The sequence below is a fragment of the Anser cygnoides genome, chromosome 1 (genome assembly GCF_040182565.1).
Source record: "Anser cygnoides isolate HZ-2024a breed goose chromosome 1, Taihu_goose_T2T_genome, whole genome shotgun sequence".
Lineage (NCBI taxonomy): Eukaryota > Metazoa > Chordata > Aves > Anseriformes > Anatidae > Anser > Anser cygnoides.
The window spans coordinates 11,666,912-11,739,000 of record NC_089873.1 but is presented as its reverse complement, the minus strand read 5'-3'; the positions used below and the strand labels follow the sequence as shown (position 1 = coordinate 11,739,000).

General features: G+C 38.0%; 1 protein-coding gene across 1 annotated transcript; it reads right to left on the bottom strand.

Annotated features, from left to right (window-relative positions):
• Positions 1-38,173: 38,173 nt before the first annotated feature.
• GNAT3 (G protein subunit alpha transducin 3) lies at positions 38,174-71,580 on the bottom strand. Its single transcript, XM_013180405.3, has 8 exons — positions 69,459-71,580; positions 61,980-62,022; positions 57,630-57,771; positions 52,042-52,199; positions 48,154-48,282; positions 43,633-43,762; positions 43,272-43,425; positions 38,174-41,851 (listed from the first exon to the last, which is right to left on the bottom strand). The coding sequence occupies exons 1-8, from the start codon at positions 69,574-69,576 to the stop codon at positions 41,661-41,663; spliced, it is 1,065 nt and encodes a 354-aa protein (XP_013035859.1). The 5' UTR covers positions 69,577-71,580; the 3' UTR covers positions 38,174-41,660.
• Positions 71,581-72,089: the final 509 nt, after the last annotated feature.

The window sequence follows — 72,089 nt, the reverse complement described above, 5'->3', positions numbered from 1 at the left end:
GCTCAGTTGCTGCGAGTGGACCTAAGCTGCTCCTTACCACCTGTGGCAAGGTCTGTAAAAGGGCCTGGAAGGTAATGTGATGTTTGAAAGGCTGTGCTTCCACCATGGTTTGAAAGTACTTTCAAATCTTATTTACAAATTTTCCAATTTTTGCCTATTGATTTTTAACACTAACACTGCTGAGGTGTGTGCTGATAAGCTATTCTGCAGCAGGCTGTAATAAGTTTTATTAATGAAATATAATTATGCATTCTGTATTAAAAATTTATTTCAGGATTTCCACTGGTAAATCTCTTTACATTTAATTAATCAGTGTAAATCATGACACATCTTTTGATGCAGGAGAGTAGATGATTACATTCATAATATATGCTGCAAGGATTAATAAAACATATTAAAAAAAAAAAAGCAAAACAACCCCAGCCCCCCCCCCAACCCTTGCTAAGTCATAAAGTGCTACCTGAGACCCTGCATGATTTATGGATTAGTTCGTTAACCTGCATTACTGAGAAGGCAGTAATTGATTAGATTTCACTAATGACTATTCTGGAGTGTTCTGCCATAAAGTTGATGTTTCTTGCATAGCCTTTGGTAAGTGCCTCTGTTTGGAGTTCAGGACCACACCATGTTTTTCTGTTTGTTTGTTTGCTTTAAATTGAGATTGCTGTTAATAAAACTCAGTGTAGTGTCCTTGCTATGATTTGTTACTTTGTCCTTCCTTCACTTTGTTCTCTTATCTCGTGTATTCAAGCTCCTCTCATATTTAAGAGAACAGCCTGCAATGTGAACAGTTCTATTTATCTTTGCAATAGAAAATAGAATTAGTAACCAGATATCAGCTAGATAAACTTGTCCAGCAGAAGAAAAAACATGAACTTTCTTAACCATCTGGAGAAGTAGTAGCTAGATCCTGCATAGACCCCAAGTGAGATCTTATCCTGAGATGTTTGTGCATTACCCTGATACTCTGCAAACTCCCTCAGAGCAAACATGCCATCCAGGAAGCTGGGGGGAGCAGCATGTTCTTGCCAAGCTGCAAATATTTGCTCTGAGACAGCCCTTGTCAGCTGCTAGCAAAGGCAGCAAAGAGGCCAGGCACGGCAAAGCTGCCATTTGGGCTTGGCAGACAGATTATGGGACTGTCACGCATTTTTCAGATGTGGCCACAAATATTTACCTTCTTGCTAGGGCAGTGGCTTGAGAGTAAATTACTCAGACTTCTTAAAAACCTCTTTTCGTAACTTGTGTGGTCAGATGATTTTCAAGAAAATTTGAAAGAAAGCGACTTGAAATGTACCAGAGCCAAGCAAGCAGAATAGATGTACGGACATGAGGATGTCCAGCCTGAGACAGGCAGCCGCTCCCTGACCTGCTCAGCAGCACAAAGCTAGCTGAAATGGTGGCAGAAATCTCCCCTCTGCCCATCCATCCTCCGGCACACATCAGAGGACGCCATGAGAGGTCTCAGACGTGGCATGTCGGGCAGTGTTGTTGTCAGCTCTTGGTAAGAAATTCACAGCTCCGATCTAAGCATTTTCTGCATGCAGGTCAGAAATCTCTTCTCCCTACACACGTCCCTTTTGTGCACAGTGTTCTGTTAACATCAGCAAACAGCAGGTTTCAGGGCAATGTGATGGTTCTGATGAAATTATTCTCCACTGAAGATAAGCAGCAGCACGTTTAGGTTAGTTCCAGCTTCCCAGCTTCCTATTTGATTGTAAAAAATGTGAATGGAAATGAAAGAAAACTCCACACAATACTGACCATGCAGCCATAACAATGCAGCCATAACAAGCCACAACATCATTTAGATCAAAAAGAGGATTTTTTTTTTTTTGACTAGACAATGCCAGGTGGTACTCTGAGACTTAAAGAAGCTCATGACCATATTTTGCACAATTGATGAAACTCTTCTCCCACTCCCTTAGTGGCACATCTCCCACCATGCACCAGTTTTCATAGAATCATAGAATATCGCAACTTCGAAGAGACCCATAAAAATCATTGAGTCCAACTCCTGGCTCCACACAGGTCTACCCAAAAATTCAGATCATTTTCAGTTCCTGGCTGTGCTGGTGTCCTGCATGGAGAGAAGTCCAGCCCTGCGGGCAGGGTCTGTGCCCTCCCACTGCACGAGAAGTACGAGGGTTTCAAACTGCCATTCCCACTACCCCAACATTGTTGAACTTCAAGCAATAGTGGCCTATTATTTTAAGTTCGGTCAATCACTTTTAAAATAGAAAGATCCTTGTTTAGTTATAGAGTAGATTTTATACTGATTTTGATAGGTACATTTTTGATGGGCTACAGTTGTAGTTACCCGTAGATACCAACTAACCAACAAGCTTTGTGGGAGTGAAGATGCCACTGAGATCACATTCCAATGAGAGTAATTACAAAATGCATATCAACCCTCCTCTGCTATCTTATCTCTGAGATTATCTTTGCAGCTTTTTAAATGGATGTGTGCTGGTGAACCATGGTACCATGTCACTTAGAGAAAGGAATTTGTTTTCTGACAGAAGTTATTTGGTAAAGCATGTTTTGAATGTTAACACACACAGTAGTCAGATTTAACTTTAATACAGAGGAACGTGAGATTTTACATGTACTGGTATAAGGTTATAATTCTAGAAGTGTGCATTTTGTTTTACATGGTAGCTAAACATAGAGAAAATATCAGTTAGCAAATCCTTTTTGGACATATAGCTTGCAAAGAATCAGTGATGGAGTTACATTTATGAATTATTTGTACTTCAGAGTAGACTTGGCTGAGATTTTTTTTTTTTTTTAGTGGGCAAAGAGAAGTTTCTGGCTTGTTTTTTCTTCTTTTTTAAAAGACTCTCAATGTGGAATTTTACAAAAAAAAAAAAGAAGAAAGAAAAAAACAGATTAATCAAGTCAAATCATTTACTTCTGCTGTGCAAAGAAATTACTGATTGCTTCAGCCCTCCTCTTATTCCTATGACATATGAAGTAAAGTGGAGGAGGCAATAACCTTATTAACAAACAAAGACAGAGGGACAGTCCCTTTAAGTAAAGGATGGTTTACTACCTTAATAAGAGCCGTGGTGTGATGTTTCTGCCCTTGAGCATTCTTTTCCTTCTTTGATGTCTCCTATCTATTTATAAAGTGCTCTGAGATTGCAAGGATGAAGCACCCTATATAAAGTACAAGGTCTTTGTCTGTTTCTATTAAAATAAGCCAAGACAATTTATGTTTTAAAAAGAGGGGGAAAGAAATTCAGGAAAGAAACTGTGTGCCACATGTTGTTGTAATATCTGAGAAAATCTTTTGCTAAAGCTGACACTCTTCCATTTCAGCCTAAATCACACACACAGCTTCAGAAAGCTTCAGCTAGTTTACTGCTCAGAGCAAATGAATCTGAAAAATTAGAAATAAAAACTTAACAATAACAATAAAACAAAAAGAAAGCTGAAATAGATGCTGTCTTGTGTTCTTGACTGTAATTGCACTCTAATGCAAGCAATTATACATAAATAATAAGTTGAGGTAGCAATGCCCTGTGGAGATGAAGGACTGACACCCATCTGTACCCTAAAAGAAATCTGCTGTGCTGAGGTGAAATATGATTTGCGGGAACCACTGTAAAAAAATGTTTGGTCTGAGCAGCTTTGTTTTACTAAGACACATGCCGAAACCAACAGACCTACAAATGTCTGAAGTAATGGTTCGATTAGTTGGTATTATGGATTCTTAATTTTAAGGAGCAAATCTGGACCAGAGAAGATAACTCCAGAATCAGTCCTATTCAATATGACTTTTCAATGACATTTCTGAGACTTTTATTTTGTTTTTATGGACTAGATCTACCAAGCCTATGGTGCCCAAATCATCTTTGGCTGAGGAAAGCTACAGAGTTTATGAATCATATAGAGCTGGCAGTTGTTCTGATTTGGATCAGGCTCTCAACCCCACCATGTGTTACTAACTTCAGGAGGCCAGATGCTCTCTGCTAGGTGTGCAAAACCCCAACTGGGGTCTCACATTGGAGAATGTCCCATGTTGGACTGGGCAAAATGGGACATCCACCTACCTAATTGTGCAATGCACCTTGTCCTCTCCAGTTCCTTGTACTCATTGACAACAGACAATTTGGGCAGCCCAGATGTAAAGGACTTCAAGTACCTGAGGTAAACATTCTTAATTCAGCAAAGCTGCCAAGTACATCCTTAATTGCTGTGTTAAATTACAAGCGAGTTCCTCTGTTCCTTTCATTTGTACACCTAGGTCAATGAGACTGTCACGCTGTCTGTCATGTAAAGTCAGAAAGAGAAGATTAAAAATGGGACCTATTTTACTCGTCTCATGTGGTTAAGAGCTTTTCCAAATGCTTTATACTTATCAGCTTGTGGGCTGCCTCAGAACAGCTGCATCTAAAAAATCCAGTTGACAAACTCTCTGCTGAAAAGCCACAAGAGGAGAAAAAGTCCCCAATAAATAATAAATATTTTGAAAAAAACTGTATTGTCACTTTTTTTTGTATTCAAAGTTTTGCGTCTTGATTAGCCATTTGCCATTAGCCATATAGCTGAACATTTTACATCAAATAACAGAAAATAGTTAAGCCTTGGACAAGGTGTTCATTTAGTCTCCCCTAACTCTGGGCTGTTTGTGAGCACAGCTATTGTTATTTCATGTGTGGCAGATATTTGATATGGTGTGTGTCCTCTTATTGTGATTCTGTAAAGCTTCTGAGGATTAAGAAACACTGTAGAAATGAGCTGCCTGAGATGTCAAATACAAAAGAGGAGAAAAGGGAAAATATAGAAAAAGTGGATACATTTGTACCTAAAACTCTCAGAGAATCAGATAGTGCAAGTTCAATTTCTGATACCGCTACCAGGTTTTTAATGTGACCTTGGGAAAATCATTTAACTTTTATCTCTCCATTTTCTCTTCTACAGTATTGACATTGTGCTTTGCTGAAAGGTAGAGAGACAGGGACAGCTTTTGGCCTTATTTCAACACAGAGGTCATCCCATGTAGGTAATGGAAATATGAATGTCTTTTTTTAAAGAAAAAAACAATGTATAATATATTTTCCTTCTGAACTAGCCATAACACGTGGTGCTTAAGACTTACCCCTTTTTCTTTTATGTCTCATATCTGAATAGTATGTACTTAAAGCTATCTGATTGTAATCCCCTAGATACAAATGATAGCAGAGATTTGACCTCTTGAAGCACAGAAAATAAGCATTCTACCTGTTTATTTAATTATTTATTTATTTTTTCCTCCATTAAGCTGCTAGATTTTTTCCTGAAAGAATTATCTTTGGCAAAAGGTTTGTTTGTTGTAAATCTTCAGAAACTACGGCACAAGTCAGCATTGCAGCTTTCCATTTATTGGATCTCAACGAAGTCTTACGCATTTTAACAGCAGCTATAAAACAAATTGAGAAGATTTAGGTATATCTCTTGTCACTAAACAGACTTTTGCTAGTCCTCTCTTTGGCTTACAGCACTTTTAAACATTTATATGACCTAGGATTTATATTCTATCTGCATGAGAGCAAAAAAATACCCTAGTTGGTATCAAAAAGCCTTAGTGGATGTGTTATTTTGGAAATCAACTATTTAGGTTTATGCTGAACTAAAATCACATGTTCTGCCATGAAGAACTGCTTCTGTTCCACTGTTTACATACCATGAATAAACGTTTAAACACTCTTTCCTGTGAACAAAGCTCAAAGGGAAAAGCTTGGCCACTCCTCATAGAAAGCAAGCTAGATGATGATTTCTGAGCGCTACAGGAGCGGTGGACTCTGGCTGGGCCAACACCTCACTGTCCTTAGGGAGAAGGGGATTTACATTCATTCTTGAATGTTGTACAGGTGTTGGGATCTTACTATGCACAGGACACAGGGGTGGCTGGGTGACCTCAGCACTGTCATGACAAATGGGAATTTTTGCCTGTAAAATGAGGCCATGAATTCTCCAGCAGACGGCTCTGGATTGCCCCATATGGTGGGAGTTGTGACCTCCTTCCCACAGATGCATCTCAAAAATGCTGAGAACCTGACCTACAAAAGGGAAAAAAAAAAGTATGCCTCTACACAGAAAGAAATTTGTGATAACATAAATAAATAAATAAATAAATAAGGACATTTCGAGCTCTTGTAGTATGGGTATCTTGGAATATCTGTGGTTAAAAAAATAGCATTGGATCATATCATTAAGATTATCTGAAATTGCCTACTCTTAAAAAAAAAAAAAAAAGAAAAAGAAAACTAATTTTCTTTACCTTGTTTCTATTGCTTCCTAACTTTTCTGCATTCAACTTGGCATCTTTAGTTGTGTCCTTAGTAGTCTTCATGACTCATACATAAAGCATTTGGACAGCATATGCTCTCTGATTGAACAGATTTTTAAAATGTGATTATTCACTTTTGCATGAGCAAACCCCCCTTTCCAAACATCAGCATGTACAAAAATCAGAACCATCTGAGTACCCACAGGAAAGGAACGGCAATGATAGGAAAGGGAGAAATTACACTTCATCTCACATTTCATAAGCTCATTCACTCTACCTGCACCTCCTTATTTGTGAACCTCATGCCTATCTAAATATCTACTACTTCAGAGAAAGCACAATCCCCCTGTTTTAACAACACTGATAAATGAAGGATATTTTTTTTTTGTGTTGATTACAACAGAAATAGACTCCACAATTTTTAAAAATAATGATTTGATAGTCTTCTTCTTTCACAGGGTTCTGGCCTTTCAATCTGTCCCTATAGGTTTTAACATTACGCACTCATGTGACTAAGGGATAAACCTGAATTGCAGGCCTTTCTCCTAGGAAAATGTAGCAGGTATAAGCTCTTTTTTTTTTTTTTTTTCTTTTTTCCCTGATACAATTTTTTCTTCCTTTCACATTTATAGGGCAAGCCCTGAGAAATACTTAAGGTAATATGCATCATGAATTGCACACTGATCCTGACCTATTTTTAAACACAGTCTATTTTTTTAATAGACAAATCCTTTGATTTTTTTTTTTTTCCATGTAAAGTTTGCATCCAGGCCAAGGATACAGCAGCAGTCTGTGATTCAGGCTTATGAGTTATGTTGCCAGGTTCTGCCTTGTTAAACTCACTCACACCGCATCATCTTCTTGACCTCATTTACCTCATATGAAGCCAGTGCCTGAGGCAAAAGAGGTTTAGTTTTCAAGTAGTTGTTTTGGCTTCATGTGTTTAAAGCTATTGAACAAATAAGTCTCTCTGTAAAAGGGCTTGTGTCCCTGCAGCTATTGGTTGGTACACAGCACCAGAAAGCATTATATTGTGCTGTAAGAGTAAGCAGGCAGTCTTTGACAAAAACATGAACAGAAAAGATATCTGTTAGGCCAGGTACAACCATTCGTTTCTTAACCTTTGGTTTCACTGTTTATAAAGAAAAAACAACAACAACAACAACAACAAAAAAAACCTTTTTCAAGCAGCAAACATGGAGGAATGGCAGACATGATGGTTTCCTGAAGGCTCTGAGTCTAAATGTAGACATGGGCTTTGAGCTCCCTGATGTGCAGAAGGTATTATGGGACTTGCAAATTCTTTGAAGAACTACACTGAAGGCATTTGGTCGGAGAGTGATTTGGCTGTGATTGTATAGTACAGTGTTTGCTTACATGGACAAGGTACCTACCAGCGTGGCTGGTTAAAGTGTGGTTGTGCAAATGGAGAGGTGGGTGTGGAGCACTCAAATATAGGTGTAACTGCATCAGAAATAGCATACTTCAAAATACCTCCTTGGGTCTCTGCAGCAACTTGAAGACTAAAGGCTCCTAGCTCCATTGGTAGGACTTCATTGGTCCATGCGGACGAGTATGTGTATAAAAGACAGATACAGAGAAGATGGTGTCCACAGATACAGCTTATTTACATGAAAACACACATGTTGCTGACTCCATATTATACCAGTACTATTCCTAAAGTCAAGGAAGACTGGATTAGGTCTAATCCTCCCTTCCAGAACTGCAAATGAGATGTTTGTATAATCATACAATTGTCTTTATTTCTGTCATCTTTTGCCATTGCCACACCACACCCCTCACCCCCTCCAGAACCTTCTTCCCACAAATTTTGATTTGACTTCTGAGATTCTGGGCCTTCCTCTGTGTACATGACACACAGGACATCTTTGCTATAAAAAATGAAAAGTTAAATCACATGTCCTGCAATGTGAGTTACAGGAACTAACTAGGGCTAAAAAGATACTGAAATAGTTTTGTTCAATTTAAGGGACAAATCCAGAACCATAAATCAGTGTGACTATCTCCAGCAGATCCAATTTATACATAGCGTTGCCATTTGTTCTAAAATCAGAACAAAATAATGTGCTGTTTTGGAAAAGGTCCTTGAGAGCATACGAAAAACCTTACATGCTTGAAGTATCGATACATCTGAATTATTACTATCCTCATTCATGTTTTCAGGTTATTGCTGTTGCTATTTCTGGTGCTTAGTGTCTAATGCCTAAACACATTTTTGTGGTTTAAATCTTACGGATATTGACTCTTTCCCTGCAACAAATAAGTGTGAGAAATACTGACTCAAGGCTTTTATTTTCTTACTCTGTACATAATTTTGTTTTAGCAGAGGGATTTTGAACTAACAGTTCAAGCTGAAGAAACACTCCCATAACAAAATACACTTTGGCCACCTCCGTTCCTGTGATATGGCTACAGGCATAACCTGAAGTTTCCTTCACTAAGCACAAAGGAAAGGGAACAGCAGGCCCTGTCACTGAGGGGCTAATGCATAGTTTCAGTGTCCTGGCAAAACTACAGTGATGGAATTCACTGAAGTGTAACTAACATGAATTTAGAGAATATCTAATCATTATTAGATATATGCAGCTTGGGGAAGGAGCCTGGTTCTGTGTTCAGAGGAGTGACTTTTGCCACAGCCAACACTCACAAAGCATTTGCCATCTCACACTCCATTTACACAAAAATCAGAGGGGTATCCTCTCCTCTGCCTTTAGCTGCTAGGTCAGTAGTTAGCATATGTTGAAGTTGATCAGAGGGCTGGAGCACCTCTCCTACAAAGAAAGGCAGAGTGAGCTGGGGATGTTTTGCCTGGAGAAGAGAAGGCTCTGGGGAGACCTCACTGCATGTTTTCAATACTGAAAAGGAGGCTTATAGAAAAGACGGAGAGGAACTTTTTGCTCAGGCAGATAATGATAGCTCAAGGGGGAATGGTTTTAAACTAAAAGAGGGAAGATTTAGATTAGAGGTTAGGAGGAATTTCTTTGCTCAGAGGGTGGCGAGGCACTGGACCAAGTTGCCCAGAGAAGCTGTGGATGCCCCATCCCTGGAGGTGTCCAAGGCCAGGCTGGATGGGGCTTTGGGCAACCTGGTCTGGTGGGAGGTGTCCCTGCCCATGGCAGGGGGTTGGAACTGGGTGTTCTTTAATCTCCCTTCAAACCCCAAACACTATCATTCTTTGATTCTATGTCTCACTTGCCTGCCCCCACATAATCCAAAATTCCTGTGAACTCATACTAAGGTTTGCTTTTTATGGCTGTTTGTATTCACAAACTCTCCTGGGAAAGATGAGGGTAGAAGTCACTGAACCTCAATGTCCACGTAACAGGAGCAAAGTTGTGTTGGCAGGTGCAGATGCTTGCCGCACATACCATGACCCCTTGGGAAAGTACATGCGAGCCACATCCATCCCAGCCAGTCCAAGACAGGTCCCTCCTCACCTTGGTGGCTCCTCTGAGCTCCTTGGGCCTCCTCATGCCAGGATAAGGCAGGGATCTCAGCAGCTGCTGGGGTGCCTAGATGCTGGTCTCTGAAATAAATCTGTCCTGCACACCAGATGAGCCGTGGGAACTCTTAAAATTACTTTTATACCTTCCTTCTAGCAGAAATGACTGGGATGATCAAAATGAAAAGGTGCAGAAATCCCGCTAGTCAACTTTGGACTTCTTTAGGTAAGTCCAATCCTTAAACCTCTCAAATGTTCTAGCATAAAATATTAGCTATAAACTCCAGCAGACTGAGGCAACCCTTCAGGCCACCCCAACCTACTGCAAACTAATTCACAGATCTGAGGATAAGAAAGAACCACATGACCTCAAATCTAACTCAGTCTTTCCATACCCAGTTTTCATAAAAAACAGTGTGTAATTCATGGGATATTGCCTGCATCTTTTCTTCTGTGGAAACGCATTCTGCAGACCCTTATGGGAGTAGTTTCCTCCTAAGACTAGCTTCCACGGCAGGGAATTTTCTGTTTTACAATCTCACCCTGTATCTGTGCTTTCCTAACTCCCATCCAGTGCGTGAGCAAGTTTTACAAGATAAAACACGAGCTCTCCATGAGACAGCATCCACTTTCACCCAAGAGAACAATGAAGAAATGGATGTATATTTATCACTGCATCGATGATCCACCTTCAAGTTTCTTCCATGTTAAGTTCAGTACAACACTGGATCTTTTATTGAAGCTCCACTTTATTTCATTTTGCATATCTTCTAACCATGATTTCTGTTAAAGGAAAGAAGAAAGTGATGAGACCATCTGCATAAGAACATTTAGGAAAACGTCTCTGGAGATGTCATTACTGCTTTGAGCTTAAAAACAACCAGAATGGGAACCAGAATGTTTCATTTACTTACAGATATTTTATCATAATTTCATTCTATGGGTCTCAGAGTTTCCAAAATTTCTATTTTCAGGGATCACTAACTGCAAACTTATTAGTGAGCTTATTAAATTGCATTTCAAGAGCATTCCCAGATGCTGAAAAACTTTTTATCCTACATATATATATATATAACTTGTGCTTTTCCATTTTTTACTGGATTTTTGACCCAAAGATAATTATTTTAACAAATTGGGGCCTTTAAGATGATAGGACATAGTTAATAATGTAAGTTATACTGAGATGAGATTAATGATAATAAGCAATAATGAGAAGCTATTATTTATTTATTCCAATAGAGCAAAAGTATAAAACAAATCTTATTTGGAAGTATTAATTAATGATTCTATTACTGCTGCTAATACTGAGCCTAAAAAGAGATGGAATATTATGTCAACACAGTGTACAGGAAGTGACTCAATTAGAAGTATAAAATATTTACATCTCTAGGGTGTGAGCTGGCACTGTAGGTTAGAAATAAAACATGACAGTTTAGAAAACACATGAAAGTTTAGAGGCTGATAATTTTAATGTTGGTAATTTCACAGAGATCTTTGTCATTTTCCGCAGTGTCCATTTTCATTATGCTTTCAGATGATTTCATCCAGAATGTAAACACAAATATGAAGGTGGGCGTGACTCACTGTGAGTGGGCTCCCATCTTCTACAGAAAGACACTTCCCAAGCAGGCCAACATATCAGCAAGATCTTACAGCTCTGATTTTGTTAGTTTTTTAAGTAAATGGCAGCTACTGACCACTTCAGTACTAAGAAAACACAGCTGTGCCACTCCGGGGAAGAAGGCAAAACACAACAATCTTGATGGCAGAACAAGATCTTCACTTGTGGAGCAAGTTACTACAGTTACTTTGACCTCTTCTGTATAGCACAGCGAGAACAAAAACTGATGTATCATGACTCAGAGAAAGACGGTTTCTTTCACTGCATTGCATGAAAGCAGCCAGAATGCAGGGAGCAGCTCCATCTCCAACACTGTCCCAACCTGTGGTTGCTTTAGCCTGTATCAGATGAAATGAGGGCAGGGCTCAGAAGAAAAAGACAGAGGAGAGGTTTATTTTACTCATAGTCCGTGACATAGCCATAAAATTGCTGGGGCTCTTCAAATCCCTGACAAAGTCAGTGGAAAGATTCCCTTCTGCGGGCATTGGTTTGTTCTTTGTGGATGAAGAACCTCTCAAGACAGAATCCACTGAGCCAGGTTATGCAAAGCTTGTAGTACTTCAGTAATTTCAAAGGCACATACTGCCATATTCGAATTTAACAAGTTCAGATTCTTAAAGATTAGGGTAATCTCAGTATTTTTCCAGGCTATGATTTAAAGGTTAAGTCTATCCTGTAAAAATTTATGTATAACACATGCTTCATGCACACACCTGGCCTCTTTTGAGCCACTTTAGGATCTGACTTGCAATGCATTTGCAACACGCATTTTTATAGAAATAGAAGTGGTAAATGTGTCTGTGCTGAAGCCTGTTATACAGTTATACATTTACGTGCACCAATGAAGGGTGAAATCTTTGTCACTGATATCAATAGTGAGACTTCCAGTTTTCTTTGGACTCAGGATTTCCTTAATTAGTGCCTGGGAGTGATGCTGAACCTATTGCAATGTACCTGAGCAAATATGGACAGACATACATACAAAAAAATCTGTTTTTTCACACGGCTTTTCAGTCTTACTTGCAAATTATGTTGCACTGCACAGTGGCTGAGAAAGTTAGCCAAATTTCAGTTGTTACTGTTTGCAGCTCATGATTTTGTTACTGGGGCAACCCAGAACCTTTGCTATGGAAATGTTGCTTTCAGAATTTGAGATATTGGCAGTGTTACGTAGATTTATTAAATAATTTTTAAGGATAAAACTGGCTTTAATGGGTATGCCTTGAGAAAGAACTGGAATACTTTGTTAATTGTAAGTGCCTAGACTAACTATGGCAGCAGATTAGCAGCAGACTCACAAAACTGAAGTAAAGATATCGTCCCAGCCTTTTGCGATAACTAAGATTAACTTTTAGAAGAGAGAAAATCTGCTTTAGCAATGTGCTGGATCATGATTTAAAATACAAATTTATGCCTTGAAGCTTATTGCTCCTAAAAGACAATGTGGACATTAAAGGAGCCTTCGAAGTGCCAGACGTATAAAGACCTGCCCAGACCTCTCGTGATTCTCTCTGTTTTATAAAGCTTCCTTCACCAGGTTGTTTGGTCTGATACCGATTTCTATTACACCATGATGGGTTAGGATGGGTCTCAGATCCTGCAGTGTATCTTCTGCCACAGTGGCTTTTCCTCTCCTGCTTGAGGACTGAAGCATTCAGTACAGAGGAAAGAATGGAGGGAGGGCTTCTACATTATTATTATTTTTTTCCCACACACTTTCTTCAAAACATTTACACAATAAAGGTGGCTCAAATACCAATCCTTTCCTCAGTCACTGGTTCAAACTGAGCCCAGGCAAGTCACAGATATTTGATGGAAAAGAAGAAAATAATGAGCCATCTCAAATTATTATGAAGAGGAATGTGATTAGTGTCCCCTTACTCTAGTTGTCCTCAGTATAGCTGCTTCCATCTGAGCTAGTCACCCCCTGGAGCTCCCATTAAAATGAAAGGAGAAAAATAGGCACCTTTATAATGAGTCACTGACCTATTTTATCTTTAGTAGGGTGTTCCAAAAGCGCCTTTTTCTCTCCATCAGCCAAACAGTCTAAGTGACTGGCTCTACGCTGGGGATGCCTGCATTTAATGAGATGAATCCCACTGCTTCTGACATCTTTTTTGACACATAATGAAAGAGCACCCTGATGGACGGAGACACCAGTACCTGTTTGTCTCCCACTCTGCCATGAAGCATCATGAGGGGGTAGTGGAAGGAAATGATCACTGCCAACGCTATTTATGGCATGGAGCTACATACATGCGTTACTTGGAAAACAGCAGTGGGATTTTCATCTGAGTAACGATGGGTAAGGAGAGGGGAGAGTCAGACCGTTTTGGATAAACAAAGGATTTTTATCCGCATCAGCATCAGCCTGACATCTTTCACCATCCCCTGCGCTCGCTTGAAAGCTACACATGCAGAGAAGTCAAAAAGCATGGAAAATTTGAAATGCTGCATGAAAACAAACTAAACAGTTATGAAAATCTGTCAGAAACAAAGTTTCCTGAGCTAAGATGCCTATTGCTACCTATTTTAACCTGCAGCTGATACTGTGCTCTGAAGTACCAACGTGCATTGTTCCTCCCCAGGTTTCCTCTCATACATGCTACTTACTCACCACCTTACCCAGCTTATGACTGTAAGAACCACAGGCGAAAAAAAAATAAAAAATGTTTCCTTTAGTTTTTGTTATGCGTCTCACATGCGGGATCCCAGCTGCATGTGAATCATAGCCTCCAGGCTGGGCACAACCCATCCATGGCTTTTTGTGGGAGGCTTTGCAATTTGTTTTGGAAGCCAGATAGGAGAGACCCCACCACCTCTTTGTAGGCAGGGATTTTCCGGGGGTTTAGGCCACTTGATAAAAAACACTTTTAGGTTTTATTTTGCCTACTGTAAAAAGTGCCAAGAGACTACAGAGTACTGTTCCGTTACCTAATTAATATTTAATAATTAGTGCTAAGTGGAGCAATCTGAGATTAGGAAAGAATCCCTCTCACAGCTTGCTTGCTGGGACAATCCCCTGACACTGGTGATCCTGATTCACAGCAGGGTCTGACCGCAGGCTGTCATGACAAAGGGGAATACTCTTAGCATGCTGAAATCAGTATGTTTAAATAAAATTACAATTTTGAGTGACAATTTTTTTTTTCAAAGGTTTTCTGCCATCTCCATTTCTTGGTTCCATTAAATGGACCATTGCGGCTCAAGTGAATATTTCATGCAGTGGAGAACACCTCCTGCGTTTCAAATGAGGAATTCAAAAAGAAGGTGAAATAACAGCTTGAAAAAGATGACGTTTTGCAATGACCTTTCCCTTTGGTGTCCTGAGAATTGCAACCAAAGCCTAATGTGACTGAGAAATCCATGACTGGTTGATTGACCGATAGCCCAAAGATAGCTTTTTCCAGAGTTAATTCTACCAGACAGATTCTTTAGGGAGTCCTTAAACACTGTGAAAGTTCCCAGGAGATGAATTGGATGGATGCATTTTCAAATGTTAAATAGTATTTAACATGATCTAGTTTAAATTTGTCCTCTGTCTTGTAATTGCTATAATTGCCTTCAGACAGTAAATTGTATGCCATTTGAATACTAGTGTACTGCATCTATTTTATGCAGATAACAGTGCTTATAGGGGGCAGATAGTATGGAAGTCTGTGTATTGAACACCCACATGCCAACACTAGAAGCACAGAGCTTGCTTAAATACAAGTTGTGACAGTAAATTAGTGTCAGTGGGGTTATTGTTCTGTTTCATGTGTAGGATTTTTTGGCCTGCTACCAAAGGAGAATAAATATTCAGGGAGAAGAAGCTGAAAAAGGAGGTGGTTGTATTTTGTCATTCCTGACTTCCTCAGCATATAAAAGCAGAACAGGAGCATCCTCTTGTAACTTCTGATTCTGTTCTGGCAGCACATCTTGGTTGGAGTAATGGGGGAAAGCAAGAGTCTCACTACAGCAGATATGAGGAGGTTCAAACATTCAAAACCAAGATGTGCTCCCTGGTGGAGAGAGGTAGATGACCCAAACCATTAAGAGTGAAATCTAACTGTAATTATGTCTAATTTTCCTGAGTACAGGAAAACATGAATTGAAGCATGAGTTATTTTTGAGTAATTCTGTGTGTAGACCAGCCACAGCTAGACATTCATGATAAAATAGCTGGAATCTCTGAATCTCAGAGCTAGTCCCCCACTTAGAGGAGTTATTTGGCTCTGGTTCTTCAGCTTCTCTGATGCATCAGAGGGATGTAAAACCTCACCAGACTGAGCTGGTCTTGTGCAATCCTTAAGGAAGAGGCAAAATGAGCTTATCCAAATCAGAAGAGCAAAGTAAGATGATGTGGGCTTGGAAGGTCACTGGTGACTGAAAATACAGCCTGTAAAAGTTACATGAATGTTTTGGTTGACTCCAGTGGTATTTGGATTAGGCTTTAAGTGGAAGAGAGTTGCTGGCTTTGTTGTGTCTTTAGGACATATGAGTGCTAATCCTAGTACTTTGTTCAGAGGATTCAAGTGACTAAATAGGGAATTAAAATATTGGATTAAAAGATCTGTAGAGATTATTCTCATAGCTATACATGTAAGCTTAAAAAGGATGTTGTAACTTCAGGTAAATCCCCACTTGTATTTTCCCTAAGTCTCAGCATAACCTGTGAAGGATAAGAGAGCTGGAAAACTTTACCATTAGGGATCTCAAACTAATTGGCATGTTCTCACTTCTCCAGCAGTCCCCTGGGGCTGACTGCCAGAAGTGAGTTCCACTGGCTATTGATTTTTTTTTTCCAGTGTCTCTTTAATGCATGCAATCTTTTCTTTGGTGCGCATAGACTTGGCAGCCTGGAAAGTAGAGAAGTTGAGGGATCGGAAAGGACACAGAGAGCCTAAAACAGGCACCAAAATTAACCACTAAGCATTTTAAAATGTCTTTCCACAACCATGGTAGCAACAGAGGATGGCCAACAGTGAATTCAGTCCTGATATAAGCATTTAATTTCCATGTGCTCTCACTGAAAAAAGTTTTGTTCCTCTGCAGATGCCCAAAGGGAGACCAGGTTCACTTTATGCACCCATTTCACTGGTGGTATAGTGACCCAATGTGAGATGGTAGGTGTGATAACCAGTCAGTGTACTTCTGAAAGCAGGTGTGTAATAGGAAGAGTTGGCTTTTAAAAAATTGTGCCTGTATCCTGTTGTCCTTTGTGTAGCTGCCTGGGAGAGAAAGCTATTTGAGGGGGCTTGGACCTCCACTTGCCCTCTTTGAGCATAGTGCTGTAACACAGAGGGTGATGTGCAAACACTGTTTGCAGCAGTCTCTATCTGTCACAAGAAGCTAACGGGTCAAAACAATAATTACTGAGTTGAAGGGAAATGTGTGTGGAGTTCAGGTAATTATCTTGTACTAAACTTGCATGTATCCAAATTGGATTTACAATAGGGCTCTCTAGGTAATAGATGTCTTCCACAAACCAATTCCTATGCAATTTGGGATAAGCAGGGAAGCATCTAGTAAGCTCAGTTGCCTACAGCGAAAAATGATTGTCATGCAACCTGGAGTTGAGATCTATCACGTCATATTTCTTTGCCATTCATGAATACCACATGATATGAAAGACCTATTAATATACTTAATCTTTTTTTTTTTTTTTTTCACCTAGAAGAAACATTCCAACTGTGATCACAGAACCCCCATTCTTGCACAAATATCTATCCAAACGGAATATGTGTCTCAAGGGAGTTGAGCTGATTCCCCAAATACCTGTAGGTTCCTACAGAAACTACTGTTTAGTTGTGCTTGTCATAAACAATCCATTCAATGATGCCTGAAATAGCTATTAATAAGAATTATAACATTTTCTGTTACATTAATTTTAAATCTTAACTCTTTCTGACTAAGGCTAGGATCACATTAGGTGGACTATTACCAGACTGTTGCCTTGCTCAGGTGCATTTAAAAGACCATATCTGTTTGTAGCAAGAATGATGACAACTCTCTCTAATAGGATTTGGCAATTTATAATTGCTATGTTCTGTTTGAAGACCCTCTGTCACATTCATATCATCTCTATTAGAGATCTCCAAACAAAATGAATCATAAAAAGCAATAATTAATTGGAGGAAAGCCAGAGATCTAAAACAAACACTAGCATTAAGCCTTTCCGGCAAGCCCAAAATAGTCTCCAGAGATGCCAGTGTCACAATGAAAGAGCTTTCAAAACAGTATGAAGATGTATTCTACATGTAAATAGAATGATCCTGCACAGTCTAAGACCTTGAGATCTATATTTAGAATACCTTTTTAAAAAAAAAAAAACAAAAACAAACAAAACTAAGCTGACTACATTATCCCTGCTATCTGTTTAACAGCTGTCTCTAATTTAAGGACCAGGTCATGTAACATCTTGTTTGTCAAAAGTGCAAAGGGGACCCAAAATGCCATCTTATACCACCTGAAAGCTCCAGCCTGCGAGGACAACATGAAGGAAGGAGACTTCACTTGACCACCATTTGCCGTCATCTCTATGTATATGTGGGAAGGTGTGAAGAGCATAAAAATTCAGTACCCAATGTAGCAGCTAATTTGGGTGTGCAAGCATTAGGGTAGACTGTAAAACCTACAATCAACCCTACCATACTTTTTTTTTGTCTGAATTCTGGGAAAGGATGTGTGCCTCAGATAAGTACATACGCATGTTACTAGAATTAATTCAGAAAAAAATATTAGATCAACCAACAGAATACTTCATAGGAAAAAACAACGACAACACAGATAAGCAGCACAGAGAAATGAGACAGAGGGTGCCATACAAGACTTTTTTAATTGAATTAATCATGCTTCATTGGTGACTTTTCCAATTAAAAATGATATAGAAAAATACATACTTCCAATATAATGGCCTGAATTTTTACTTCATCAACAAGAACTTCAAGCAGTAAGTTATGGCTTCCTGGTTCTTTGCCCAACATTGGCTTGTGAGCTGGTTACAGAACCCTAGATACTGCTCTTAAGTGCATCTGCTGGCCGGAGTCCTTAGTGAAAAATTTAGAGCTGTGGGTTAGCAAAGCGCACATAACCACATTTCCTCTCTGCTCCTCCTTGTGCCTTACAATGACCCTTCCATTAGTTGAGAGAGAAGGAGAGGGTAAAAATTAGCTTAACCTGTTAAATTGATATATTATTGGCTTACTTGTAAGCTCTTTAGGTTAGGAGACTCTTGGTCTTTTTTATAGTATATTTTATTGATTTGGATACATTAATGAGTTTGTAATATAAATAACGAGAAGCCTGATTCTGTGGGTAAGAGGGAAAGAAAGCTTTATGTGCCTTCATCTCTATTGTAAAGTAGATACCAACCATACTGTTCAGTGCCAGCAATCAGTGAACTAGAGTATTCAGGTTTATCTCCTCAGTTTTGGAGGCCTGCAGTGTACCTGAGTGAAGGTTAGCATTGACACTTTTACACTTTCTATCAATTCAGGCAGTCTTTCAGCTCTGATTTTTGAAAGGCTGAGAGGCCTCTTGGTGCATGTACTCTGCTCAAGGTCATATTAGATTCTGTGTTTTTATCAACAATGTACTACAAGCAGGTTTTGTAAAGAGGTGCTTTCATGTCTTTTTTTTTTCTTTTTCCTTCCTTTCTGAAAACATTAACAATATTGGATATATTGAATAAAGGGAGATGAAAAGAGAAAAAGCTTCATTTGGAGGGTGCATACTGCTTGATAGAAATCTGAATTAATTGGATACATTCTGCTCAGTAAGATTGAACCTGAAATTCTTCCCAAACTCTATATGTGCCTAGAGGAATTTACGATATATTTAAGCTACTGACAGAAAATATACAACGCCTGTAAAATTTTCTTATACACGCACACAAAACAAAACAAAACAAAACAAAACTTCAAAATTCAGCTTCAAAAACTTCAACTTCTGTGGTAGATCTGCATGAGGATATGTAACTTCACATAGCATAACAGTGGAAAAAAAAAAGCATATAATTTAGGGGCTTTAGGGAAAAGATGGGAGATTATGGGAAAGCTGTGAAGTGAAACATCCTGTCCTCATTGAATTAAAAATCTACAAGTCTTTGTTGACCTGTAGATGTGAACATTTCTCTTGAATGCAAGTGGAAACCCTTGCAGCAATCAAGGGCGATCCTACAGGAGATTGAGGAGAAATGCCTATTATTACCATTGTTAGGAAATGTAATGAACCACTACCCCTTCTCATTAAAATGGCATGCTAGCCTGAAATGTAAGCATGTTAACCAAGAAGTCAGATTAGCTAGAAGGATGAATTTGTGGATGAGTCATGCCGATTAGCAGGCTTATAAACAAAGGTTCTTTTAAAGGTCTATTTTGCCTCTCTGCTACCATCAAGTTCTCATGCAGAAATAAAAGGAATGGAGTGGAAATCAAAGAGGATTTAAAAATATCTAAAATTAGTGTTTCATCTATTTCTGTGCAGCTTTCAAGATAAATTGGTTTGATAATGTAGGTAACAAAAGCAACACAACTTTTACTTCAATCAACTACTCCAAGGGAAGAGCTACTGATTCTGCATTCACTTTCTCTGCATGTACTAATTCACCTCCTCCTCACGCTCAGCTTCCTTGTTTTCTCTTAGTCACTTCTTCCTAACAGTTTCCTTGATTGTACCTGCATGCAATAACACTAACCCCTTTCAGAAAAGCAGTTGCTTCTCTTCCAAGCACAATGAGAATGTGTATGAATAATTCTCATACCGTGACCCAACCCTTCCTAATCCAAAAGAAAAAGACTTCTGGGTACATAAGTGGACAACATTCCTTCAGCAGCCTGATTAGCTAACCTTGATGAACTTGAAGATTTCTATCAAAATTTGCTGGCCCCACCTGCCCTGATCTCTTGCTTCTTCAAAGGAATCCTACTACATCAATCTCCTCATTTGGTGGGAGGAAAAAAACACAAGAAGACTGATTTACTCACAGTCATTCCTAGCCATTGATGTGCTTGTTTCTTTTTAGTAAATGAAAAGTTGATAAAATCACTGCTCGTTTCTATAAGAAGTGCTTAACTTTTATCTTTCAAAAATTAGAAGGAAATATATCCCATTTACCTGATGCATTTATTCTGGACGATAACACTGCCTTTTATACTCCGATCTCCTTTGGAAACCACAGAATTAGTAATATTGCCATGTCTAGTTCACTAATACATTGCCATTGGAGCTGCCTTCCAATAATCACCAGAGTTGGGAGATGATTATGTGAAACTTCTTTCATTTTTCGGAAAATTTGGATGCTTCTTTATATCTTAACACTCAAATGGGCCTGCGAGGGAACTGAGAATGAGTATCTTTCTGTCCATGGAGTGCACAATATTGCTGAGAAATACAGTGGAATGTGGAGGTGTCTATGAAGTGAGTATTATTTTCCACTAGCACCAAAAATGAAACATCTGTGATGTATATTACACTGCTCTTTGACATCTTCATTTACTTCTTTTGCTTTGGAAGGAACCTTCCAAATGGCTGCCTTGTGGCTGCACTGATACCTCTTGCCACAGTGAAAGACCCTATTGTGTCTGAAAAGATTTACCTTTTCCAGTGAGAAATTGTGCTGAAATGGAAATGTTACAAGATATCTGCTGATCTCATCTTGCTTTGCTCCAGATGATTTTGTTTAGGCGATGCAAATATTTAGACTGTGACTTTTCCCCTCTCTAGTATTTGTTGATGTTTTTGATTTTAATCTTCTGCTAAGAACAAAAAGTCCCAATAAGTTTGTAGGGATAGGGGAATTAAGATACAGTTCAAACTTTTCTTTTGCCAATAAAAATAAAAGACAGTGAGAATCTTTTTCTCATCTCTAGTTGACCACTTTGCATCTTGACTGGAGCAAAATAAAATAATCAGAATCTTATAGCATCTTATTCCCAAGGTGAAACAGACAAAGAATGATAAAGCAGCTCCTGCCCTGAGAGAGGAATTTAAGCACTTCAGATGGCCTTTTACTGCTTTGGTTTACCTTATTCCTAATAGCTTATATACCACAGCTTGAAATTCTGGAAGAGACTGAAGACTACGTATTCATGAACCTTTGATAAAAATTCTCACACAGGTCCTGCAATTGATATGTCGAAGAGTTAAAATGACACACCAGGAACTATTTAATGGAAGTAACTCTTCAATGATTAGGAGAAAATGTTAAATACATTGTGTAAAAACATCTGGAAGGAAGATAGCAGTAAGTCAGATTCATGAAAGACTTTTTTTCAATCAAAGAATATAATATAGATGAGGATTCTAAGTGAATGTCACTAGAACTATGGTCTCTGTCCCCTGTGGCACCATTCATGTCATTGCAGATATCTGAGTGAAGTGTGTGCTTCATTTTTCCTTTCTTTTCATCTACAAAGAGGAAAAAAGCACTAACTAAAAAGCTCAGTTCTATCAATGTGAATTAAAGCATGCAAGCCCTTGTACTCTGAGATCCAAACGTATCAGATAGCAAAGAGAATTCACCTTTGGAAATCCAATTAAAATTTAAATTGAGGTCATGTGTTATCATTTTAATATGCAACAGTAGCATTGTTTTCAATTAGCATCTACTAATTACTCTGTGAAGAGTTAAAACAGGACTTTCCAAATGAAACTGGTAATAAAAGAGAGAAAGGTTTTCTGCAGTGGTGTGTACCAAGAGTAATTGCCAGCAGAAATCAGTTTGGAACTTAGCTGTATATCCAGCAGTAAATCCAGCTTAGCTGTATATATATATAGTCTTTCTTAGATTTTAGATTTTTGCTAATGTTCGGATGTCATAGAAAATACAAGTATGAAAAAATTCCATTATGATGTACTTGACAATCGAGTCAAAAGAGACAAGAGCACTGGATTCTGGGAAATATACTATGAAAGAAAGCAAACTCTATAACCCTATTGTTTACCTTATAAAACTACAGAAAGCAAATGACTGTGTATGAAAATATATTTTCTATCTTCCCAGAAAAAGTAATCAGTGATTAATGTATACATATTTATACATATGAAAAAAAATTAATGTGCGTATACTTATGTAAAAGGTCATGAAAAGTGTGACGATCATAGCCATGTGGACAAACATGGTAGGTATTGTCTTGCATTAGGCTTTGCTCCTACTGTGTTTTGACTTGTCGTTAGATCAACTCCACTACCAGAAACATCGTTGTCTCATGCCAGTAAGAAGGGGAATAGCATGACTTGAACAGCATCAACTTTAAGCAGTCGAGGTTTCACACAGTGTAAGAACCTCAGGCATGGAATTTTTTAGAACCTGAGGCCAAAGCCTCATTCATTGATTTTTGGCCTATAAAAAGGAAAGTGGAGCTACTGATTCCTGTGGAGTACCTGGTTTATAGAGGGTTGAACTTAACCGGACTCTTTCCATTAACTCTACCAGGCTTCAAGTTGGAAATAGAATGGCTATTCTGCATCAGACCAGCCCCTATCTAAACCAGAAGCCTCTCTCCAATGTTGTGAATTTAATCTTGAGATAAGCTCAAAACACTTCTACAGAAGACAATAACAGGTTTAATACAGTACGCGACAGTCTTTCTTCTAAATTTTCATATCTGAGATGGAGTGCTCCCCTAATGAAGATCGACAAATGGATCAGGTCGTCTTTTAGATTTTGATTCTTTTGGGATATTTTAAAAAATCATTTAAGGATACTGTTTTTTTCCTCAAAAATACCTAAATGTTTTAAATTGCGAGGTATATTTTTAAATGCAGTTGCAGTTCACTGTGCTCCCCCAGTCCATGTTCTGAATACCCAAGCAAAAGCAAATTTGAGCTCTGGAAGCTGTGTTCATTTGATGATGAGTTCATTTGCTTAATTAGCCATGCAAAGGAGAATTTTATCAGCTGAGGAATTAAGTATATTTTCACAGTCCAGAATACAGATGACCCACTTCTACCTTTTACCTGCTCCACCAAAGCACAGGGATGTTTGCTGTGTGACTTTAGATCTCCGAAACCCACTGTATGTCTTTACATCTTTTGCATCATTTGAGTGTTCCACCTTTTATTTTCAACTAATCCCTTGCTAGTTTTGAGGGTGTTCCTGAGTACTGAATGTTTTTCACTTCTTCTGATAAGACAGGTGGAACAGAAGTTTTTACTTTGCCAGCGATGACCTGTACTTTTTTGGATAGCTGTGTTTTCATTTATACTTTGGAGGACACGGAAAAGATGAATGTGACAAAAAAAATCCATTATGATATACTTTCTTTTATTCATCATGTTCTTTAGATAGCCAATATCCCTTTCTTTACACACAAGTTATTTTGGAAAAAAATACTTTCCAAGAATTCTGACACAGAATTACAGCACTTTTGTGTGCTAAGGATAACAACAATCACCTAACAGAGGGTCTATCATTTTAAGTGTACTGAACTAAAGTAAAGCTAGAGTATTTTTTTGTTGTTGTTGTTTTGTTTCCTTTGTTATTTTATTTTCGCAAGTTTCAAATAGATCTAAACAAAACAGACAAACAGACTAAAAATTCCTTCACCCACAAAAAGCTTTCAAATTTATTGAGAAAAGTAGGGAATAATTTACAGACAGCATTTGATGCCTACAAAAACATAGAGGCCTTTGGGACTTCAGATGACTGAAACTGTGATAGCTGAAATGGAAAGACAGAGGTCAGACCTTGAGATTTGCAGAAGCTTGGAAGGAATTTGGTTGCTAGGAAGCAGTATATTTTTTAAATTTAATTTATAAAAATGTTTTAAAAAGGTTTAAAAGAACTTGATATAAAATATTTTCTTAATTTGCACAGTTATTTTTATCATATGCCCTGCTTTTATTGATTTGAAATGATAGCACGTAGCGTCAGCTGCTTTCTATCTTGCAAATGCAAAGTTATGCAGTTTAACCTCTGTGTTACTATGGTACAAACACATAAGACATTATTCCTGCAAATGCCTATTCATTCAACTTAGTATGTGTGGGTCATCCCATTAAAATCAATTAGAAAATTCCTGAATATATGAAGCTTGCCACCTGCCTAAATTTTCTTCCAAAATCTACTTGCTTTGCTATTTTCTATGCCAGAGGCCAAGGAGAACACCCTGGCATCAGGAAATTCAGTGTTGATCCAAAATAAATCTCCTAAATGCATTGGAATCATCTGGGATTTACACCATGGTGTACAGGGAATGGCAGTTTACTGATGCCTGGGGCCGGAGCAACCCACATGCTGTCCTACAAAGAGCACTGGAAAAAGAGGAACCAGTGGGACAGCTGGCTGGGGTCTGGTCTATGCCCACAGCACAATGCTGGGGCCAGTCAGGATGAGAAAAGGCAGAAGACTGTGCATGCAGTATCTTCCACTTAAGGAATAAACAGCAGCAGCAAAATCCCTACTAAAGTGCATAAAAATAAAATTACAAATAGCTTGAAATATTTTGATGCAAGATTGATTTCACATTTTTCTTTCTGCAGTCTGGCTGTAAAACGACATCAGTAATCAACTCAGACTTTGTAGCCGTACATTTGTTACCATGCCCAGAATACTCTCCCAACGCATTATACAAACAACATCCTCAAGGTACGAGGGGTGGTTATCCGTCCGCCTTCCCAAGGCTCCTTGTCAGTGATTCATATCATATGGTTATGTTCTTATGACTGAGGAGAGGAAAAACAGTATCACATCCTAAAAACTTCTGCCCTGAGAAAGAGTCCAGCAGCCCTGCTACAGTAACAGAAAGAAAAATTTGCAGTGATCTAATATTCTTATTATGTTATGATTATCTGCAGAGCTCTGGCTCTGCAGTCTTTCTCTCTTTCTCTTGCTTTAATCTATGTAGGCATTTCTATTATACCTGTCACCATAGCATCTGAATGCTTTCCAACCAAGAGGAAATACTACCTCGTTTTTGACTCCATCAGCAAAATATGGACTTTATCTTAGCTAGGATGGAGTCTCCTAAAAATGTCAGTAAGCCAAGAAGGAGAGCATGGAGATTTATTATAGACACAGCACCTCATTCTCCAGTCTGTTTTCTGTTCTGCTTGTGTATTGTATTGGGTCTCTCTGTGACAAGGCGAACAAGGTGACGACTGTGGTATTAACAGGGTGTTTGTATAATGAATATTTTTTTAAGTATAGTGACAAGTTTAAGTATGATATAGCAACTCAAGAAGTACTTTTGATAAACTGGGTAGCTCCTCCCAGAAGATCATCCATCATCTGCTTCATTTATATTGCAAAGGGTACTTAAATGTAAGATACTATTTGCACTACTGGGTCTGTCTTCTACGTGGTTTTGTCATACACGGTCTCTGTAGAGAGACAGACCTTCTATAAGTCATAAAATAATCACAAGTCACTGTGTGATAGATGCTTTAGTCATGGTTTACGTGATTTAAATCTCATGAAAAGGTGCTCTCATTTTAAGTTATGCTGTCTTGACAGGACTTTAATTAAAATTTCAAATCAGTCAGCTCCTGTTCCAAAGATGACCAGGGAAGCAGACTAGAGTCCTCTCACCTCCATTCATGTTGCAAAATGAATGAACCTACTGACAATGCTTTGTTTGCATTTTCACTGAATAGGGGGAGAGACAGAGAGGTAATATGTAAAGGTCCTTAGAATTTTAAGAATATTTATTTTACCTTCATTCTTCATATTAGTAATTCAAACTGTCATACAGTATACTTCAAGAATGAAAAACGAAAAAGCTTGTTTGCTTTTTTTTTTTTCTTTTTCTCGTTCCTTTCAGAACAGTCCTTTGAAACCTTATTTGCATTGAAAATACTTATTGAAAAGCTGAGTCTCATGTCAGGGTTCCTGTTCTACTCAGAGGATGTAATTTTGCTTTGTAAATTGGTCTCTCATCTTGAATGAACAAATAAGCATCCTGGTGGATGCCAATTAGATGAACTTTTGTATCCCAAGTAGAACCACTGAGAGCAATTTTGATAGACTGGTTTTGCATTTGAATATGCTTTCAGCTAGATCTAAAATACATTTTAAAATCAGATTGACCTCTCCAGAGTTTTTCCAAAGAAAAACATTCCCATTATGTTTAGACATTTTATTTGGACAGTTTCAGAGCAAGACATTTTGACTCCTGTTTAGTTCCTGTCTTTTTTTTTTTTTTTCCCCAACACTTAAACATCATATCTTAAAAAGTGAATATGAAAGTATTTCAATTTTGCTAAAAGTAAACATTGAGAATAACTACATCTCTGTTGTTTGTCTGCTTTTGAGACATCTTCAAGGAAAAATCTGGAACACTGATTCCTACCAGAATCAAGTCAAGTATTGAAAGCCTGACATTCTTTTGAAATGTAACTTCTATTCTCGCAGCTCATCTGCAGAAAGAAATGCATTGGTTGCTTAAAATGTCTCCAGCTGCAATAGTCTAAATCAGGAATTTGAAAACATTTTTGACAGACACTGCCTTTGGTAATGGCAGTTCTGGGTATAATCAGCGACAGGAATAGCACTGATTACTGGTATCAGTCAAAAGCACTTGCATCTCAGACTGTCTGTCTATCATTTACAGCCAGCTTCCATACCCTTAATGGTATATGCGGTACCTCCAGAACTGCTGGGATTTGTACCAGGGTTTCTGGTGTACTACTCTGTGTACTAACCTAGTCTTTCACTGCTTCCTCATATCTGAGACTGTTTTTAATAGAATTCTGAGCATGTTCAAAGAAAATGATTTTTGAGAGGTGTCAGTCACCATTAGCATGCAGGATAGGTAAGCACTTTTAAAACCTGTTTCATTCATCCTAAATCACTGAGACTCCAGTGAAAGCAAAACATTCCTTCATCTTGCCTTTGGACAAAAGATAAACCAGTCTTTTGCTGTAATAATATGTTTCTCAGCTCCACAGAGCTACAGACTGATGTTATCGATGTTCGGCTGCAATTCTTGTTCATGTGTATTCACACACATAATACCAATTCTTTTTGGAGTCAACTGGCAAGGAGGATGAAAGGTGCTGAACTTCCTATAAAACCACTCATGAATTATAAATTCTGGTTGGACTTGGTGGTGGGCACTGCGACACAAGGGCAGGCACTACCAGTGCTCTGTGACACAGGATCATCTCAAATGGCTGCACAGAGGTTACGAGGTTACCCAAGAAATCACTCTCATCGAGTTCCTGAAGTCCAAACTAAAATCCTGTGTCAGTGAGAGGCACTGGCTTCAGCGCTGTGGTTTAAAAAGAAATCACTAAAGCAAAGACAGCTCAGTGAACTTATAGACAGTCTCCTATTCTTTAAAGTAGTAATGGTAAAAGTACTGTGCTTCCCTGAAATGGTGAGAGTGAGCAGCAGACACTGCTTTCCCTTCTATCTGAACATTACTCTACATCAATGACATTTTTCTAAGGATTTCCCAGCATGGCTCAGCTTATTCCCAAACTAGAAATGATGGGAGCCTTGATGAAGACATTTGGCAGCTCCTGTTTTATATAAACCTGATCAGAATAAATGTAACTAAAGGAGTTATTTAAAGTTAGCAACAAGTGGCCAGCTGAAGGAGCCATCCTGACCCCTGTGGAGAACTAGGGAGGACTTCTCCTATGGCCACCTGCACGGAGCAGCTGACATAATGCTTTGCAACCCAGTCTCCTGAGGATGATGCCCTTCTCAGATGGCCTCCATGATTCACATAGGCTTCTTTCCCAGCCCCAGCATGTGTTCCCTGATGGAGTCTGTTCTCTTTGTCCTTTCTCTTTAAGGGAGCTATTTCTTCATCACCATCTCTACAATTGTCCCCATGCTTCTGTGTGGTGCGCCTTTTCTCTGTAGCTGAAAGGAAGATGAATTTACCAGATGATGTCACCAAGTCTATGTTGTGATGAATGTTTTTGTGGACATTCAATGTAAGACAGATAATAACGGAACAGGAAGTGAAGAAGGAAGGAGAACTGTGTCATCCTGGTGTCTCAACTGGCTACTGGTTTCCCAGACTAAAGATAGTACCTATCCTTTCCACACCCTCCCAGCCATTAGATCCCATCTCCCACAGGCTGCTGGGCTGCAGTACTCTGTGCAGGACAACCCCACATTTTAGCACTCTCTATATAAATATCTGATGCAGACAAATACAAGCCCATGTTTGTAATGGCAGCTAGACAAACTCATAAACAATACATCTCATAACCCAAGTTCATATGAAATCCTAGTCTTCAGGGAGCTAGAGGATAAACACGAATCTGTGCTGTTCTTCAAAAATGCTGAAGACCAGAGCCTTAAATAGAAAGTTCTGAAGCAAATGATGGTTTTGACTCTTAAACTGCCTGCCCCACAATTTGGGGGCATGGCATTTGACTATTATAGGTTACTAGAAGCACAAGAAACACTTAGCTAAAATTAAGAAAAACCTTCAAATCATTATGAGCTTCACGTTTTTCATGTTGCTGAGTTAGCTCCCTAACTGTGCTCTAATTTCTGTAGCTGCAGAAGATGGTATGTTGCAGTTCAGAACTGTTAGGGAGAAAATATCTATTACATACAGATGGAGGGGTTGGGACTATTTAACCCCATGAGGGCTCTGTGAAATGGAAAATATCAAAAGCAACCCATAAACTTTTCATATTTTCATATAAAGATGCTTGCGTGTATGCACACATGCACATTTTGGCACACCACTTCATTCTGACTTATGTCAGGTGGCCGTGCTCTTCTGTTGGGCCAAGTTTGCTTTAGCCATTTTTCTTCCTGACAGAGCTGGCCTAATATCTTCACCTCCCTTCTATTCAGATAGTCTTCGGAGAGGTCAAAGTTAGCAGCATAGTTTCCAGAGACTTTCTGTGCAATCAGTGCCAAGGTTTAATCACCTTCAGCAAGATTATCCAGGTCATCTTGACCCTAGGAAATTTGGAAAATGGCAAAAGAAATAACAACCCTTTCCAGAAGGTTCAAAAGCATTTGAATTGCCTGTCACAAGGTGTGGAACTAAAAAATAAAAATAATAATAATAATAAAAAATCCCACCACCACCAACAACAAAGAAACCAACCAGCCTAATGCTCTTTTTGAGCTTCTTTTTGTTGATGGGCAGCTGTTGTTGCTTACCTAGACCCCTCGTCAGGTGACATAAAGGGTTATCTGATCAATGCTTGCCCAGTGCTTTGAAAACAAGAAATAGAGATTCGATCCAGTCCCACTGAAGTTGGCAGGCCTGTCCAGGAGAAACTGAAGGCAAGATCTTCCCTCATTACACTGCATTCTTTTCCCTTTATCAAAAGGCAGAATGCTTCATTGCAAATTACTTTCTTCAGAAGAAGAAAGCGAAGCTAATGAACCTGGGAAAGGAAAACTCAGCGTTAGCAATACAGCATCTTTCCTATTCATGAGGAATCCTCTGTTTCTGTCTGCCAGATTGAACAGTCATTATTAATCTAATTTCACAGCACTGATTACATTAACGTTATTCTTTTGTATTGTACGACACTATCAATGAAACCTTGAGGAGACAGAAGCTAAAACAGTGAGGTTAAGAAGACAAATCAACTACTGACCTGTATGGCTGCTGCAGCTTGAGCAGGAAAGATCCACTTCCTAATAAACTATTCAGAGAGAGGCAGAAAGACAGAGAGAACAGGCTGAACCTTTCACAAGATGCTAAGTGCAAGCTTTTTCTTGGCTAACACTTTTTCTGTCATGACAGCTCTCAGTCAATTCCAGATGAAAGCAGCTGCTTTCCTAGAATGGGCCACAGCTTTCCTGACTTCTCCGTCTTGGGCTTACTTCTGTCAGAATTTGATATACAACCTTTTACTAAAAAGCATATGTAAGCCCTTATTCATTTAATTATGTTGGTTATGGAAATATTCTTTCTATGACCTCTAAAGCCACCACTTGTTCCATCACTTCAGAAATGCATTCCATACAATACCCACTCAATATTCTCTACTTAGGGTGCAGATTTTTGACTTATTTTGATTGTATATGTAAATTCCATGATACATTGCTGTTCTCTATCATTAGGTGGATGTTATTTGATTTTGGCATTCAGTTAGCACTAAGAAAATGGAAACACTGAGGCACATTCAAATTTTTGGCACTTTTGATGATTCTCACAAATCCTAAATCCTTTACACTGCTCTTTTTGCAGAGCCCATTTACAAAGTAAATTACATTTGAGGGCCAGGTCTGTCAAATGCTGAGCACTTCTAGCAAAGTGCTTAAGTCCATCTTCATAAAGGGACCTAGGTAGCAACATCAGGCTTTTGGATATTAGAATTTCCTTTGGAAGGGTATGTGGATTCTCACTTATGTTTAGAAAAGACATTATCTCTACAGCAAAACCTTCTCTACAGCATTTCCTATTGACTATGCTGTGCACCTTCTATAACATATTGGCTCTTGTAACCTCACAGTGATTTGCTGAACTCTTCCCTCTCACTTTCTAGGGACCCTCGCTGCTCTACTTAGGGGAGTGAACTGTGTCTAAATATCTCTTTGCCCTGCAGTGGAGCAGAAGCTTTTCTCAGCACCAGGTCTGGATGTCAGTGTGAGCTACCTGACTATGCTGCAATGAGAGCCACCACCTAATTTTGGGTGCTTAACAACTGAGAAATCTAAAATCAGAGGCAATCTTTGAATTCACTGTACTTTAAAAGCAGTGAGTCTGTTTGCATTTTGCTTTCTGCCTCCTACTTCTTCACAATCCATCTGCTGGATCTGTACCAGCAGCCAAAACCACATGACTCGCACTACAGGATGAAATGACTTTAAATGGCAACGTGGCTCTAGCACAGCATTAACATCTCAGCAGCAGACAGGGTGAGATTAATGTCACAATTAGCAAGTGGATGTTTGATATCTTAACCTCAAGGATTCGTTGCACTTGTAAATCTGTGGGGGCTCAGTTGGGTGCTCTGTTGTTACAGATCGCAGAGATAATGTAAACAGGCATTTGCTGGGGCCTGGTGGAATCAGGAGGTTTCTGTTTGCATAAACAGTCTTTTTAAAAGGTGGAAATCTTGCTATAATGTAAACACAAAGGTATATGTATATAAACACTGTTTTATGGAAGAAAAATTGAATAAACCTAAATTCAGTAAACAAAAGTTAAAAGCAACTCCGCATTAAATATTGAAAGGGGAAAGCAGCATCTCCTTCCTACTTGCGAGCTCAAGGATGATAATTCAAAGCAAATATTGTGAGCTGAATTCCTCAGTGTTCCTGGCAACCCAGAGAAAAACATAACTGAAGACAGCAAAATATCGAGCACTATTGCCTGTGCAGATCCTGAGATGTGAGGGCTAGGATGAAGCACACAGACCTGATCCTGAAGAGCTTTCCGGATGCTACCTGTGAGTCAGGGTGCCCTGCAGGCCCCATCGTGTACCAAAACTGAACAAAAACTGAGATTCTGCAGGGTATAACCCTTGATGATGGGGGTACTACTGCTCTCTGCTGGTGCAAAATCACAGTCGGTAAAACATGTCTTGCTGATGCAAACCAACTCAGAGAAAATGAATGCTGTAGAGCTATGCAGAGAATGGGCATTCCCCATCAGTGAAGATTTAAAATTTTCAATATTTGTCTGTTTTTAACAGATGCTCAAAGTTCTTCACACATGAAAAGAGAAGTAGCTAGGATTTATCAAAATATTTTGTTTCAACAAAACAAAATGATTTGTCTGAGCTTTGAAGTTTTTAAAGTTATAATATGTGGAATTACAAAAATGAAAATAATTTTAAAGAGAAAAAAAAAATAATGTGTTTCTATGTGGTACTTGTTCTTCAATTCTTTTCTTTTCCTTTGAGCCTGGCCACTTTCACCTTGTCTCTCTAGTTACTGTTCTCTGTAGCCCCCCAAAATTATTATTCAAATATTTTCTCTGCCTTCTGTGGCTTTTCAGAAGATTTACTTAGAATTCCAAATTTCTTATAACATGAAAAATACTGGCTATAAATGAGCTTTAAAGTAAATGATAGTCTACTTACTAAAAAAAAAAAAAAAAAAGCAGCACATAATGTATTTTATTAAGACCTTACTTTTATATAAGTACCACTTATACTCTTTATACTCTTTATTTAACTAATGGCTTTTTTTTTTCTTTTTCCCTCCAATGGAAGAAACTCTTTTTTTTTCCCCTTTCTTTCTAACTGTTCCCTATTCTAAACACTGAGTTGAAACCCAGTAGATTAAAAAACTAAGCACATTATTTAATGGAATCATTACTGATTCCATGTAAATAAACATAGGCATCGACATATATATCTAAAAATTCAATGGAAGCTCTCAAAAGAGCCAGCATACACACTAACTCCTAATTACTGTTCTATTACTAACACAATATATAGCGAATATCAGTTTTAAGCAGAAGTACTAAATGAAATTTGTATAGGTTTTCCAATAATAGCACAATACGGGAGAAAAAAAAATTATCAGATCAGACTAAGCATGAGGAAAAAAATCCCCCATAGCATGTCATGTTACTGATGTCAAGCAGAACAAGTCACTAACTTTTAATTCATAGTGACCTCTGGCATTAAGGATTCCTCTTTACAAATCTCTTTTTATAATAGGAACGAACATGATTTCCCCTTAGGCTGCAGCTCTTTAGCACAGCTACAATAAACACACACAAACTGTAAAAGTATTCTCAGCTCTACTATGTTCTTTCCATGTGTAAGCCAAGTAGGATATCAGTTCCTCTCTTTCCTTTTCAACACATCCTGCTATCACGAAACCAGCCACTGAGCAGTTCTGCTAGGTAGCAAATTGTTGTTTTGTATCTTTTGAGTAAAATCCCCTAAGAATGTTTCTCCTGGCTAGATACTCTCATTTTATAGATTTTTGCTCCTGTGTGGACAGAATTTGCACCCCTGAGTAAACCTAGTTAGAGGTTTTGCTCATTGCATGTTCAGTATGTAAGCACCCTTGGGTCTTCGGTCTCAGATGATCATCCTATGTGCTTCTTCAGAATTTATGATTTGTTTTTAATGGACTGTACCAAGGCTAAGAAGCTTTCACAGTGCTCATCATCAATCTCACTATCCTATGATTTATATGCCATTCCTATGCTTTTAAAATGTTATAGAAAGGGGCTGTATTTATGGCACTTTTTCTACAATGTTTTAGAAGTGGTTTCAGGACACGTAATGTACTTTATAGATTATACATTATAAGGAGGTTATATTATCTTCTCTGAGAGTCTTGCAACCTTCATTGACACTAATAAGATTTACATGTCCTAGTGGACTAAAAAATGGACTGCAAAGTCTTTAATTCAGTTTATTAGAATGAGTGGCTGACTCAGAGTTGAGAAGGATCATAACCTTTTGACATCAGTCATTTGCTCCTAGGGCCAACACAGAAAAACTCCTTGTAATCCCCAGGGAGAAGAATATTCTTTGAGTATTTCTTGAGTGGCCTCTTTGGCCATTTTGGCCCCAGTACTGCAGCTCTACAGCACAACAGTTTCATTTGCTTAAGTGGTTCTTTAGACATTCTCAGTGACTGATGATTTTGCTGAATCAGGGCTTTAGGAAGTGTTTCATCTTCAAAGATAAAGCAGTGCAAAAGTAAGTACACCACAGGGTGATTTGTTTCCTTCTCTAAGACTGTGTCTATTGACAGTTCTCAAGGGAAGAAATGAGATTTTTTTCCTCTCTGATGATAAAAGGGGCCATATTTTGGTTTCTTCATCCCTCTGGATGTTTCCTGGGATTAGATGGGGGAAATCAGAAGACATAGTTAAAGAGAAAAGAAAAAAGGCTGATGGAAACCTAGGCAAAGGAAATCAAGACTACATATTGATATATCTTGTCACTGAACAAGTCCATGTAACAGTTGAGTCATCATAAAATGGACCTTATGGATATTATACTCGTGACTTCTGTACTTCAGAAAAGGTGTAAGTAGTGAAGATCTAACCTATTTCTTGAAATTGTAGGGGCAATAATTATTAATTAATCAGACATAAAAAATAAAACCCTAGCGACCTTGCCAATATAGAAGAACTCTAAGCGGTTTTTAAGGTTGATGCCTAATGCTTCATGCCCCTTATGTAACAGAGGGACACAATGTCAGTGCAAGTTGAGAAAAATCATGAACAAAATGACCTCACACAGCCCATTGAGCTGGATTTGTAGTTCTGCAGAAAGCAAAGCTGTCCTCTGTATACATTTCCTGATACAAAAGATTGTGAGGTTTTGGATGCCAGTTTCAAATTAAAGCCTATCACTCAAAAAATATTCATGGATTATCAAGGCCACATGTACACTATTGTAACAATAGTACCCCAACTGAGAACAACATAATAGCAATGCACTGAAGTCTGTGAGCTTTTGAGTGTTCCTTCAGCATGTTGTCCATCAAGGAGTCTTGCAAAGTAAGCACAAGCTATAAATGTTCTTTGCAATAAATCCTTTCTTTTCTCTTTTATCACCTGGAAGAATCCATATCCACAACAGATGTTGAAGAAACTTAGGAACTTGAATTACACAGAATCAGAACTGTGGTTCCTGAAATGAGAAGTTCAATGAGAGTTATGAAGAGGTATGATATCAAATGCAATTAATTTCTTATCATTTGATTCCATTGGAAGGCATACATTCCTAGACATCATCTAAAATACATGGGTAGGAGTGACATAACCAGTCTGATACCATTGCTATCCGAGAATATTTGTATATGCCACATACACAGTGCTTAAAATATTGTTATGGGCAAAGAGAAGACAATACCTTACACCTGAGGTCAAGATTTTATTGTTAATCTCATATAAAGATTTGACTATATAATCCAAATACAGAAAACAGTTAACGTTATTAGTCTAAATAAAGTTAAAAATTTCCAGGTAAAAATATATATCTCATCAACAGCACCAAAGTTAAAAGTTATAATAAAAAAAACCCTCCTGGTATCTAGTGCTTTTTCTCTGGTGCTACGTTTACCTCTTCACTGCTTGATCTGCTAGGTTTACCTCCCCATCTACTAATGTTGATGGATTTTGCCTGGGGTAAGAGTTGTGATAGAAAGTTGTCATCCTGGCATGCTTGTTGGGAGGAGTATGATTTTCATGGGTACATTTTTATTTTTATTTATTTATTTATTTTTATTATGTCTACACCCTGATTTTTCTTCTTTGGTTTGCAATTCTTATGTTACATCTAACTTTACTATATGTGATGGGGTTTATACATGAGACACTTGTCTTTTCTCTTATCCCTAAAACTGTTTTTGCCCAGCTCCTAGGTTTGCAGTACCTTTGATGGTGATTTAATGATAGCCCTAGGGCCTCTGGTATCATCCTATGGCCAAACCTTTACAGCCACTTTTATCACTCTGTAGCTTTACTTCTTTATGCTTCATCATTAATCTAGGGTCATAAATCATTCGACACAGCATAATTACTTGCTATTCCTATTTATATAAAAACTTTTAGCAACAGGTATTACACCAGTTATATAAAGCTAAACAAAATGAAAACAGATAAGGGATGAGACACCTGGTCATTAGACAATTGTTAGAGATAAACAAGCTGAAACAAAGCACCAAGCTAGCTGACACTAGTACAGACAAAACCTGACAAGCCCTCAGGACTGTTTTAAATTAATACAAAGCCTGTGGCTTGTTATCAGCAACAGCGACATTGTATTTACAGTTACATGGGGCTACAGAGGGCACAATAAGATGGAGAAGAGATTCCAAAGGATCCAGTTCACCAGTTCTTTTTTTTTTTTTTTAGCTATGTAATGATAGTAATGAGAGTATCTTTGCATCTCTCAAATGTACAGTACTGAAGATAGGATAGTAGATGTACAGTAGTGAAGATTGGATTAGACTTTGGACATGAACAATTTTGAGAAATCTAAATTCTCAATGTATCAGTAACTCAGGAAAATGAAAACAGCTAATAGCAGTTTAAAGTGCTGTTTTACCTTCTGTCATTCACATCTCAAAGACTGGATCTGATTTCTAGCAAGGATAGGTTTAAAACTAGGAATAGGGATAGAATTTGGGAAAGTACAGACTAAGGATCCCAGGTTCCTACTGTGTCTTGGAGGTCCCTTGGAGCAGGGAAGAGGATTTGTGTCATTTTTATCAAAACTGTTTTTCTTAACACTTTGTTGGTTCCTTCTCATGCCGACCTTTACATTTTGAAATGAGGTAGGACCAAGACCAGAGTTTCTACTAGGGTTTTCGAAGGTACAGGCTCATGAACCCAAGTTCTACCTAAGGAAAAAAATGAAGTTAGGGGTGGGTCTTGGGGATATTGTTTTCTATTCAGTGTCTTTTCTATGAAAATTGCAAACTCACTGGGAGGATCTTCTGGATCCCCTTGTCTATTCCATGGAAGCCATGTTTTGTGATTCTATCTGGTCCCCAAAATTTCTTCTCTTATACATAACAACCATTTTCAACAAAAAGGGGAGGGTAATTTCTCTCTGTCATACCTCATAGCCTGCTAATAAGGTCAATTAGCACAGTTTTTGTTTGCTTGGTTTTTTTTTTTTTTTTTTGGGGGTGTGGTTGTAGATTAAAACATCTTTCATCTAGGAAGAGCCTAGAAATGGGGGTGCCACCGTGTGAATAATCAGACTGCTAATCTGCTAAAATGCAAAAAACACATGGTAGGTAACAGTATTTCCTCTTCCTCCTCCCCTCAAAATACAGCTTGTTTATTGTAGCCCTCCTCCTATCTCACTTACTGGTCTGCCCTGGGTTCAGAGTTCAGGCACACATGGGCTGACAGCCACGCAAGGCATCAGTGCTAAGTGTTTTTCATGGCAGATCTGGCCCTGCTAACCACAAGTCGGTGCCTGAATTTAGATGCTCAGTGACTCCAAGGTAAATTTGGAGATACTTAACGGACTCAGGCACTTAGGGGATGAGCCAGCCTTGACCAGTGAGTGACGCAGCCTTGCTGGAATAAGCCATCCCCAGAGGACACCAGTGAACTGGAGTGCACCCCACTAAGAACTGTGACTCTCAAGCATGCCATGCATGCTCCCTTCCTCAGCCGCACCTCTTTTAGTTCACAAGCCTTCCCATAAAAATGAAAATAAAGACGAACGCTTTGTCAGCAGCACACAGAACTCCCTCTCTCTGCCCTTTCCCTGACTGCCTGAGCCACGAGCGCTCTGTCTGCGTTTCTAGGAAGAAAGAAAAAGCGGTGCTGGACGAGCAACAAACACCACGAAGGCCGGCCCGGGCCTTCTCGGCCTACTAGGCACCAGGGCTAGAGCGGCGGTGCTATGGCTCCCCCTGGCGGCCCCCTTTAGAGCCGCTCACGGCTGAAGGAGGCCTCAGGCCCCGCGCTGCCTCCCCCCGGCCCCGGCCTCTCCCCTCTTGCTCAGCTGATATAATCGCTAATATCCATCTTTAACTCCCTTTTTTTTTTTTGTTTGTTTTGTCTAAATTCGCCTATGAGCAGATGCAGGCATCCCGATGAGCTTGTCTAGACTGGGTGACACTCAGCGTTCCCCAAGTGTTGGTTGCCACCGCCTCTTTGGTGAAGTGCAAAGCAATATGGCACAGTGGTTGTCAGTAGCATAAATTATGCCCCTTTGTTGTGGTTTAACCCGGCTGGCAGCTAAACACCACACAGCCGTTCGCTCACCCTCCCCCCTCCCTCTCTGGGATGGGGGAGAGAAACGGGAAAGTGAAGCCTGTGAGTTGAGATAAAGACAGTTTATTAAGACAGGAAAATAATAATAACAATAATAATAATAATAGTGATAATGGTAATAGTATTAACAATAATAATGTGTAAGAAAACAAGTGATGCACAATGCAATTGCTCACCACCCGCTGACCGATGCCCAGTCTATCCCCGAGCAGCCGGCCCCCCCACCCCGGCCAGCCACCCCTATATATTGTTTAGCATGACGTCAGATGGTATGGAATACCCCTTTGGCCAGTTTGGGTCAGCTGTCCTGGGTCTGTCCCCTCCCAGCTCCTGCTGCACCCCCAGCCTGCTCGCTGGCAGGACAGAGCGAGAAGCCGAAAAGTCCTTGGCTTGGTGTAAGCACTGCTCTGCAACAATTAAAACATCAGCATGTTATCAGCGCTCTTCTCATCCTAATCCAAAACATAGCACCCTACCAGCTACTATGAGCTACTTAACTCTGTCCTAACTGGAACCAGGACACCCTTAAAAGTGAGAATGAAGTGATTATTGGGGATTTAGCCACCTGCTTTTATTGGCCTGACCCTAGCATGTGGAGCAGGGTATGCGCTCCCAGCCACCAGTGCTCCCCAGCTATGCCACGTCGGGGAATGCTGGTTTCACTGGGAGACCCTTGGGCCCGTGGCTGGCTGGGCTTAAAATCAGCCTGTTGAAATCTGGGCTGGCTGGGCTTAAAATCAGCCTCAGGTAAAATAGACATAGTCATGAATTTGCATGGGAGGCAGGGCAAGGTGGAACATGTCGTTGTTTCTTTTTCCCTCAGAGAACTCTATTGCTCTTTGGCAAAGCATACAAGGATTTGTGGGAAGGATCACATCTTATGTTTCTACTGCAGGGAGACTTGCAGTCCTGCCACCAGCGGGGCCCTGGGTTATGATAGTGTAGGCGCTGCCTCGCCCACCATCCATAAACTTCAGATTCCAGGTTCTTCTCAGCATTTTTGCTATCCGATTTTTTGCATGATGGCATTTGAACAGCCGCTGGACTTCTCTGCAGAACAGGGCAGTCAAGTCGCTCACTGTGTGCCCTATGCTGTCCTCCAGCCCTTTCAGCACAGGAATTATAGTGACACTACCCACAGTCATTTTTCTTGGAGGGTCACAAAATATAGTGCTCATCTGTCATTTACTTGCCAGAAAGTCAAGAAATAAAATAAAAATAAAAAATAAAAAACAAAACAAAACAAACCTAAAAAAAAACACACGACAGTTCACACCAGTGTATCTCAGTATTTTATTTCTACCAGTGGTCAGCCTACTGTGATGTAGCATACCTAATCTAATACAGTTTTACATGCATTAACTTTCAAGCTACAGTGTAAAGTCCATCTGAATTCTAAGGCATTTACTTGATGAAAATGTTTCAGAGATGTGTTTGTTTATGGATTTGTTTCTTAAAGATCTTGCACTTTACTATGCCATCAAGACATCCAGAAATTAATGTTGATGCCACCACAGTTCAAATTATTCATTTTAAATGAGATTTATTGCTGGAAATGAATCCAGACACTTATCACTGGAAATCCATTATTTTCAATACAAACCAGGAATTAATCAAGTGGGGCATTACAGATCAGGCAGTAATAGAAATCCAGCCAGTACAAATTGTGTTTTAGCCAACTTGTTGGTTCAGGACAGCTCTCTGCACAATACTAGCTAGGATTTTGTGTACGCAATTTTCAAAATCAAGGGGTCAGAGACAGTCCTTTAGTCTGGCAAGTGTTAGTCAAGGTGCTACTCCATGAACCAAGGCCTAATAATGCCTTCTGTTACTTTCGTCTTACTTAAACTCTCACTATTTTTTCACATTTTCCTAACTTACATATCTACATATAGTTCACATACAATTTTACCAATAGCAACATAAATTGATTTCCTCTATGCTCAACTGCTAAATATGTTCCTGGCAGAATGCAGTAAACTTTTCCACCATTAGCTGTTTAGTTGGGATTCAATTAAGACTACATGTCCCAGTCCCTGGTATCCACCTGGGGACTTCCATGACTTCACACCATCAAAATTACTCTCATTACTGTCAAGACTAAGCCACTGAATCAAAAGTGTTTGTTTTTCAAACAGCTGATTTCCAGATGGACAGTGATAGGAAGACTAGTCATGTTGGGAGTCTGTTCACACAAGGAGGTAGTAGTAACGGTTCTTAAGTCTTAAAATTCAGTGAGACACTTGGCTACAATTTCCAGTGTTGTCATTGCATGGTTTCACAGTGGGGCTTTACCTCCAGATTTGTGCTGTTTGTAGCATTTAGCACAAAGTTCCAAGCTGTGCTGGAAGACCTGCACAGACTGATAACCTTGATTAAGTCGAGTGCTTGAAGGATTCTGTTGTTCAGTGCCCAAGTTGCCTGTCCTAGTGTTTTTTATAATTAGATTAACCAGAGCATAACAAGATTATGATGAAAATGAGATCAAAATATATTTAATGAAAACTAAACTAAAAAAAAAAAAAAGTTAACTTATCAGATTTCAAAAGTAAGTGTTTCTGGAAGACCAAATTTTAAAATTCAGTTTCATATATTTAGAACTCCCATTTTGTTTACCATAGCTAACTGTTTTCTGTTGTTATAGTCACAGTAAATCAGGTGGAGCTAGATGGGAGCAGTTCTTCATTAGCAAGTTCTCTGTATAGAGAATGGATTTCTTCACCAAACTCACAAGAATGTGTTTTTGCCTCAAGGACAGGGGGGTCACATATGCTCTGCACTGGTGGAGATGACTACTGCAATCACAGGGTACTAAAGAAGGTGTTCAGCAGTGGAATAATTAATAATCATAAAAAAAAAAAAGTCAAGTATTTAATTGTTAAAAATGTTTCACCTTGCCTTTGTAGCATATGCAAAAACTGACAGTTACTATAATATTTTTTTGTCCCTCAGGGATTCCAAAAACTTACCTACCATCTGCCTCCATCCTACTTTTGTGGGTTTTTTAATTGTTGTTGTTATTTGTTTTTTGTTGTTGTTGTTGTTGTTGTTGTTTTCTCTGAAGTGGTTAGCAGCATTTATGAATTTTGTATATGTGCAGTTTTTATATGTGTGTCCCTCAGCTCTCCTATCAAAACAGTGTAATTAGACATTCAAATTTGCATTGCTCTTTGTCATATGACAGTAAAGTCTGTGTGTTTGCTTCTGTTAAACTTATGGAATGACATTTTTTATTGTCAATGTAACACGAAAACACAAGAGTAATGAATGGAAATTATCTAGTGATACTGCTTTTTTGGTGTTATAGGTTTTTTAAGGCTTTAGATATGTCAGTTATCTAATCTCCGTTCTGTATTATCCTTTTAACCCTCCTTCAGGGAGGGGTTATAAGATACTGAGGTACCCCCAGTTTTCTGAGAAGTGCTGATTACCTTCATATCATGAGTAAAATAGGATTTCCCCTTTGATTCCAGTAGGATTTATCAGTGGCTAGCATCTCTGAAGAAGGCACATGTTTTTCGGTCTTCTTATGACATACAGAAAGTCTGTATTGTTTTGCAGTGCTCATGCTACACCCAAGGCTTCAATTGACAGCTAACAAAAACCTGAAGGATATTGTTGCTTCCCTACTGATTTTTATCTCTATCAGCAAGCAAGATGTACAGAAGAAAGGGTACAGACATGAAATCAGGCTACAAGTCAGGAAATGAATGGCTAAAAAAGCCCACAGTCTTTCAGATTTTCTTTGATTATTATGTCTGTGACCGCATCAAAAACAAACTTGACATTCTGGGTGTCTGTGGCACATGTCAAGTGAGAATATATCTCCTTGTCTTCTTTCCTTATGTTCAAGTCTAGGAATTGTTGCTTGATGTAATTTCCAGCATCTTCAAATGTATTTAGTCCTAGTGGAGATGACAGTAAGAGGCAAGAAGACACATAACAACTTGTACTCTTGTACTTCCTCACAGCTGCTAAGAAACATTTTTCTTTCTTTTTTTTTTTTTCTTTTTTTTCTTCCTTTTTTTTGGGTGGGGGAGGGGAGCGGAAGTTGGGGATTATTTTCAGGCATTAGATATGAAAGTTTGTATCTAAACTGCCTATTCAAATTCAAATTTCTATTCCTAACCAAAAGTCCTAATTTCTGAAGAGAAATGCTCACAAGTGGGTCAGACACTGTGAAACTGTTAAGGCCCTTAGAAAGAGAGCAGAAAATGAGTGAAATGAGAGAAAAAAAAAAAAAAAAAAAAGGAGGGACCATAAATTCTGAGGGAATAGCTACATAATAGACAAAGTTGGTGGAAATTACAGAAATGAAGAGAAAGAAATGAAGAAAGAATAAGTGCAAAAATCAGATGCTTATATGTTCATTTATAATTTCTTTACACAACTTCTCTGCCTTTTGATAGTAGTTTGTTAGAGCAACAGTGTTAGAGTAAGCACTGGTACTGGCACTCAGAGTAGTCCAGAGAAGGATGGGACACCTGCCAGGCTGCTGCTTAGAGGTCCTTCTAGTTCCCATATGTCTCTGAATGTAAAGTCGCTTTGCTCCACGGAGTCTAGCACATAATACTTGATTATCCCAGTGAAGCTCTGAACAATTTTGGGTCCCTATCTTAATGTGTTCTCCAAAAAGGAGTGAATGAGCTGGTTGTCAGGAAGTACACAAAACCTATCTTTTAATAATGAAACTTCTTAACGTATGTTTCATTTCAGACACTCGCTATCAAAAATACATGTGGTTAGTCCTAAAATACAGATAGCTTTTGTTTTTAATCTAGTATATTCTGGCATATCTTCATATATTGGCTTGCATCAGCTTGGAACTGCTGGCATTCTCCATTTCCAGTAGATACCACTATGACATATAAAAAGAGACGGACTTTCTTTATGGTAATAGTTTTCAAAATGGGAACAGAAAGACTGGGATTAAGTTATGGTGTATATGAGTGATAAGCCACTACTTCTACTGAAATGTGGGCTGGTTTTATCACACCAGACTTCATCCATCTGAAATTTCTAGTCTCAAATTCATCTACTTTGAGTGGAGAGAAATAAGCATCTCCAGAGAGAGCCGTCCCAACCTAGGAATCATAAGTAGGTGAGATGAATCAAATTCTGGCAATGTCTATCCCTTTCTATTCTTTTGAGAGAAAGGCTAGATGCTTAAACACGATGCTTGGCATTTAAATAGTTATATATATGTGACCTGAATAAAAATCTTGATCTTTAATGCATGGCCTACTCTAATCATTTGAATGTATTTTCTTCTGGGGAAAAAAAATAGAAACAACAAACAAACAAACAAATAAATAAACGCCTTACCATTGTACTCAGGAAAGCAGATATTCAGATGAACTTTTGTTATTTTCTCTTTAAAGAGGTCTTTTTTGTTTAGAAACAGCACAATGGAAGTGGTTGCAAAGCACTTGTGGTTGCAGATGCTGTTGAACAGCTGAAGGCTTTCATGCATTCTGTTCTATTTTGATGCAAAAGGTGAACATAAGAGACTGACAAATCTCATCCCCCATATGTCATTTTTACTGTAATATTATCTACTGCCAGGAACCCATAGAGCATGATAACCTTTAAATGGTTATCAGGGAACAGGGATAGTTCTGATATGCCATAAGAGAGTACATTCAGCCATAGCAGCAAAAAGTATTGTTTGTTTCTTCTGACTCACCACTTCTTTATCTTCCACCAGAACCATGTCATAGGCACTGAGCGCAGCACAGAATATGATGCAAGTAACTCCCTCAAAGCAATGAATCCACTTTTTTCTCTCTGATCGCTGTCCACCCACATCAAACATCCTTTGCAGAAAAAAATAACATAAGTACAATGTAAAGTACTAACTAATAAGGATGTAGTCATGCTGTTAATGTGCAGAGTGCAACTAGAGAGGAATGACAATCAAATATCCAGCTTTTCCAATTATTGGTCTATTTCCTTGATCCATCAGGTCAAGGAGAACTATATATTACTTAAAGCTTTATAGTGAACATAGAATGAAATGTAAAGGCTTAAATATCTGCATAAAGGAGATATTTTCAGTATTTTCAGGTGGCACTCCCTTTTGAGCAAGCTCTTAACAAGACCTGAGGGCCAGACTTAGTCCTGCAGGTGATTTTTTGAAAGACAGAATTCGTACATGAAACATTGACAAAAGCCCCGCACAACCATAATTATGTGTTACTTTATAGTATTGCTTGTGGTGAAATGATGCATTCATCAATAAGGCATATGTTTGGAAGCCAGTCCAATTTGATCTATTCTTTTTGATCCACCACTTGTGTTTGACTGGCTGGTGTAGTATTTAGTATATATTCATTGTAGTATTTAGTCATCTATTGATTGTTGTTTGATCATTTAACTAGCTATATAACTAGCAACTTGTGTTTGTGTGTGTGTGGGGGTCTTTGCCCTGTCTGTCTCATTTAGTTGCTGTTTGAGCAGTAATTCCTGGGGGACATAAATCTGTTCATTTGTAGAGAGGAAAATGCAGGGCTGTCATTCTCTACATTATTTTCTTTCAGCTTGTGGCAGAAATTACTGCCTGTAGGTAGAGACATATGAACTTTTTATGGACTTTTTATAAGGGGTCCAAAGCCAATTAAGCATAACTAGTTTGGACCTTCAATATAATACAGTTTAGTGCCTACCACAGATGGACCTTCTGTCAAAATTACCATTGTTCTTAGGACTAGGTTTTAAAATTCCCACTTATACTTACAGTTTTACAGCAATAACAGATAGGTCTTTCTCTTCCCTATTTTTTTGACATAAAATGTACAAAATAAACATTTTTCAAGTGCATTAGGAAGGAGAAAGAACATGTTAGAAGTCAATTGTTTCTATTTCCTTGTGTGCATGACTTTTCCCTGTGCTGCATGCTGTTGAACTTAAACTCTAAAACCTAATCCTTGCTTGCACTCTCCCTTCCTTTAAGAAAATGAGTTTGGTCTTACAGTGTGGATGTATCTCTTGCAGCATCTGAAAATTAAAGACATTTTTTTTTTTTTTATCAATGAAAATATTAGGATTCAATATGAGAAAATCAAGTCAGTAGTAAACTGGGCAAGATTTATTACTGAAACATAATTTTTGCAATATATAGGTCCTCTTTTCTTCATCATCAGCAATGAAGTTGATTGAAACAGTTTATTGTTTAACATTTTTCATCCTGCTTAGAAGAAATGAAACCGTTCCCAAAGCTAGCGATGAACTAATTCGTTTGCTGAGGCACAATTAGAGAAAATGATATTTTTACATTTCATCTGTTTGTCTGATCCTTGGGTGTCTATAAATATGAACTATTAGGAAACCAAGAAGCTGTTGTGAAACAGAATTTTCTTAACAGTAATGGCACTCTTCCAAGCATATCTTCCCTGAGTTCAGCAGGCTTACTGAAGAGCGAGGTCAGTATGAATAAAGCATTTTGACTTTTGGCTGTGGTTAGTGCCCAAAAGTCACCTGACACTATGTGTCTTCCTTGATTTGCAGTGTATACCTCCAAAATCAGAGACATGGGAAAAAAAAGCTTCAGAATGTAGTCTGTATTTCAGTTTCACAAACACACATAATCATACGAATCTATATTAATCTTCTGCACACTTTTAACATATGGCCCTGTGAATATTTGTGAGAAGGAAGTTAAAATAGGACAAGATCAAGGCCAGCAATGCTTATGGGCAGTTTTTGTTGTACTAAGCTTATCTCTCTTGGCTCTTCTTCTCTTGTCAGCCCAGAACTTAACATCTGTGTATGCAAAGCTGAAGTCATGCTGTGATCAGTGTATTTCTGATATTATCTTTTTCTTCTGCAAAGACATGCAAAGTTAGTCTTGAAAACTGTATTTTCCCAGCACTACTCTTGGAAAATCTAGGCACGAGTAGGGGGCTAGTTTTGTATTCATTTATCCTAATGATACATACAGTGAGACCTGAAGGCTGAAATGAAGTTTGCCTGATTTCAGTGAGACCCTTCCTAGCTCTTCAGTGCAGGAGAGGATCTATGGAGACCAGACCTCTTTTTTTAAAAAATATATTCCAGCATGTTCTCATCTTTAGAAGTCAAAATCAATTGGTGAAATAAACTGAAGAGCTCAAGAAAGCTAGTTTATGTCAAAACAGCTAAGTCATGACTAAGAAGATAGCAAATAACAAGACATGTTGCCTGTGGAACTGCAATGAATTTCCCTGAAGCAGTACTGGAATATTCAGACTTTTACTTCACAGATACAAAATGTTTTTTTTTTTTTTTTTTTTTTTTCTCATTCAGTTCAGAAGAGGGAGAAGTGTTTAGTGAATGAAGCATCTGTTCATGATTTCTTTTTATCTGCATTTGGTTTGCGACCCCAAGCCTCACTTAAGCACATCAAACAAAACTCACTCTGAATGTGGAAGCGTTCCTCTCTTTATAGATGTTTCTATGGCACTTATCAAACTAAATGCAGAGTCATCAGGATCCCCCAGCTGTTCTGCATTGCTCTGGCAATGCAAAGTAGCTGTAACTGGCTGGTTAAGATGGATTTATTGCTGCTTTGCATCCCTATAACAGCTCAAAACTCTCAGACTGTTTGGTAGTGACTTTACCTCAGATTATTTAAATGCCTAAAACCACTAATGAATTTACTCACATAACACTACTGTGATGCATAATAGAGAGGCTAAACACAGTCTTTTTTGTGTGTGTGTCTTTTCAATGTTATTAGGATCCTTTCTCCTGTTTACAGACACTCAGATAGTTTCATTCAGACCTACACACAATTCTATTATTGTAATATTACAACTGGTTGCATTCATATCTGAGAGGGTTTGCACTGTGATAATTTCCTTCTCCATCCTGACTTAGTTTCTTATATCTTTCATAAACTATGGTTGTAATTGTAAAGGTGCTCAAGTTTCTAGAGTACAAAGCTATGTGAAATATGTTAATCAGAGAAAAAGAACAGTATGTGTATCGCATTGCACTATAGCATTTGTGGATACGTGCTGAGTTAGGAAAAGGTTCCTCACTGAGAGGGTGGTCAGACACTGGAACAGGGAAGGGGTAATGGCACCAAGCCTACGGAGTTCAAGACATGTTTGGACAGTGCCATCAGACATAGGGTTTGACTTTTGGATGGTTCTGTGTTCGAGTTGAACTCGATGATCCTTGTAGGTCCCTTCCAACTGGAAATATTCTATGATTCTATTACTCTAATTTTCAGGAGTGATCAGGATATTTGTAGGTGATAATTTCTTTGCTGGGCATCTACTTCAGAATTGTATTTGTATATATAATCTCAGTTGCATCAAAGCATCTGTGTGGTAGGGTAAATAGTTTGGGAGATGTTTATTTGCCACATGAGAAAAAAGTATGGCCTCTGAAAAATGTATATATTGTAATCCTAATGCTTCCTAAATCTATCTCTGTTTGTTTTTTTGGTTTTTTTTTGGCCAGACTATATTCCTCAATATGCACTGCAGCCTTAAATTAAGAATTAAATGGAATTCATGGAATTCAATCAATAGAGAAAAATGGTGTTATAGAACACTGAAATGATCATAATTAATTCAAATACATTTTAATGCAGAATTACGTTTTCAGTTTGTTCATCAAGCATAACCAAATTTTGAGTATATGAAAGCGTCAATTATTTTCAGTCAAATTTCTTAGAGACATTATTTTCAAGACTTTTTTTCTGAACATTTTGCTTTTCATCTTAAATGAGCATGAAGGCATGCATGTTAATACTATAATTTCCCATGGGACACATTTTTTTTTTCAACAGTAACAAATTCCAGTGTTAACAGCGGTTACTTCTGTTCCCAAAGGAAGAGAGTGAAAAGTTGAGAGTGCATACAAATTAGTAGTCATCAAATGTTTTGCATGCTGTTAAGGACATTTACGTAGGCAAATTTCAGAAATGTCACAAACAATTATTCAAATGGCAGTATACAAATAGTGCTTTTTAGACACTTACATATGTAAAACATCCTTTTAGAACGTGATATTCTGAGATCTCTTAATAACAGTCCATTATATACTTACAGTTGGAGCACTGATACTAAAATGTCTTGCTTTTTTTGGCTCTTACGAATTATTAAATAAGAGTGGATTCAAGAATATCACAATGGGATTAGCAATATTATTATAGATCAATGCCTTTGAAAAGAAAATACTTAAAAAAGCTGAAACTACACAAACACATCTTTCTTACCTGAAGTTCAAATCCTTGAAGGAAAACTGAGTCTCGATAATCCCAGTTGTTTTCACTCGGGAGTGCAAAACATCTTGCTCACTGGGTACATAGTCAGGCATTGCTAACCTATCCAAATCATTCAGGTAACTACAGAGAATAAAAAGAAATGCTGACTGATGAATTCAAAAGGTGAGCTGAACATGATGTAGTCACTAATCCATTTCTATTGAGCCACTTTCAGATATTCTCTGTAAATTGCACACTTAAAATTGGGTTTTATATAATCTAGATCCAAAATCTAGATCATTTCCTTCCTTCCTTCCTTCCTTCCTTCCTTCCTTCCTTCCTTCCTTCCTTCCTTCCTTCCTTCCTTCCTTCCTTCCTTCCTTCCTTCCTTCCTTCCTTCCTTCCTTCCTTCCTTCCTTCCTTCCTTCCTTCCCTCCCCCCCATTTTTCTTGTATATGGAAATGTAATTAATTTTGTTATATATTGTAAACATCTTTCTTGGAATTGAGTTCAGGAAAATCCATATTTTCCTCATGGAGGTTAAGAAACCACTATATCAGTAACTGCTTTTGTCCATTTGACTTCAGTAAATGGAAATTATCACCACAAGGGAAGAACCCCTGCATCTTCAAAGCAGATTGACTAGAAATTATTGCAGCATATCAGACTATTCTGTTGTAAAGATATCTTGCTTTCCAAGTAAAAGAGAGGGCATGAGATTTTGGAGGATTTCACATTCAAGGCTGTTTTCCATTCAAATTTATAAGTTTACAAGATGATGGTACATGATATTTAAAAAAATACATATTTTGTAATCAAAACCAGAAGCTTCAACCTAGCTGAGGACCCACTAAGTTATTATTCTCACAACCCTGAAAAAGAGTGGGTTACCTGGTTTTGTGCCCAGCATACAGAGACAAAATCTGCATGAAAAGAGAATCTGAACCAGATCTTTGAAGATGGTTCTTGGCCTACCACCAGCCTTTCTCCTTTCTCTTACAGGGGCAAGAAGCTTTCTAGAAATGACAGAGCAGAACGCTATGAACCCTGGCTGATCTAGGAAGCAATGTAAATTGATTCTGATTTGAGAAAGGGAAAAGAAGAGGTGATGTGTGAGCAGCTTCCTGTTGTTTAACCACTGATATTCAAATAATAAACTAAATTAAAGGCAAGAAACCACATACAATAGTTGAAGCACTTTCCATCCTTTTTGGTGTCTTAGTCGGTACCTTTTTATTTTGTAATATATCTCTTGTCTCTGACACAGAAAACACAGACTCCAATGCTCCAATGTTTATTAGGCTTTTTTTTTTTTTTTTTCCTTCTCCAACACAAACTTCCCAGCATGAAGTTTTGCAGTTCAGTTTAATCAGGAAACTATCAAGACAGACCTCACAGCTCATCATCCTTGTCAGCAATGTTTAAAATATCTGTAACTAAAAAACCAAGCAACCAACCAAAAAACACCTAAAACACCTAAACCTATATAAAATTCTGGTGGTGCATGGTCACAAAGACCTACATTCAATTCAACTGATCCAAGTGTAATTGCATAAAAATTAGACCAAGTTAATTATCTAGCTAATGGATCAAGAGAGACATCTTCAGATTCTTCCCACGGCTGTAGACAGCTCCAGTGGGACACTCTGGGACAGCTCTCCACTGGCAAGAGAGGGAACACAAACTACTAGATTAGTCTGAATGCCTGACCTTTTCTTGTTTTAAATTAGGTGACATGAATCCTACCCTGAGAGGCAAATGCCTGAGAAAGCAAAAACCACCATGCAGTTTTTCAATGACATTTAAGGTCATGATTTGTGGTCCTGATTTTACCCCCATCATTCCTTCTTAAAACAAGATCAATTCCGTATAAGTCTAAGGAAGAATCTCCAGCCAAATTTGATATAAAGTTGGTTTTCTGTTATTCAGAAGCTCTCTCTCTCTCTCTCTCCCCCTCTTTCCAATTTACACACACAGAGAAAACACAGTGATCAGACTTCATCAACATAAATTAATAATGAAAAGACTCAGAGAAGATAACCTCAGAAAGTCAGAGTTTACACAGTACTAATCAATATTCTGTGTAGATACTGATTTACAAGGGCTGAGAAACAGACTTTTGGTTTTTAAAAAAATAAAATGTAGTGTTAGATGGTTGATTAAACTGATCGTTAGGAGCCTAGCATCAAGGACTCAACTTAAGTTGATTTTAATCGTCCAGAGGCAAAGGCTGGATTTTCAAAAACATATCTAAAGGTTTTAGGTACCCTTAGGTACCTGAAAATGAAAATAAAGGAGTTGAAGAATTTTCAGAAGTGTCCAAGCAGAGGCAAAGCATATCACTTTGTTGTTTTTTAAAGTAGCTCTGGCAATAAATAATTGCTGGCACCTTTACAGTATATACTGGCTCCCTTGAAGCTCGTATCTCTCACAGGTTAAAACATAACACAGTCATCGCACTGTTAGGGAATTTCCTTAGACTGTCTTATCTTATTTTTAGGCAACAAAACCTAACCTACCAGACACAGTGCACACACTACTAGAATGGTAAACAGGGAATAAGTTTCCTTTTCTGTATTTGTTTGTTTGTTTCTTTATTATTAATTATTTCAAGAATTGATTTTACTGACTTGGTATGGACTTTTAATGCTGGCAATTACAGTGCGACCTATCAGAAGAATATGAAAAGAAATTGAAGATTGCTCTGTACTTCCATCAGTTATTCCAATCAAAATACAAGGCTGCTATAAAATGTTGCCAAATAAGGCACAAATCACAGACAATATTTTCTGTGTTTAGGTATCTTGCTGAAAGTGTCTGAAGATATGATGAGCTGAAAAAAATAATAATCATGGTAAGTCCCTTCTACTATCTAAAATTGGTGAGTTAGTAATAAGTTCAATTTGCCTAGCTCCTGGCCTATGATCACACCTTTATCTGCTTGTTGGAAGTGGCACCGTACACCGTGTGCAGTTTCCCTGTGCATGTACACTTAACCAGTAGGAGGAGCTGCAGCAGCAGCAAAGGCTCAAACTGCAGATCCTGGAAGAGGGCGATCTTCCAAGGTAAATGGACAGACATGAGCTGGAAAAACCCTCTTCCCCAGGTCCAGGACTTATGCACTCCAGGAAAACTCAGACCCAGATGACACCTCACTTCTGGGTCTTGTATGTCCTTAGGGAGAAAATGGCAGAACAGGACTACTTAGGGCCTGTGGTGGTCTGCAAGAACATCTGCAGAAGCTATGAAAACAGAGACTGCTGAAAAATCTAAGCTAACTGACTACATCTAAAGTGTGATCATCTGACTACATAAGGGGTTACTGACTCCATCCACATCATGATCCTGACCCTTTGTGAAGTCAGAGTTGAGCAGCACTAGTCTCCTCTTATGTGTCTGCCACCTCTCGGGCCACAGTAAGAGAACTGGGGCCATCAGGCTGGAGAGCATCTGCAGTACCACTGACTAAGATGGATGCTGAGATGGTAACGGCCTAGGGAGCACGAATGCATGCAGCCTGGTAAGTTTAGAGGAAACTTTTTATAGTTTTCACTGGAAACTCTGTTTTAGCAGCTTGAAATCTATACATTCAAAGGACAACTTTAGGTAAAATCTAGTGGTTTCAATTCACTTTCCCCCCTCATTTTGCCAATCTTAGAATTACCTAGAAACAATAGCCTTTTTTTTTTTTTTTTAGTTGTTATTTGGTTTTTGTTTGATTTCCTTGGTTAAATGTTTCTAATATATTATTAACAGATTAATAAAAGGTCTTGTCCTTTTTCAGGTTGATGAGCAGTTTTCATAGATTGCTCTACATGTGAGGGAGAGTTCTTGTTACAAGGCTTCCTATGCTGTCTGTTACTAGCTAAATGTTCTACACCCTCAGTTTATATCACTTACTAGGCTGCCGAATCATTGAGCTGGTACTCTGATGCTCTTGCAAAACATGCCTGGATCCCACCGTCATTCCACAGTTGTTTGATGAGTTCCACCAGTTCAGAAGTCATGTCACCATCCTCCAGATTTGTTGCCATGGCACAGAGTTTCTTTTCATCTTCCTAAAGAGAAATTTCAGTAAATGCTATGCAGACACACTGTACCCCAGCTTGAAGATGTACTTGGTTTACAGTGAATTCCAATGGCAGAGAAGTTTCTCATTTTCACAGTATTTTCCATGTAGATCTACTCACCTGTGCATGTAAGCATCCTTTTACATTCTCACTTTAAGTTAGTCTTAAATTATCACATGGACATTTTTCTGTTTGTTATTGTTTTCTCTTGTTCATACAAGGGCTCATTCAGTTTCATCTTACCATAGGTATTCACACAAATTCCAACTCTGAACTTGTATTGTAAGAGAGAGAATAGCAAATTATTAAAAACTAAATTAACAAGAATAAACATATTATGACTAAATTAATGTAGAAATACGTAGCTAAATAAGACTTTGAATATTTTGGAAGAAGAATTTTCTAGCTCTAGAGCACAGTGAGCAAAGTGAATATAAGCAGTGAATGTATTTCCTGTCTATTTTTTTTTCTTTTTTTTTTTTTTCTTCTTTCCCCTAGGGAAGAAGAAACATGTAATTTAAACAAATCCCAAATATTTTGTAAATATTATTTTCTAATTTATTCATTTTTGCAAAAGACTTCAAGTAATTTATTACCTTAAAAATATTTCTTTTCAGTGGTTAATGGCTTAGGAATGTACTGTAAATAAAGCGCATGTTTAAAATAGGGTCATTTGATACACTGTCACAGCAGTGGGTAATTATAGAGTATAACTCCTTCCTAGCCATATAAGTAGACTTGCAGTCAATAGTTGCAAAAGTAGAAATTAATTCTAACAGACCCTGTTTTGGCAGGGAATATGTTTTATTCAAAAGTATCTTCAAAGACGTCTTCACAATATTTTGTAAAAAATTATTTTAGAAATGTTGTATATCTTTATGTTTGATTAGAAATTGCAGTTTCTGGAAACTTTGTGCAAGTCAGAGACTGATCAAAAGTAAAACACTGCAAGTTTTCTAAAATATTTGTGGAATTAAGTTAGAGTGGAGAGAAAAATGGGGGAAAATAGAGTCTTACATTTGTTTAAAGGAGAACAGAGAGCAGTGCAATTGTCTTTGTACATTAAAACCAACCAACCAACCAACAAACAAAAAGACAGTATATGTACGTCACTGCTGTGTTCAGCAGACCTGACTCACAATTTCTCGTGTATGCCCATCATTAGACTCCAGGGCACACATTTGTTCAGCTTCAAGATAAAGGTTGGAAAGTACTCTCCTTGACGATATCACATATCATTTGATGATTATAACTGTTCTTCTACAGCACTGTATTCATTGGTTAAGTAGTGTATAATGAGAAGCCTTAAGCTCAGAGCCTCCCAGTAAATGTTTGTTGGTAATTATGGGCTATTATGCAAAAGGTAGCAACTGTAGATACTGTTCCTTACGTAAAAATGGAAGATAGCAGAGTTTATCATAGCTCTGCTTTAGATAAAGTTTTGTTTGTCTCTGATATTTAGATATTATGATTTTCATGCTAAAAACAGATTGCAATGGCACTTTAGGGAAAACAAAACAAAACAAAAACAGAAACAATGAAACCTCTCTCCTCAGATCAGGTGCTGTTCAAAACTGCATGCTTAGGCACTTTTAGAATCACTGAGTGGTACTTATAGGCAATCATGGAACATGGATAAACTCCCTGCTTTCAAGGACCAAGATAAGCCCAGTCAATGCCTAATTGACTTTAGGCAGCTAATTCTGGACCAGAACTCAGCAAAAGCAAAGTCTAGCTGAAGTCAAGCTTCATATCAAAACAACTCAAACTTATGTATGGCTCATGATTTTACAGAAAATGTAAACTAACTTTGTTTTTGGAAGAAGAGGAAATTTGCTAAAGCAAATACAATTGAAATTAGATGATTCTTTAAAACTCACATCCAGGTTGCTCTTCTGTGATCAGGGTGGGGAAAGAAGGTAGGCACTGCAAATATTTTATATTCCTAGAGGCCTATTCTTCCAATGTCAATGAAATAAGTGTGGTCTTCCTGTGCTATCTGTGGTAAACTTAACATACCTGCAGTTTTCTGCATTTGATTGTATATGATGCTAAGAAATAGAAAATGCTACTTAACAGAAGATTTCAATTCCTGGTTCCCCAGGCTGTGAAATTACTTGAACAAAATTTCTATGAAACTGGCATAGATTTCTGGAAGAAGTTTTATAACCTGGTTGCAGTGTTCCTTCTTTTTTTTTTTTTAATTTTTGTTAAAGTAAATGCATGCAAAGGAGAAAAGAAAAATATATCACTTTTTCATGTTGGTAATCCACACATGGATATTTGTCAAACTAGCAACTATGTTTTTTTTTTTTTCTTATGGGCTTCCAATCATGCTGTAGTTTTCTTGTTGAAAATTTGATCTTCATATTAGTTTAATTTTCAACAGCAATCTTCATACTGCTGCTTACAATGTGGATTACAGCAGTCGTCCTTTAGGAGTAGTCAATACTTGGTATATGTTTATTTCTGAGAAGCTGCTTCATGGTCAACTCCTGAAACAATGGCCTCTCCATGCAAGAACAGGAAATTCCATGGAATTCTCAGCTTGGACACTGGATAAGAAGTTTTATAGGTTAATAATAAGTAGCTAATATTAATCTCTGTAACTATTTATTTGTTCTGAGTAAAAAAAAAAAATCTTGGTAAAAAGAGGTTGAAGTAAGGCCTGGATGACTCTACGGACTCTCTAAGGATCAAGCATTTATCTCATATGAAACCAAAGAAGTTCTCTTTCTTTTCAGTCACTTATGTCTTTGATATCATTTTAGACACAGTGGTTTGGAACAGCCAGCGTGGATTTACCAAAGGCAAATTTCACACAACTATCTTTATTGCCTTCTACAGTGAGATTTAGTTTGTGAAGAAGAGGAAAAGTAGAGGATGGTATGTATCTTGGCTTTAGCAAGGCCTTTGACGTCTTTGCCCGTAATACTTTTATAACCACATTGAACTGAATAAGTGGGCAATAACATTGGTGGAAAATTCGTTAGATCTTAGGGCTCAAAGGATGGTTATCAGCAGTACTGAGTCCAACTTGTAGCAATACAATAGTGGCATGCCTCAGGAGCTGATACTTGGGCCCTTTCTTTGTTTAGGACCTGGATGGTGGGTTGGAATGCACTCTCAGAAATTTTGTGGAAAATACAAAATTGGAGGTAGTGGACACACAGGAGAGGGAAGCAGGCAGACAGGAAATATGAACACAGAGGAACCTTGTGAAATTCAGAGAAGCATTTCAAACACTGGAGCAGGGGCCCAGAGAGTCTGTCATGTGAAGAAATCCTCATCCTTTGAGATATTGAAACTTGACTGGAACAACCCTGAATAACAATTTATTTGGTCCTGATTTTATCAGGAGGATGGAGCAGAGTGACCTCAGGAGATCCCTTCCAAACTGTATTTTTCAATGATTTTATGATGCCTGTGGCTAAATAAATTAAGTTGCTATGCTTGTATTCCCTACTTTTGTATTTTGTGAATATATCCCTATGGAAGAATGATGAGTGAATGTATATAAACTTAGAAAGTTTGGTAAAGCTGGGAAAATAAGCTGAACTACTGGGACATGGGCAGAACATATCTAAAGTATAAGTGGAAAACAGAGTCTGGACCTGGCAGTAGATACTGAAGGGTGAGCCAGAACTAGCTGGCTGGGTTCTGCAAGGTTCAGCTGTCTTAGGGTGTGCAGACTGGGGCATGGATCCTTATGCAGTATGTGTGCCTATTGCAACTGAGACGGCCAAGCTGCAGCATATTCATATGGGCCTGTTTTCTGTGTGGTGTTTTTGGGCACTTTTACATTTGTTTGCATGATTAGTGGACATGGACTCTTAAAAGAACGCAGGAAGAAACATTTAGTTTTTATTTTGTCAGCTGACTGTATGTCCTTTAGTTACCTCTGAAGCATTTGTTTATCGTTTTTTAGATCAAAGTATTACATATCAATGTAATGAGATATAGTCTTCTGTAAGAAGGAGATCTGATTTCAGAGAAGTAGCTATAATTCCCTCTAAGATGAACCCTTAGGGAATATGGAGAATTTGCCAAAACTGGAACCAGTTGATATTCTGATGGGCCTTTGAGAAATTCTCAGCAAGATCTGAATTACAAGCAAATCATCACACTGAGAAGAAAGGTATGTGTTTTCCCTTTAATTATTTCCCTGAAAATTCTGCATGATTACCAGAAGATTGCAGGTCTTCTTACTGTAAATGAGCAGGCACTGTCAGTTTACCTGTCAAATGAAGCCAAAAGTTTCCTGATTTGGAACATATATACTGAGGAGAAGTATGGCATCTCTCAAATGTGCCTTTGCTCTTGGGCACAAAAGAAGGGACTGAGTTTCCTCAATTATTTAGTCTTCCTGATTAAACTTCTGATAAAAAACTACTCGCTGATGACTGCATTAATCTTACTTCATGGAATCATAAAATCATGAGATAATCTGAATTGGAAGGGAGCCTCAGGGGTCATAGAGTCCAACTCCTGGCTCCACACAGCACCATCCAAAAATCAGACCATGTGCCTGAGAGCACTGTCCAAATGCTTCTTGAACTCTGGCAGGCTCGGTGCTGTTACTAATGCCCTGGGGAGCCTGTTCCAGTGCCCAACCACCTCTTGGTGCAGAACCTTTCCCTATTACCCAGCCTGGCCCTCCCCTGTCCCAGCTCCATGCCGTTCCCTCGGGTCCTGTCGCTGTCCCCAGAGAGCAGAGCTCAGCGCCTGCCCCTCCGCTCCCCTCGTGAGGAAGCTGTAGGCTGCCATGCGGCCTCCCCTCAGCCTCCTCTTGTCTTCTCTAGCCTCTTGGTAAAGTCTGCAAGGTGCTGGAATCAGTGTTATGAGCTGCTTAAGGAAGTTGTAGAAAGAGAAGTGCTGCTCTTCACACTTGTGTATAGGACAGTTAACCATGCCAGGAAGGTCAAACTCCACTTCTCTGCAGTACTCCTTCTGTACAATGAGGAGATCTCTGCCCCAGGAGCAAGATAAAACTGAAATATTCCAAACACATCTATATGACCCTTCCTTACATGGCTGAGCCCCAAGATTTATTCTTAAAAGGGAAATTTTTATCACATTTCTAATACCGTTGAATAAATGACTAAGCAGCCAAGAAAGGGTTTTCTTTTTTTTTTTCGTATGTTTTTTGACATAAGATTTGAACATTTCTTTTGTAGTAGAGTAAATGACAGTTTATGCAAAGTTCAGACCTCAGGCGTCAGTCTTCAGAAAATGAAAATAAGTAAGGATATCTTATCACATCTGTAATCCAAACAGTCCTTAGTTTTTACTATCATAAAGCAAATACTGAACTCTCTTGCTTTGTTCTATTAGTCTCTACTACTACATTTATATATATTTTATATATATATATATATATATTAATGCCTATTTCAAGAGAAAGAACATCATACTCACAATTCTAGCTGGGTTTTCATAATTGATCCCTAACTTAGTCAGTGCTTTCACGATAGACAGGATAGACTGCACTGCGTTACTGTAAATGACAGGTCTGAACTCCATGCGTTCCTGGTATGTGAAACCATCTTTATGGATGATCCTGGTGCAAAAATAGAAAAAAAAATAAAATAAAATTGTTTGGGATGCATTAAAAAGACAAATAATAAAAGTTGAACCAGATATTTTTGTGCTCTGCATGAAAAAGAACTGAATCTCTCTGTCCCTTGGAAAAGCATCTGTCTATACTTGATCTGCCTGTTCTGGTGGAATGGGATAGCAGCAGTTTCTGTGACAATAAAAAGCTACTTTTTTTTTTTTTTTCCCAGTCTGGCTGAATACGTACTTTTCTTTTCACCTGTGAGTCAACATTAGGTAATGTTGCATGGGTCCAAAACAGGTCCCCAGCCCATTCCTGTGGTTACAGGGCAAGATGCATAGCTGGACTTATGCCTCAAATATTGTATCATTACAGTCTATAATATTAGAACTGGGATCTCACATTGCTTGTTTAGTAACTATCATTTTTAACCTGAGTCTTATCTAGAATGGAAAACAATAATGTAATTATATTTCTACACTGTGAGGTACTTTCTCAACAGAAAATGCAGTCTTTAATATTTCTTTGTACATCGATTAAAACTTCTAATTCATGAAAGATGTTATTATTTTCTGTAGACTTTGGGGAGATAACTATTACTCAAGAAGATTTTGCTCCTATTCCAAAGGTCAAAGAGTCTTAACAGTCAAATTCAATTAATCTGATTCTGAGAGAGGGACTGTAATTTCATAATCTTCCCTAACTGAAGTGTGGCATAGGGTTAAAGTTCTCTGAGATCAGTGTGCAGATTGGACCATGGCTCCGAGAGAGATCTTTTTCCACTAGTTGTGAAAAGAATGAAAACTTCATCTATTTTGGTGTAGCGTACTCTCAATGAGCAGACAGCAAGCTGCTTTGGCTACTTCTAGAACCAAGACTGTTCTTCCTCACTTCAGTTGTTCAGAGGTGAAGGCCAGGTTATTAAATAACTAATTCCTACACCAACCCCCCAACCTTGCTAGAGATACAGTCTTAACAGAGCTATACAAGCCAAAATGGGTGATATGAAAGAATCTGACAGTCTAGCCCAGAATGAGTACAGGTGTGTGTCTTGGGGACACTTTCCCTGCAAGGGGAGAAGTCAGTCCTGTCAGAAAATAGTTCACTTGCACACACACAAGCTAGATCATAAATGAATGCTCAAGAATCGTAACATGTCAAGAATCACAACATATGGATAGCACAGAATTCAAAAGTTCTGTACTTGCATCTGTAGCATTGTAAGAGAAAAGAGTTCTCTTAAGTGTTTTCACAACCACTTTTTGAACAGGCAAATCTATAAACTCTATTTCAATACTTTTTTTTTTTTAAATGTTGATTTCAGCACTAATCTACAAGATTCAAAGGAATCCTACTAAAATTGTAAGAAAAATAAAGAGGAGCTGTGTTATGCAGGCTGGCATACTGGTGGACATTTTTCTACCAGCACCTGAGGTATCCGTGCATCCCTATGTCAAAATGGTGATTTAAATGAAATAGGAAGACTTATTGAGAGGGGAGATATATTTACTCCGATCACCTAGAACATATTGCACAGGATGGCATCCAAGTGGGTTTTGAATATCTCCAGAGAAGGAGAGTCCACAGCCTCTCTGGGCAACTTGTTCCAGTGCTCGGTCACCCTCACTGTACAGAAGAGTCCTCTTATATTCAGCCAGAACTTCTTATATAGCAAACCATGACAAGATGTGATGTACTTGAATAGAAGGACAGTGTGGTTACCCCATGAAGAACATGAGCTTTGTTTGACTACTTTGAGTGTCTTACAGCAGTGTCCAAAACAGGGTATGTGGAGAGGATAAGCTTTTTGCCTGTGGCTGGAAAATCGGGGTTAAGAGTAAAGATAAAGCCTTAATGTAGTCCCTAGATGACTATTGTATATGTTGTTTTCATGTTTTCCCTTTGAAGAACAAAGAGAGGAAGAACGTATAAGATCCTGAAATAAAACTAGATTCTGTAATTACAGAACAAAATTTGTTTTTGCTCAAGGCTTTTTTGTGCCACTCCCTAACCCCCTTTTTTTAAAAAATATATATTTATGTCTTCTGGCAGAAGAGATGCTAGCCAGCCTGTTAAATCAGTAGTGAATTTTGCTACATTTATTAAACATTGGTCATTCTTAAGAGCGGATTGTAAAACAGGCTAACATCTTGTGTGGTTAGAAGGAGCTTTCTATCAAATGGAAAATTTAGTTCTCTAACACTCCTTGGAAAAGAAAAAAAACCAACAAAATAAACAAACAAACAAATCCAACCTGTAAATAAGTGGAGGATGCTAAAGCTGTGAGTTGTTTTACCAGTCATAATACCTAGAATATGTTTTTATTGGAGGAAAAAGTTCAGGCAGGAGGCTTTGATTTAGTCTCTACTGGCTTGATGAATTACCAAATATTTTGTTTCTTGCTTTTTATTTCCCGAACTTCTACAATTCTGAGTGTTATAAAGTAGATTTATACTTCTAATTCAAGGCATAGCAGAGAAATACTCAGCTTGGATTAAACAAATTAGCTCACACATTGGAATTGAGATAGTCAGAAGCACAGAGCTCCAGATTTATTTATTTTTTTTTAGTTGTCCCTCTTAAACATCCTAGCTTTTTTAGGCCTTGCACCATATCTATATTTGGAGCATCACAAGACATTGTGCAAAGCTAAGTGGAAGGATTCAACTTTGATTGAAATCTTCAGTCTGGAAAGAATGAGGTTTATGAATTAGAAAATTATAGTAATAGGAGTAAAATAACCCTGATTTTAGTGTGAATTTGTATTTTTATCAGTCTTCTCTGGAAAATGTTACACTTCACTGAAAAAAATATAGATATTTCTTTTTTACTGTCTAATTTCCCTTTTTAGAAAAAAAAAAAACTGGTTATGACATAAAGTTGACATTTTGTATGAAAAGTGATAATTTTCTTCAACATTTTCCGGGGAAAACAATTCACATTTGTGCTCAGGTTGACAGTTCATGTATACACGTGGCTTTAAAGATAACTCAGCTTTGCCACTTCCTGCTCCCTCCTTGAAGTTGTTTAGGGTTATCAGCCTTCTTATAGTGTTTAATTCAGAGGAACATATCTAATCTGCTCATACTTGGTGAAGCTTTCAGCAAAATACATTTCAATCGTTTACTGCATAGTGGATATCTCCTGATTGAAACTCAAAAGAGAAATAAAGTTATCCACCACTGAACTGGAACAAAACAAACAATCAAACCAAAAAATAGAGAAATATTTGATGGATAGTACTGAATCTGTCTTGTTAGAAAATGAGCTGCTTATGTAGTAGAAAATTACTTTTGTGATATGACATTTTTTACTTCACTCTTTGAAATACATAGGTGAAGGTATAAAATATTTAGGAGAACTTATATTAGAAATAATATTACTGATTTAGTAAAACACTTTTTTTTTTTTTTTTTTTTTAAACCAAGATACTAGTGCTTACAAAGTGGGATCATATTTTAAAGTTTTGCAGTTCCTGTTTTATTTTATTTTTATTTATTTTATTTTCCCAGGACCAAGAATGACCTACAGAACCCAGTTTGAAGGAAGGAAAAAAAAAAAAGTCTTGACACTACAGTTACATAATGTGAATACTTTAATATTTTCACTTGCAATACAGTGAAATTGAATGACAATGATGTGGACAAAATTAAAATTGAACAAAGGGAGATGAGGGTGTTATTAGTTAACATTGGTTCAAAAGAGATTCAGGAGAAAACTGACATGAATTAACTGGGGACTATTTACCATACTGATACCATCTCTGTTTCTCTGGTTCAGGATGGTCCCTGAATAACAGATCACCAGATATTGGCAGGGTATTTGGTGAAAGTATTACAGTGTGTTTGCATGTGTGATCTGATAATTTTCTGGAAACATCCTCCAGTAGCTACTTCAGGATATGAGATACTAGGCTAGGTGGATGTGCTATGGTCTGTTATCTTATATGGTCTCACCACAGTACCGCAACTCCCACTGAAGCCAAAGAGGAAGCTTCAGTAAAGGGTCGGACAGGTGCATGATTTGATTAGACAATACAGCTGTGTGTCTTAGTCACTTTGTATTTTTGTTTATGTGCCTGAATGAGGACTTGATTTTAATGATGTTTCTTTGCATTTTATTCAAATAACATAAATATTGCAATAAGATGTTAGATAGCTTATGCTACAAATACCATATTCAACAACTGATATGAATATTCATGTACTTACTTCATTTGCTTTACAATAGTGCTCTTTCCTGACTCTCCAGCACCTGCAGAGGGGGAATGTTCAGAAGATATGATTGATACATCAATAAGTAGCAAATATTAAAAATAACTCTTTAGAACAGAATTTGGTATTTATGAAGAGACATACAGATGGTTCAGATCCCCATTTCACTAACTGTAAACCTCCCTAGTGTCCATTCAGACTTAAAAAGAATGAAATCTTGGTGAAAATATAAATTCTAAAAGAGGGAAGGGAATTTGAAAAGAGAGGAAAGTGCAGTCAACTAAGAAAAATACAGCTTCTAATTATCAAAGAGATATTGGTCATATTTTGATTTCATCTAGTGTCTATGCTGACTTTGTAAGCCAGACCACCTAGCATATTTAAACAAGTGGAAAAGCAGAATGTCTATGTGGTTTAGCTCATGAAGCAGAGGCAGCACATGAGCAAATGTCTTGATACCGGTATATTGCCACTTCCTCTGCCCCATGGTCTTCCGCTGGAAGTGGGAAATCTGCAGAGCCTTGCAGCAGATACAGCTAGGGAATGAATTTCCAATAAATTCCCATTGCTGTCAGGGAGATATAGGCATTTGGTTGTACAGGCAATTTGCAGAACTAGGTCTTAGTTTAGGTCAGTTTAGTCAGATTAATTTGGCCTTCTTATCACATGCAAAGTGAATAATCACAACACAAGACTTTCCATTGCAAATCAGTATGAGTTTAACCATTTTAACTTCTATCAGTGAGACTGGTGAGGAGCAGGGCTTGGCCACACCTGCCAAACACGAGCTAGATTTTAAAAGAACCTGCAAAGAAGATTTAACTTCTGTGTATTAATCCATGGGACAAGACTCATCTCTGCTCTGATTTTTGCAGATTATCATTTACCTTACTGAATACTTTTGGCAAAAGAGGAAACCTGAGGCATAGCTATTCTAACTGATGGCCCCTCAGTGAATGGAACAGATTACAGACTTTCCAAACAGATTTTGTAAAGCTAATAACATTTAAATGACAGAGATTAATTTACTCAATTGAATCACAACAGACAGCAAACCATATGCAAAACATTTTCTGAAGCTCACAATGTGAATGGCAGAAAGTGCGAGAGGAAAACATCAAGCCCATGCAAAATGAGCTGATGCTGCCATCTGCCACAGTTTGGACAAAATGCAAATTTGCTTTAGATCACTTTTTATCCCCTCAGTTCCCCTCTGAAGAACTTGGTAAAGCCCTGCCAGGGAAGCAGCATTGCTAAACTTTTTTTGTAGGGAAGAGAGCAAACAGTTCTGGGAATTCCTGCATCCACCTCATGGAAAGATGCCAGGAAGCATAATACAGAAATGAACCTCTCTTCCAGATTTGGAAGATAATGTTAAAATAGAGTAGGAATCATAATTTATCTCTTATGGGTGTATTTCTCTACCTCTGCTCATCTCTAATTTATGACCCAGTAATGCCTTTATCTAAACAACAGATGACTCATAGACTTTGGCTCCTCTCTGGAGTATTGTGTTAATCATAGCAGCAGTTGTACTACAGGAAACAAGTCAGAAACAATTTACTTTGCACCTGCTTCCCTTCTTTCTTCCCCCTCCTGTGCAGCCTGCTTTTCTGGCCCGAGCCCTTAGGACAGGAGAGCAGGGCCACAGCTGCATTTCTAACCACCACAGAATCCTGCTCATGCAAATGGCAGCAAAAGAACCATGGAAGCCCTCGCAAGACTGAAGGGGGAGCTGAGGGCAGCTTCACTTTAGGAGGCAGTGAAGAGGGAAATTATAATCTAGCCCAAATTTTCTGCATAAAAGACTAGAGTTTAGGCCAAAGTCAGTCTTGTTCTAAAGCTTGGAAAGTTTAATTGGCTTTTAAACAATTCCCTGTCTCTGTGAAGATTTGTGTCTCTGCCTGACAGGGACCTCATAAAACATGCTATAGCCTGTATTTTGCATTTCACATTCTTATGATCTAGTTTTTATTCAAATTTACCTTTGATTTCCATATCTTTATTTGTACGCCAAGTTTCCTTGAGGTGGATAAAGGCATGGAAAATAAAGGCACGGAAATCTCTGTTAGTGCCTGGAATTCTGGGCCAGTTCCTGAGAGATGAAAATTATTTCACAGTGTACCAGGGCATGCTACATCCACCTTCAGCACTGTGCTGGACAAAGGGCAGTTCGGCAGACCGTAAACTGCCTCTCATCTTGGTTGGGGTATTTTCAAATCGACTTCCCAACATCCACGCCATTTCTGTTTCAGGACACATTGAGGCTTCAGAGAAGCCTCGAGAAGTGCAGTGAGCATGGCATAGCTGCAGGCAAAGATCTGCAAAGGAGCCACACCCAGAGACATCACTTGAATTGCCCCTCTGCTATGGGATGGCCCAGCCTCTACAGTACAGACTACAAAGGTCTATAGACAGAGCAGGAACAGAGAAAAAAACTGGAGGTGCCTTGAAAGTCAGTGAGAACTGATTGAATTCAAAGGAGAGCAGAACGCAAGACCTCAGCTGTAACTTGACTCCACTACTTTCCTAAGCAGAATTTCACAGAATCACAACATGGTTGAGATTGGAATAGACATTTGGAGTCCATCTTGTCCCTGGTCAAGCAAGGCCATGCAGAACTGGTTACCCAGGACCATATCCAAATGGCTTTTGAAGATCTCCAAGGAGGGAGACCACACAACCTCTCTGGGCAACCTGTGCCAGTGCTCTGTCACTTACACAGCACCGAAGTGCTTTCTGACGTTCAGGAGGAACCTCTTGTGTTCTAGTCTGTGCCCGTTGCCTCTTGTCCTGTCCCTGGGCACCACTGAAAAGAGTGTGGCTCTGTCCGCTTTGCACCCTCCCTTCAGGTATTTATCCACATTGATAAGATCCCCTGAGCCTCCTCTTCTCCATGCTGAACAGTCCCAGGTCCCTCAGCCTTTCCTTAGAGTAGGGGTGCTCCAGTCCCTTCACCATCGTGGTGGCCATATGTTGAACTCCTTTCAGTATGCTCAGATCTCTTCTGTACTGGAGGGCCTAGAACTGGACACAGTACTCCAGATGTGGTCGTATCAGTGCTAAGTAGAGCAGAAGCATCACCTCCCTCAACCTGCTGCCAATACTCTGCCTAATGCAGTCCAGGATATGGTTAGCTTTTGCAGCAAGGGCTCATTCCTGACTCATGTTCAACGTGGTGCCCACCAGGACCCCCAAGGTCCTTTTCTGCTTTCCACCTTGGTGACCCTCAACATATACTCGAGCCTGGAGTTGTTCCTCTCCCAGTGCAGGATTCTGCATTTCTTCTTCTTGAACCTCATGAGGCTCCTATCAGGCCATTTTTCCATCTGTCCAAGTCCCACTGGAAGGTAGCACAACCCAACGGTATATCAGCCACTCACCTCAGTTTTTGTGTCATAAAAAATATTGCTGAGGGTATACTCTGTGTCATTGTCCAGATCATTAATGAAGACATTAAGATTTGTTTGAATATTTGTGGATACAGGGGAGAGCACAAGTCCCGTTCACAATTAACATCTGTTGAGTCATAAAAGAAGTTGTTTGTTTGTTTGTTTGTTTAATATATTGCATTGCTTTGTGTATCAGAAAAAATAGCTATTATCTCTTTACAGTTATTATTTATGTGATAATAAAGGTTTAATTTAGGAAATTTTCCATAAGGACAGGTAAAAAAAAAAAAAAATACTGCTGCCTGAATATTTTGAAACTTGCCACAACTGACTCTCATGTAATACTTGAAAAAATAAAACAAAACCCTAAGCTCTGAGTGCCATCAACAAGGCTCATGCAGAGGTGTGAAACCTCTGGAAACATTGAAGTAGACTGGAAATCATATCTTTCCAGTCCTCTTACCAAACTGAACTTACTTTCTCCACAGGAGAGACAAACTAGAAAAAAAAACAAAACAAAACAGGTGCTTTATTAACCCTGTGCCCTCTTGAGAGAATAAGGTCCTTAAGTTTCTCCCCTGCTCCTCCAGAAACAAACAAACAAACAAACAAAAATAAAACAAACAAAACAAAACAAAAACCACACCACTGCCTTTCAGTCAGCGGGGTTATTCAGCTGTCTTTACTTTCAACGTCTTTGTTTTCAGTGAAGGTGTTAATAGCAATAATTTAAGCCTTGCCTCATAACTATGGCAATTGAACTGGATTTGACTCATTTAATGGATTTTAAATGTCTACACTGCAAACCTCTATGTTCAGACTCACTATCAGGTACCCGTTAGAGACAGTGGAGAAAAATATTTTCTTCTAAAACTAAAAAAAAACATATTGCTTCAATTTTGGTCATCCTGAAGTAGGTGCTTAAATTAAATTAGATATTCTGAAAATGAGTATTTCTCAGTGAGATGGGGGTGACCAGCTCTGATGTGGGTGAGTTGTAATCTGCCACTGGAAACTGCATACAATGAGGTCATCAATTAATAAAGTTAAAAGTTGTAATGATTATCTAAACTGAAGTTCTTATTTCTATGAAATGTCATTGTTCCTACAGTACTGTGAGCATCAGCTGTTCTGGTGGCGTTTCAAATGTGCATTGTACTTTACCTGTAGGCTGGCCTCCTACAAAGTACATACAAGATGTGGCTGTATTTATCACCTGATACAAAAGAAATAACATTTTCACGCTGGAGTTTGTTCCAGACTCATAAAAAGATATGAATTTTGGAAGTATAAATATTCAAGGACTAGATTTCTGGAGAAGGATGACCTTGACAGCACAGGAGCACCTAGCACAAAGGTCTGAACCTTCCTGGCTCTGGGGCAACTTCTGAAGAAAATGAGGAAGGGCCATTGTTTTCCTCCTCTCCTTGTGCATGTTCTATAAACTACAAATTATCAGCTCTGTACCAAGAAAGTGTTTGCCTAGGTCATGGAACTTAATGTAAAGAAATGTGGTAATGTGGTGTCTTTAGTTTCTGTATATAATTTAATTTTTGTAAAGTGACCTGTTGGAGGACACAGACAGACCAGACTAGATATTAAAAACTCCTCTCAGGAAATGGTCAGAATGCTTTTTGTTTGTTTGTTTGTTTGTTTGTTTTTTTCCCCTTCTTCACATTTTAAAGGTAACAGCAATAGTGATGACACTGAAAAACATATGAAATATATGTACAACCTTTTTCCAAATATATATATATATGCCAGTCTGCCTACTGCAAAATAAACAATGGTGATACCTGGACCATAACATAGAGGCAATGTGTGGTCAAAATGAACAGAAATCTAGGGCTAGGATAAGACTAGTCTTATCAGTTCGAATGGTGGTACCCTTAAATTATGAAGTGTAAGAACTGAATCATTTTCTGAGATCACCTTGGAGGTATAGAAATATCAGAATAATCTAAAATCTGAAATAAAATAAAATAATCCAGCCTTGAACCCAGATCTGGATAGTGGATTTATTTTGTCCTACCTGGCCATTTCACTGGTTGACCGTAGAAAGATCTATATGATGCCCCATATACACATTGCTTCAGCAGCTGTGATTCCAAATGTTGAACAAACACTTTCACTCTAGCTGTGTACTAAGTTCAAAACAGACTTTATTCACCTCTTTTTTTTTTTTAAAGAAGAAATAAATTAATTTTATTTTTTTTCCCTGTAACGTTTTTTGTTTGGTTCCTTGTGTTCTATATCATAAGTACCCTAGGAGAAAAGCTTTCCAAAACACCACCCACTGACATAGCTTGAATAAAAGCAGATAAAATAGAAATATATGCTATAGAGAAGAGTTCATCAAGTTTTGGTGATTGTCTTGTTTCATGAAAAGAGAGTTTGAATAGTTGATGAGGCTGAAATATGCTAAAGTTAAACTAAATAGAAATCTTTTTCATGTAGCTTGCAATTCATCTCAAAACATTTTACTAAAAGTATCTTAAGACTGAGATACTAATAGTGTCAGAAAAAGATTAATTTTATCCATTGGGAAACATTCTAAGTTAACGCTCTAAATACTAAATACATACATATTTTCTGGGAGGAGTGATTTATTTTGTGTCCTGGTGTATGGCAACCTGCAGTATGAGAGCTAGGACATGAAGGTTTGAAGATAAAAGTATATCATCAAACTGCTTATCTTATAAATTTCTCTTTATTCTCTAAATTCCTCTTAAAGGATTTCTTACATCTTCCTCATGGATCAGTTTTGGTCAGAGACAGAATTCTGGAAAGACGGACTCTGGTTCTAACTCAATTTGCCAGTTTATTTTCTTAAGAATATATAGAAATTATTGAAATTTTATGAAAGTTTAAATGAAAATATTATTGTCTTTTTCACCAACTTAAGGTTGTCTCAGCAGGATCAATAATTTCTATTAATGTAGCACAGAAAATCTTCATATTCTCTACTGATTTCTAAAACTTTGTAAATTGCAATCTGAATACTGATAGTACTTAAACTGTGTCAAACTGTTATTTTCCTGTAATCATTTGAGAAACCTGCATGCTGGTCTTTTTCCTGTATTTATTATTTATAATGGACAGATTCTCAGCAGGCATAAATAGATATTTTGCATAAGATACAAATAGAATTAATCTGATTTACTTTATGTGAGAGATCTAGCTCAGGCTGAATAAATCTCAGTTTAACAGCATTTGTAAACCTTGTGGTTACAATGAAAAAAAATTAGAAAAAAATGAATGATAAGAGGCTATTTTTCTATTCATTTGGTGTAACCAATGTAAACTCTCATAGTATAATAGTAGAAGAAAGGTATTAAGATACTAGCAGTGTTATTGTGCTCTTGGATATTTCTTGCAGGCTAAGCAGTAACATGGGGAAAAAAAAATAAAGCTGCATCAAGAAAAGTATCATCTTTCATTTGCTATTACACACACTGTGAATAAATTGTTCATAATGTGGATTAGAAGTAGTAGTCTGTGAGAATATTCATCTCTACTCATTTCACTACGTTCTGTTCTTCTATTTACAGTATCATTTTTATACATAAAAACAAAGAAAGAAAGAAACAAGCAAAAAACACTCACCACATAAGTTTTTATGTAAAAGAATGAAGTGCAACGGTTTGGAAAATAAGCAATTTCTATTTCAATATCTGGTGGCACCTGGGAATTTTCTACTTAACCAATTATCTAACTTAATCCTCCTGCAAATGAATGCATATAGAATCGTAAAAAAAATCTGTTCTACTTTCTGCATATGTAAACATCAGAACAGTTATTCTAACAGTAGGTTCTCATTTCTCAAACCTTTCTATGCTCAAGGATTTGTAAAATTTAAAATTGAATCCATTTAGTTACATAGTCATTTTCAGCTCATTCCACATGTCTTAATTGCTTGCTTCATGTGTGTCCACAACCAGAAAACACTTTATATATGTGCTGCAGGACTATTTTCTGTGAGTAAAATAGTAAAGGCAGGGAAATCCACTGTTCTGAAATGTAATTGTAGAGCAAAATAACACCTCATTGGAAAAATATTATCAACAATTTTTATTCTATTTACCCAACAGTAGTAGTTTGACTGTCCTGGCTTCCCTCTCTGCATCTTCCTGGAGTTTCTTTTCCAGCTCTCTGGATCTCCTGGCTGACTCCTTGCTCTCAGAACTGGCTCCACTGCCCATCTTGAGGTGGTCACAATCCTCTCTTTGTGCCAACTGATTTACTTCTATGTAGACTAGTTGTTTAATTCAGGACAACAGTCTGTGCTTTGAGGAAATCTAAGAATCCTGAACACCTCTGTGTTCAGCCTTCAAATCAAATAGTTCCTTCTCACATGTCATATGATCCGGAGATGCTACAGTCAAGGATTTACATAGGGACATGAAGTGTACTGTTATGATGTCAAAGAACTAAAATGATCTATTCAAAAGCAAAATCAAGGTCTAGATAGTTCTTTATCCATGGCCAGACAGTGTCCAGCCTCACACATTTTAAAGAAATATGAAGAATGTCTTGAAACAATAAAAACGGGAATAATTCAGCTAAAGGAAAAAAAAATGTGAATAAGTGCTTATGTTTTGAAGCCAAGAAAGGTTTATATGTCTTTGAAGCATTTCAATAATTTATTTTTCATCTTTCTCAGTGGTTATAACCCTAAATTTCAGTATTCTTTATTTAAAACTAACCTAATTTGGATTTGTATTGAAGACTTTTTTTTTTTGAATTATTAATTATCTTGCGGAATGTTTGATACATTTTCATATTATGGCAAGTTCATTTGTTTTCTTGTAATGATAATAAGTACTTCACTGCAGTTTGTAACAGCTTTGTTATACTTTTCTGTGGTAATTCCTTAATAACTGCCACGGTCCTTTTCCATTTCTTTATGATTTTACTATCAGTTTCAGCTGAAAGTACCACACTTTCTTTGTGTAAGACGGGAAAGAGGTCAGATTCTCCTTACTGATGTAATTATTTTGTCTTAGTTTCTTCACAATGCAATAGCAATATAGAAATATTTTATGTAATATAGTGGGCACATTACTTGGTATGTGCTGCCAGCAGTATACTGAGAAAATATATTTTGTAATCCACACCTGGTTGCAGTGGGTAAGAGTAGAATTACCATCAGGACTAAAAGATTGAAAATGGTCGTTTGCAATACTATTAATAATTGTAATGTTATACTTATTCACTTTGCACAGTATTTCAATTACACTAAATATAGAAACTTGTATAAAATTATAAAATTACTTATAAAATTACTGTATCAAATTACTATTTTACAATTATTGACTAGCAATGGTCAATAATGCTCTAACTTTCCAATGTGTAGGCTTTAGAAGGTTTAGCCCAGAAACAATGTTTAAGAGAGGTATAAGCTTACAGGTCAGTTTGAATGATGTTAGATGTATTTTCCAGCCAGAAGAAAAATGAGGAAGAGGACCTGAAGCAAAGTATTTCACGCATCCTTCCTATAGAATAGAAACTTTCCCACAGCAGGACCCCAGATTTAACAAGAAGGCAACTAGCACTGGGTCACAAAGGTGGGAGGGAGAGGAATAAAGATGAGAAGCATTGTTAATGAGTTGTGCTCCATATGAGCAGGAGAGTGCTGTCTTCTGAGAAAAGACAGGCCCTTTGCTGTCCCAGTCCCATTTACTAGTGAGTGTCATCTCGTAAAAAGACCACACATTGCAGTAAAGATCTGAAGATGTGCTTGTTTGTCTTATGCTTCTCAGTCAGTGGAGCAAGAAGACCTATTTTCAGTCTCCTTGCATTGCTTTGCCAGAAATGAATAACCAGTACTTACCAACAGCTGATTTTTTGCATATACATCTGCAAAGGAAGAAAATGCTCTATTTTGTTAAGCTTATATTCCTACTTTTTTTTACTCTTTAATATAGACCATAATAGCATCTTTATGCAGCTGTACTAACAACGTTTTTTTAAAAAATGAAAATAAACAGCTGCAGAAGTGCTCTATCTACACCAGGTGTCTGTTTACCAGAACCATAGGCAAGTACTATGCTCTTATGGATTTCAGTGGATTTGAAAAGTAATTGTTTGAGCATTTCTGAACATTGCCAGAATTAACAAATTAACTGCTACAGTCACAAAGCGTGGAGAAGAACATCACCTCCAGATTAAGAGCCCACTTCCCTACTGAGTTGTTCAAGGCATATACTGTTATATCTCTACTCATTTTGCATTAAATTTTTACAGTATCAAACTGGAATAGTACAATGGCAAACTAGCTCCTATTCATCTGCAGTGGAAAAAAATGAATGTAAATAAATAATGGAGAAAGCTTTATATCATTTTCCCTTGGAAAGCAATGGAAAATCAAGTGTTATTCCCATAACATAAATTTTCTACCCTTTTGTTGCTGTTATGACTTTATGACTGCATACAGGAATTAACTTTATATATTAGGTGATGCAAACATGCTGCAAACAGATTGTCAATAGAAATAAAGGTTAAAACAGTTACTTCATAAACATGCATTAACAATTGTTTCATAACTGCATAAAACATGCAATAAGAATTTCTTCATAAACACGCAATAGCATGCAATTAACATCGTACCCACCTGATTTGCTTGGTTCTGCCTTCTAACTCTCAACTAAATAGTTTACTGAAAAACACAACAATCTGTTCCTATTTCTCAGGGAAATCAAAACAGATTTAGGAG

Excerpts from the sequence above, each read along its gene's own strand:
- GNAT3 (XM_013180405.3), bottom strand. The coding sequence starts at position 69,576 with ATGGGCAGTGGAGCCAGTTCTGAGAGCAAGGAGTCAGCCAGGAGATCC. Across the intron at positions 57,772-61,979 it reads ACTATTGTAAAGCAAATGAA|GATCATCCATAAAGATGGTT; the intron begins GTAAGTACATGA and ends TTTTTGCACCAG. Across the intron at positions 52,200-57,629 it reads ATGAAAACCCAGCTAGAATT|GAAGATGAAAAGAAACTCTG; the intron begins GTGAGTATGATG and ends ATTTCTCTTTAG.